Below are 72,089 nucleotides of genomic sequence, written 5' to 3' on the forward strand. Positions count from 1 at the left end.
AACTATATTTCATCTTACATGGCACGACCAATGCATTTAGAGAGAATGTCTCTTATCGAAGTAACTCAAAAATGGTCCTTCGACACATCAAGAAAGCGTGATCAATGGAAAGAGCGAGCCACACCAGTCATAGTTCGAGTGTCGCCACGATTCAGAACCATCCCTACAAAGGAAGAAAAATATTTTCAAGCATTTTGTTGGAGTGAACTATTATTGTACCACCCATTCCGCAACATTGAAATGGATTTCGGCTCAACAGATGATGAAATTCAAGCACTGTGGGATGGTTCTCGCACAAGTACAAGCCATGACATGTACATCGAACATCTATAGAAGCAGATGAAAGATCTAATCCTAGCACTCCTTCAAGCGACACAAAACAAATGCCAAAAAACATCCTCAATGAATGGCAAGTACTGTCAGCTTCATACCCACGACTTCCTATTCACATGGATGAACTTGATATGCTTGGCCAACGTGATATTGACTTGAACAATGACTGGGGAGTACATCACTTGAGTCCACAAGAAAAAGAAATAGCTACAAATTTCATACACTCCAATTGCCGAACATTTCATCCCCATCATGTTCTCCAACAACAAAGCCAAATAAACCTATGTATACAACAACAAAAGGCATATGATATAGTTATTTCACATCTACATGGTAATAGTTTGCAACCACCATTGAAAATTATTGTTCAAGGAACTACAGGCACAAGAAACTCACACCTCATAACAAGCATAAAGTCAACACTCACAAGATCAACACCAAATGGCCAATCACCATTATTGCTCCTTGCACCAACATGAGTTGCAACATTCAACATACAAGCATCAACAATTCATTCAGCACTAAGAATTCCAATCAAAGAAATGCACCCTCTACAAGGACAAACATTGGCAAGCTTGCAAGAAAGCATGTACTTCATTCACTACATTATAATTGATGAAATGAGCTTCATTGGTCCAAAGTTGATACAACGCATTGATATTAGGTTACGTGAGGCATTCCCTACCCATAACCAGCTCCCGTTTGGAGGACGCTCAATCATTCTCTTTGGTGACTTGGGCCAACTACCACCTGTCAAGGACATTCCTATGTATGCTTCAACTTCATATGGAGGGACATTATGGCATAGCTTCATAACGATTATAACATTGAAATAAATATTTCGTCAAATTGGAGAGCAACCTGCACAAATTGCCTTTCGTGCACTTCTCTCCAATTTACGAAATGCAGAACCCACTATTGCAGACTGGCAACTTTTAATGTCTCGAGCAAATTCAACACTTTCCTTTGTAGAGCAATCTATATTCTTATCATCCACACACCTATTTGCAACAAATGAAATGGTGTCATTACATAACAAACACATGTTGTTGTCTTTGGCAAAGCCTATTGCCCTATCTACTGCAGAACAACTCAGGGGAATCACATGCTCAAATCCTGATGAGGAACAACTTGAATCTAAGATCCTCTTATGTATTGGCCAAGAAGTTATGTTATCTGCAAACTTGTGGGTGGAAACAAGACTTGTCAATGGTGCACTTGGACAAGTCAAAGAAATTGTATATAATGGTGGTGAAAGACCACCTGAACTCCCCTTATTTGTTGTTGTTCAATTCAAAAAATACATAGGCCCAGTTTGGGACCAAAACAACCCAAAAAATATCCCTCTTATTCCAATAAGTCGTGGTCTTCCACGTCAAATACCACTAAAAATGGCACGGGCCTTAACAATTCACAAATCACAAGGGTTGACACTTCAAAGAGCAACAATCAACATCGACAATACAGATCGACAAGGGTTGACATTCACAACAATTTCAAGGGTTCGTGACCTTACAAGTCTTCGCATACACCCTCCATTCACATTCCAAAGATATTCACGTATACAAAAGAGCCCATATGCTACTCGGTGAAAACAAGAAGAGGAACGACTGACAACGTTATCAAATGAAAACACTTCTCCAGGTTTTTCCTCTTCAACCCCTTATCACATTGAATCTTCTTCATTTCCTGTTCTTTTCTTTACACCAAACAACAATCTTATATGAATTTTTTAAACTAAAACAATACATGTACACCATTTGTTCAATCCAACAGTGTTTGTCCTTATATGGACTGTGCTTTATAAAACTCTATTTGACATATTTATTGTGTTTTGTAACAGCGTGAGAAATTCAAAGACTTGCTGTTGTTGAAAAATGAAAGATCTCTAAATGGTTAAAAACTTGATGTTGTTGTCTCAAAATGGTAAATTATAAAACATGTTCAACTTATTTAAAAAAAACCTCTTGCAATATGTCACCATCTTTAAATAGATTCTACATGATTTTTCTCATTAAACAATAATCTTGATACGTTTAATCATTCAAATGGTTCAACTTGCTAAACAAAGTATTCCATTTTTTCAATTTGCTTTTCCATTTGATCAAATTTTCATTTTTATATATACTACAAATTCTAACATCACAATTGCAAAGGACCAATTCTATACCATATAATGGTTTTTATGTTATTCTTTTATTTCCCCATCTTCTATTCGACGTACCCATTGCACACCGAAGTGCAATTGCTAGTTTTATAAATATGTGTAAGAGTGTTTTATAAATGATAATATTGCAAGATTCTCCAAATAAATATAAATTTTATATTTACTCTCATACCAGAAAACAGATGTGGTTTGGCTCCTTCGTGTGATGGTCGTTGGCATTTTTCCAATTTCACGAATTGTCGTCCGGCTAAAAGCAGGAGCCCAAACCCCTTCCTCGCGAACACATCTGACACTGCTTAGTTGCTAATTTAACCTTTGTTTTGCACGAATCACAATAACAGCTGCAAAACGACCGGATTATTTCGCTCAGAAACAATCGATTGAATGTTCTTATCTGCGTGAGCATTCTGCAGAAAAATTCCCATGGAAGATTACGAGGTAAGATGTTACTTTACCTTTTATGTCATTGTAAACTCGATTTCGATTCCGCACAGTATAATGTCAAAAAGAGCAATCGATATTTTTTTTGTTGTATTAGAGGTCTTCTTAGATTGTGTATGATTTATTCCAGTTGTTGCTCAACTTATTTCTAATATTAACACCCGGACGCAATGGAGATCGCTTAGGAACATTTTACTGCAGATTGTATTTCAATTAATTTTTTTGTCCGGGCAAACCTTGGGTTAGGTTACAGGCAATCTTTAAAGCTGTGTGTTTAGCTACGACCGCTATTCTGAAGTACATAAATCTAGGTTATGACTGAACGTCTGCTTTAACTACCACACCCCAATGGTATCATATATTTTAGGTCATGACTGAATATATGGTAATTGATAATTGGCTATGACATTGTGGCGAGGGGAGAGAGTTTTGAACCTACGTCACGATGTTACAAATACCCTCAATTACCAATACCCCACAATTGTTTGTGCAATCTCAGAGCAGTGTTGCACATACCTTGTTTTTTGATTAGTTAAATTGGGTCACTTGTTAATAAGTAAAACATTGTAATGCACAAAATCCAACATGGGCAAACCAACCGACGTTTTTTTAATTCAAAAGCAATGCTCATTGGCAATGCAATAATCATGCACGTGTCATTCGCCACTTACCACATCACATGAAATTGAATACACACGGAAGGTACATGTTGATAATGTACATGAGAAAGGGAATGCAAAGAAATAATGCATGGACAGGTAGCACCCATCACCATGTGGCGCAATCTACGTTGTGGAACTTCTTAGGTTCAAGTGGTGTCAGTGCCCATGATGTCTAAGGGAGGTGGCATCCTAATGAATGAATAAATGAAAGATTTTAATGACGTCCTCAAGACTGAACAGTCTATGGGACTGAGATCATCATCAATAGTTTATCTTCAGATTCTTTTCGATGTCGGATCTTCTGTTTTTAATTTTGACTATGAGGCTGGTTGTTTGGTTAATCCTATTTTCTTCAAATAACCGATGCATGTTGTCGGCCTTCAAACCATCTTCGTACTGGGTACGGCTATCCTTATAAGCGGTGCACTCCATGATGAAGTGCCATTTTGTTTCCACCACCTCCTTATTGCAGAATATGCAAGCTCTTTCTTCCCAAGTTTCCTTGGATATCTTCCATCTACCGGTCTCACACCTAAAATGATATGATCTTGTTCTCAATTGAGCTAGTAGTAGCCTCGCTTTCCCTTTGATAGCTGCCCCTAAATATGTTTTTTCACTGTGGTCCTTAGTTGGGTTAAACTCTTTGATGTAGTAAGCATTTTCCATCCAATCTGCTTTGTCCACATGGCAATTCAAAATTTTTCAATCACATAACTTTTTATTTCACCATTGGTGTTAGGACCAAAGTTCCCAGACTCGGACTCGGCTCGGACTCGGCAAGGCCGACTCGACTCGTGACTCGGCTATGACTCGGCAACGACTCGGCAATGACTCGGCAAAATTAAAAAAACCTTGAAATTAAGAGATTTTTAACAATTTAAAACTTGTTTCATGCACCCATTATTGAATAAAGCCCAATTATAATGTGTGCTAGCTTGTTATGCCATGAAAGGCATGCTGGTAGAGTATCTACTTGTTTGGGGCTTCTGTTTAGTATTTTCTTTGGCCAAATTGAAATTTTGGGAGCACCAACATGAGACATCATGAACATCTTCACTTGGAAACTGTAAGGAATGCTTGTGTATGGTAGCATTAAATAGTGTGCTTTTTGAACTTAGGTTTTACCTTGGGACTATAGTTGACCTTGGTCTTTCTTGGACCTCTTAGTTTTTAGGCTATATATATGTTGGATGGAAGGGGGAATTGTGAGGCCAGAAGGGTTTGAAATATGCTCCTCAGAGACATGTCCCTTGCCAAAAATAACCTTGTGCCCCATGGGGGGATTTTTTGGGATGTGGGGATAGGTAGGAAATATCCCCAACTCACCCCCTTTTTTCAAAATTTTAAGAAACATCCCTGTTGTGAGGTACTCACACATCGCCCCATTGCAAATGAAGACCCCCACTTTTTGCTTTCTAGGGTTAGCTCTTTTAGTTTTGTTGTTGGTCGTTTTAGTGTCTTAGCCTTTGCATTGAAGGGATTGAGTTTCTCAAAGGTCATCAAATCAGGTGGATCTCCTCAAGGTGGAGTGAAGGAGGTTAGGTCAGTTGAGTGATTAGGGGTTATTTAGATCATTCCTAGGGTTTTTGTGTACTATCTGGTCACGCTTCCAGTTGCTAAATCAAACCTTGGTTGAATGCATAGTGTCCTCCTAGGTCCCATCCCTTACATGAAGGTCAGAGTGAACTCGCCTTAAAAGACTGGAATGTCATCCTGATCCTGAAATGGCTTGAAATTTGACTAAGTCTGGAAATTTGAAAGATCCTCCAAAAACTAGATTTTGCATTATAACTCATGGAGGTCCGAAACCACTCTCAAACATCCTGACAATATGTATGGAATATAACTTAAAGTATAAGAAAGAGAAAAGACATAAGGAAATGTCACTTATACTTAAATGTTATATTCCATATATGAATCCTGACGAAGATACTAACTTGTCAAACAAGTCAAAACATTGACCTGTGGTGGTCGAGTTTTGGAACTTGGACTCGGCGAGTTTTGCCATAACTCGCCTGACTCGCGAGTCAGGCGAGTTATGGTCAAAACTCGCCGAGTCCGAGTCCCGAGTCAGCAAAACTCGCCGAGCTTGGCTCGACTCGCCTGACTCGCGGCGAGTTTGGGAACTCTGGTTAGGACACTTATGCAAATTGATGCCCCATTTGTTCATCCAATTGTTGTTCTGCTTCATCCAAGTTTTCTTCCTTCGATCTAGTGTTTCCTTCACCACCATCTTAAGCCAATGATGATTATCCATATTTTCAACTTTTTTTTTTTTTACTCCAGTGGTATCCCAGCGACCCAACCCAGCGCCCAACCCGCCTTACCTTGGGCTTACTTATTGCCAAGTTGGGGTTAGGAAGGGGTGAGCTGAGGCAAGACTAGTCCACTGGGGATGTACCAAGCCGCTTGCAAGCCAGGTGCATCAGGTGAGTCCAGGCCTCAGAGTCGAACTTGAGACCAATGGGGAGCAAACCCATGGCCCAAGCCAACTCCGCTACTTGTGCGGGCTCCATATTTTCAACCTTTTTTAAATAACATATCAATCATGTTAGTGCCGATGCCTCCAATGGAAAAGTACTTGCCTCAGCTAACAAAATGTCTTATAGGACCGTGGTTTTAACTTTGAGATTGCTTGTTAGTAGATGTTTCTGAATTCTTTTTAGTTGTCTCCAACTGCAGTTTGACATGCTACTTCCCCACACTTCGCAACCATAAAGGACCACTAGTGTGACTAGTAAATCAAAAAGGGTTTTTCTGGTTTTCCAATCCCAAAGTTCAGCTTTTCTGCACCTATTTTGAAGTAAGTATAAGGCTTTCCACCCTCCTTGTATCCTTTTTGTTCTACATGTCTCCTAGTTGAGCTTATAGTGGAAGTCAATCCCAAGATACTTGTATTCTTTCACTCTTTCCAGCAGACTGCCTTTAAATAGAAAGGTGACTTGCTTATTTTTTCTTTTTAATGAGAAAACCATGATTTTGGTCTTGGTGATGTTCAGCTATATCCCAACCTCCTGACAAAAGTGTTCTAAGGCTTTCAAATGTTCTCTTAACCCATGAGTTGTTTTAGAAATTAGGATAAGATCATCAACATATAAAAGTAGTTTCACCACATAACCTGCCAACTGAACTCCATCCCCATCTGTCTTGCTTAACCATGCTTACAACTTATCAATGTATAAACCAAAAAGCATTGGAGATAGAGGGCAGCCTTGCTTAACTCCAATGTTGCTACATGTTGATGTATTTTTCATGCACATGCGAACACAGAATAAAATACTTTAAGTATCTTATCCTCTCTTGAACAAAGTTTCCCCGAATGTTGAAGATTTCGCCTAAGGATCAATCGAGGTAACTCCAAGGTTCTGGTATGTAGGGTCTCTACGTGTGGATAAGCTCTTGTGGTATGATGTGATTATGCTGGAATCACAAGGGGACTTACATTCAAATGCCTGATTGCTTGATTAGCTGGAACTTAAGTCCTAACTATTTACTGGGAAATAAAGAAATATTAAAAGCATAAGGTTTAGAGAATCTATTCTAGGACCTAGAATGTAAGAATATAGATGAACGACTAGGCGGAGTCCTACTAGGCTAGGTCTCACCATCAAACTGAACAATTCGACACCAGCTCAGTGCAATCTTCTAAGAGAATTTTGTAGATTTTCAAATCATCACCATCAAACACTGATCACCATTCAAGTGAATGCATAAACAATGAACGCATAACAATTTGATGTTAAGCTCATTCAATGCCAGTTGACCACACAAGGCGCACTTACAATCAGTAGGAGGCTAGTGGTATGGACTAGGCCGATTCCACACAAGTGCATTCAATAATTTTCTCCATTCAATCTAATTATCTACCATCCAATATGAAGATTCAACAAGAAACTATGCACATTGCAAAGGGACAACATATTTCACCATATCTTCAATGAAAATGGAATCTTTTACAATTAAGGCAACAATTTCTTGCCTTCTCCTCCTACTCTACTCTAACTTCTATTCTATTGACTATTAACTTATTGACTATTGGCTGTTCTAACCACTATTAACTAACTATTAACCTTTACAAATGAAGAGCCAAAGCTTTATATAGAGGGCTCTTTACATTTCAATGGCTCAGATTGATTTACAATCAATGGCTAGGATTACAAGATGGAATCCCTAATTAGGGTTTGTTACAACAAACTCCTTTAGCCAATGAAATAACTACATTCAATATTGTGAACCAATAGATGCCGGGGGTAGGTACATCGGAGTTTGTGTCGTCACATATAAGCGTGGTTCACTGAATCTGGACATGTTGATGTGGACCTATTTGACTGGAGGAACAGTGACTGGGAGGCCACCTTGTCTGGTACTTGCTTAATCAAGGAATGTTGTATCTCTTTTGACACTCAATGTGATGATGATGAGAAGCTAACTTTGATTAACTCTTCTGGAACTATTTGCTTCTTTGATCATGTCCAACGTACCATTGTACTGACCTTGGTTGATCCTCCTTTGTCCCTGATGTAATTGATGAATAGCGTACCTCTCCTTGACTCTCTTGTGATTTCTCCATGTGATAGAATGAGGTCCTTGAGAATATCTTGCTCTATTGCTTGTAATTGTTGATCATTCAAAGTCCTTTCACCCTAGCAGCACCTTGGGTCTCCTTCCATGCATTTAAGGTGTCCTTAATGATGATGAGGTTTGAAGAGGCCGTCCTTGTCCTTGCCTAATCTCCTTCCAACTTGGTCTTGTAGATCTGCAAAACAAACAAAAGATGGTGTCAAGCACATATGATATATTCATCCTAACATGGTATTTCTCACTTCAAACCATCAACAAGAAGGCACTAGGATCAATTTCACTCTGGACCCTTTGGAAGGTACATGAGTGAATTAGGAGTTGTCTCAACTTATCAAATGAAAGCACTCTCAAATTCATAGTTCTTAGGATTGCTTGAACACTAGAATCACCTTTAAGAAGACCTTCAATAAAATTTCATTAGCTAAACCCTCTCTCCCAAGGAATTTTGTTCCTGTACCCTTGGAAGGATAGGATCTATAATGAAAATTCGCTCTGGACCCTTTGGAAGGACAGGACCTATAATGAACTTTTCGCTCTGGACCCTTTGGAAGGACAGGATCTATAATGAAAATTCGCTCTGGACCCTTTGGAAGGACAGGACCTATAATGAAAATTCGCTCTCGACCCTTTGTAAGGACAGGACCTATAATGAAATTTTCGCTCTGGACCCTTTGGAAGGACATGACCTATAATGTAAATTCGCTCTGGACCCTTTGGAAGGACAGGACATAATGAAAATTCGCTTTGGACCCTTTGGAAGGATAGGACCTATAATGAAAATTCGCTCTGGACCCTTTGGAAGGGTCAGGAGCGAATTTGACCTTTAAGCCTCAAATTCTCAATTTCTTCATGTTCCAAGTGCATTTAACTTCTTCAATTTACTTTCAAAGCATTAACATTCTTTCATTTACGTCATGGGGGCAAGATTTTTGATCTAAGTTAGGTCCAAGAGAGGAGATCTAAGGAAATTCACTCTTGTCCCTTTGGAAGGGTCAGCAGCGAATTTAGCATTTTAGCTCAAATTCTTAACCTTTATCATTCAATCTTGTTTCCAATTCATTCTCAAGCCATGTACACATCAATCCTCCCTCGATCATTCCATAGTAACAAAGATTTTGACCCAAACAAGGAGCAAATAGGTGTTTTAAGAAAATTTGCTCCTGACCCTTTGGAAGGGTCTTGAGCGAATTTGGCTTTAGAGCTCAAATTCTTCACATTTCCTTGCTCAACTTCCTGTCAACTCACCTTCAAAGGCATGGATAGATCACTTTCTCTCTCACTCGAACCATGGGAAGAAGGTTCATGATCCAAACTGGGGCAAGAGAAGAGTCTAAGGAAATTCGCTCCTGTCCCTTTGGAAGGGTCAGGAGCGAATTTTGCAATAATGCTCAAATTCTTGACTTTCTCTCCAAATTACCAAGTCAAAGTTTGTCCAAAGGCATCCCCAAGGGTGAATTCATGCCAATCTCTCCTAATTAATCATTCTAGAGTGGGATTTCATCCAAATTAGGAGGGCAAAGGGAGTTTAGGAGGAATTTGCTCCTGTACCTTTGGAAGGGTTAGGAGTGAATTTGGCCTTCTAGCTCAAATTCCCCACCTTTGCTCAAGTTTTTATGTTCAAGTTTCAACATCATGCTCCTCCTAATGGATAGACAAGTATATTTGCATCAAACAAGATCTTGAAGTGCAAGAATCTAAGGTAGTAATCTCTTTCTCAAGAAATTCGCTCCCATACCCTTGGAAGGGTCAGGAGCAAATTTGGCCTTTTAGCACAAATTCCTCTTCATCTTGTCAAACTTTCAAATCTAGACTTGATCATTAGGCATTTTCTAAGGGCAAATAGGTCAGTTCCATGCCAATCAAAGCCTAGAAGTAAAAGGACTTCATCAAACTAAGTGAAGAAATCTTCAACTCCCTCCATTCTCTCCTTCATGATTGCACTTGATCTTTACTTCATCATCCTAATCAATAACTAACCCCAAAACTAGACCAAGGCCAGACCTAAAGAGGGCTTTCAAAGAGACTTTGACCTGGGCCACCCATTGGTTCATCTCAACCTAACGAGAGCATCCTATTCAAATGAACCCTCTGGCAACCCTTCAATGCAAAGATTAATAGCCAAGACCTAAACGACTACGCTAGGAAGACTAACCCTAGAAAGAAAAAAGTAGGGGTCCCCATTTGCAATGGGTCAATGTGTGAATACGTCACAACACTACCAAAACATTCTGACATACCTTTGCTTGTTCTTATTTTAGCTCTAACCTTCTCATATTATCTATGCACTGCAGTCCTATACATATTTGGGATGCCAAGTTCTTTCATCCTGTACCATAGTTTGTCTCTAGGTACCGTATCAAAAGCTTTCTTAAAGTCCACAAAACAACAATAAGCTTCCTCACTTTGAGTGTTCCAAATTTTCTCTATCAGGTGTCTAAGGGTGATGCAGTGACCAATGGTAGAGTGTCTTGACCTACAACCTGCCTCCCTTTTTGCTCTTTTACCCTCCTTTTCTGCCCAGTTGCTGATCCTTCACTCTACCATGCTCTTGAAGAGCTTTCCAAATAGAGGATTGACCATAATCGTGCGGTAGTTAGATGGATTATTGATATCACCATTTTTAAAAAAAGGGATGACCACACTAGTTGTCCACTCCATCGGAAAACCTTTCTAATTGACACTATTGAAAATTCTCTTTATGTGAGGAGCAAGAGTCTCGATCCCCCATTTTAAAAATTCAGCTTGTAACCCATCTATGTCCTGTGCTTTACCAATTAAAAAGCTAGGCATTGAACAACAAGTTTTTTTTATTTGAAATTCTTGAAATTTGGCTCATAGACTGGATTTTTCAATAATCGAATTTATAGATCACACATACCAATCAATAAGCTCAATTTGTTGTCAAAGGATTAATTTCAGGTGTGCAGCAGACCAGAAGCTGGAAGCTTTTTGGCATCCAAACCCTCAAGGAGCTGCGATTTTTCATATAGAGGTGTTGTGATGTGTATTCTAGCCACTTGTGAGTGATCTGGCTGAAGAAAAGGCTCTATACCAATTGCAGATCGCTGTATGGAACCCACAAACTGCTTCAGTCTGAAATAAACTCTTCCAGATTGCCAAAAAGACCACCAACAATTCCAGCGATAGGTATTTTGATGAAGTTACTGCTTCCAAACTAGAGTAGCATGCTGTTGTAGACCTGGGGCTATGTCCAGAACTGCTAAGACCGGGTTTCCGTCCTGCTTCTTGGCTTCAACTTGCAGAGAATGAAAAATCATAAAAAGTAGTCGACAACAATGCCCCTCAAAGCCTCTCGACCCCTCCTTATGTCTCCTCAAAAAGCCATTGATGCTTTAAGAACTCATAACTTAGGCGATTTGTCTTGGCATTAATATTTGCATTAGTTATTAAATAACTCCCTTGATGAATTTGCCTACGAGAAATAACTTTATGACTTAAAATGGACCCTTTATTAAGCATAACGAATGATTATAATATTTTGTACAAAACTTTAGCCTTTTCGCTCTTTATTTAATTTTCACTTAAAATCAGCTCCCTTATGAATTAAAGTGAATAATTAAGAGCCAATAATAATGACTTTAGCTTTTTGCTCTTAAATTTAATTATTCACATTACTCACGGAAAGGGACATTACATCTTTCTCATGAATCTGCTCATAAAGGAGCCTAGCATAATCCAACCATTGGACATCTGTAATACTGTTTTCAATTTTTTTTTCTTTTGCTGCAGTTCCTTCCAAAAACCTTTGGGATTAAGCTTTCCAACAGAGATTAGTTCCTTCTTTCAATAACATATTTTGGTTTTTTAGATTGTACCAATTTTTCATACTTTTTCTTGCATTCTTTGTCTATTCCTCTCTCTTTAGTGATATTTGGCTGCCTTACATTCTTCATCATACCACTGGATAGCTGGAAAAGTGTTTGCAGCCCCTATCTTGGGGTGAGACCTTTTGCATGCACTTAAAGCCTTGTGTATTAATGGGATCAACAAACTGCTATCAATTTGGGCACCCTCCTTATAGGTTTCTATATCCTCTTTGTTATTTTTTAGATTATGGAAATGTTGCTTAAGTTCAGCACTAAAGGTTTATTTATTCTCTTGATTTATGATGATTTTGCCCTTGGGAAGGATCTTTTTTTGCATGCATTGACCCTATTCATTGTGTTGTCTGCTTGGAGAAATGCCTAGCTTAACAATAAGAGGCGAGTGATCTGATTTCAACTCAATAGGACAGTCCCCAATATCAAACTCTAGTAATCTAGAAATAAAACTCTGCGAACAAATCACATAGTCCACCACACTTTGTCCATTATAAGTATTACATGTAATACCACCTGACCTTGGCCAATCTCTCATGCCATTGCAAATGACCATGCTAAACAAACTACAAAGGCCGAGTAATTCTGGCCCGTATTGAGTCACATTGCCATTCCCATCCTGCGAAGTTCTTTCCCAAAATTGACCTTCACCTTCCTCCAACCATAAAGGATTGTTTTCCTCTCTTTCTTCACCACTCAATTGAAGGAATTGATTATTAGCTGCCCTTGCATTAAAGTCTCCCATTAATACAATGTCTCTAAGTGTGCTGAAAATAGATATATCTTTTTTAAGTGAGGCATAGGGTTCTTCATTGCCTAAATTTCTCTTCTTATAGAACTTTGAATTTTTCGGTGCAAAGAAGTAAGCAGCCAATTTGAAAGTTAACCCATTCCCTATTATTTGCAGCCATATGTATTGTTTATTTGTGTCTTCTTTTTCAACTTTTACAATTCCCTGCCACTTCTCATCTATTAGCATGATGGTCATTCTTTTAGAGTATTTACATCGTCGTGCAACTGGTGTTAGCTCACATGACATCTAAGGGAGGTGGCATCCTCATGATGACCACTCTTATAGAGTACTCTGCTAAGAAAGAGGACCCAAATAAACAGTTCATATGGCTGAAAATAGTAGACAATGATGTAACAACTAGGCTGGCTACTTGTTACTTTGCCCCAAAAAGCTTGAAGTTCTACAAGAGGAGAATTCTAGATATCGAAGACCCTTATGCTACATTTAAAAAAGACATTTCTTCTTTCAACATTTTAGGAGAAACAGTCCTAATTGGTGATTTCAATGCTAGGACAGCAAACAATTAGTCTATGCAGCTGGATAGTGATGGAGGAGAGGACAACAACCTTTTATGGCAAGGGGAAAATGAGGATCACCTCTGGAAAAGGACATTGTAGGGTGACAATGGGAGGGGTTCACACTTTGGAGTAGAGTTGTTAGGGCTTTGTAGCTTATATGTCATGGTTGTCTGTAATGGCATGAAAACTTGGCCAAGAACCGATGGTATTGTTGTCACAAGGATTGCACCCTGAATGCTAAGTATAAAACTCAGCAATCTTGTGAAACATGGGATGATTTTCAGGCTTTTGGATTGCCTATGATGAAAATCAATCTCCAGATGAAGGGCTGGTTCCCTATATAAAACCTCTTAAACTATTAGCTTGACTGGGAAAAGGGATGGAGAGAATACTGAAAATGAAATTCTAAAGCTAACGGGAGGTGATACACCTAAATTATTTTGATTCTATTCATTGTCCAAAACTCACAATTAGCCTTAAACAGAGAGGGTTTAATGTTCACAACTCTTGTTTAAACATGTAATGCATAAATGTTCTATAGAAAGGTTTTGTTTCAGCACTTGCATGCAAGGAAACAATGTTTCACAGCCTCAACTTGCCTGAAACTAACAAACACAAACTATAACCTGCACTAGCATGATATCTTTTGCACTTAATAGGTGCATAAATAAGACATATTTAGAGGTTTACAAGAAGGAAATACATCAAATTATTCATTCACAATACCGAAACACCAGATATTTGAGAAGGAAAAGCTGCTCTTTTATTGAATACTGAAAGGATCTATTGCTGTTACAAACTGAAATACTAAATAAAAATGGCTGAGTTAAAATGCTTCTTGCTGAGAATGCAAGCAAAAAGAGAAAACTAGGTCCTAAAAGAAGATGAAGGAAAGACTTATAGAAAAGAAGCCTTGGGGATAACTGAAGATGATCTGCTATGCCTCCCTAAATTGCTTGCAAACTAATTGCTCTTTCTTGCTTTTATCTTCTATTTTGCATGATCCATTGTTTGGGGTCGAATTTGAGAAAAAGGCATGCAAAAAGGTGTCCAAAACTACTCAGAACTGAAGGTGAACTGCTCCAAACCTTATCCCAACTGATACTGCACTTAGGTGGGGTCATAGACTGACGTAGAACTGCTTGATTTGCTCAAAAAGCTCCTCTTTCTTAGGCCTTTAACTGCTTCATGTATTTGAGACTCCACCTCTTAACTGATTAAAACTGTTTGTATGATCTCAAAAGCCTACTTCCACACTTGAGTTTGCCTTTGTCTCTACTCTTAGGCATAGATCTTCTTAAAAGTTTGATTGCACACAATGAGTAATAAACCTTTATACCTGTTCAAATTCTTGGTATCATCTGCCTACTACTTCTTTTGTCCCAGTTTGAAGCTATCACCCTAGAATTTGATCCATACTCACTATGTTTGTGGTTGTTTCTTTAATCCTCGGACAAACTCTGTGATCTCATTGGGGTGTCATGTTGTGGCCTCATTCTTACCGTTCTCTGAGATTGTGAAAGCCTTGTTCAGTTATTTTCTGATCATTGTCTTCAAAATTATAATGAGTATCGTATTAATGATTGCTATAACAGAGATTAAAGAGTCCTCTGTATCTTGGCATCATGAGACTGTCACTATAATGGCATACTTCTTGCATTCTTCATAACAGCACCTTATCCATTCTCTTGACTGCTGCTTAGAACCTTGTAGATGATTATACTCTGCTCCTCAAGCTTTTGTGTAAGCGCCTTGGATATTGCACCTATTTGGTGATGTCCTCTTTTGTATGAATTGGTGATGTCCTCTTTTGTATGAACTTGTTCACTGTGCATTGTTACAAGATTATATACTCTTGTGCCTTAATTTGAGTATGATTTGTCTTAAAATTCTGTATTTTGACTTTGGAAGGATCTACAGTCTACCATACTCTCCATGGCTGCTCTGTTCTTAAGACAGTCTTAAGTCAATTCTTCATTGCATTTTGCTGTTAATGCTACTCTTTCCTGTGTCTGATCTAGACTTTCCTGCTACAAGGGTCTGATTTTGACAGCGATCTAACCTTATAGCTCTGAAACCTCTGTCTAGGGCTGCAATGTGAATGCCTTGCTGTTTTGATTGTGACTGTATTTTCTGTTAGGTTTATGTCCTTTATGTTGTTATATTCCTGAGATGGCTCATTGACTGTCCATAACAATGCTAACGAGAGTCTTTGCTGCTCTATGTCATGAATTTCTATCACTGTACTCAAAACAGAGAAAGGATTGTACTATCACTGTCCTCTTTTCAGTAGAGGCTATTATGCCTTTGACTGCTCTTCACTTTCTTTAATCTTTGTCATACGATGACATTTACCTTTTTATGACTGCATTTTCATGCATAGGGCTTGATGATTGGTCTTTGTTTGCAACCTTCAATGCTACATCTCTTCCTTTATACTGCATTGACCATCAAATGTTCTACGATGACTGTCTCAGGTTCCATATAGGCTGCTTACACCACCTTTGTGCTCCTCCAGCTTGATCATCTTATTACTGTTACTGTTCATTTTGTGGACTGTCACACAGAGTCTTCCCTGCACTTTGGGACTGTTAAACCTGAGAGCTGTTTTAGGGCCGTGAGGGGACTGTCTTTTCTTTAGCTACTAAGTCTTTGTACACTGTCATGTTGGATTGGTTGAAAGGACTGGAATACTAAGAGGGGGGGTGAATCAATATTCCCACAGATTCTAAAACTTTCTCATAATTTATAATTTTTTTACTGATATACCAATTCATCAAATAAACTCATCAACATGAAATAGCAAATGTAGAATAAACAAGAAACACAGCCACAAATGGAACACCGGATTTTATACGTGGAAATCCCAAATGGGAAAAACCACAGAGAGTGTCAGCTCTCAAGATAATATAACTAGTTATATGGTGTTTACTGCCGGGTGGCTCATTGCCAAATTACAAAAGCGGCTCACTACCGGAATGCTCACTGCAATAGATACAAATGAACTGAGGAAAGTTATATCTCCAAATGCATAAGATTAGTTTCAGATTTAGCTTAGATCACAACTCACAAAACTTACAGTAGATCTAGTAAAGGATCACTGTACCACTGTCCACAAATACTTGCAGTAGATCTAATAAAGAATTACTACAACACTGACCACAACTCTGCATGCTCCTTACTCTGCCACACAACACATACTCTGCTGATTCACACTCTGCTCTTCTTCTTTCTCGTTTCACACACGCACACTTCTCACACCTCTGCTAAATGCATGTACATATATATGTACTAGAAAGCTTATACATTGGGATAATATGTTGGCCAAGCACAAATAATATGCTGCTCGAATCAACACGTTATCCAATAAAGCCTTAACCAAAAACATGATAACAAAGCTGGCCTCCGCAAGATCTTCTACACGCTTCCTTCACACATTTCATTTACCGATGCATATACTTTAATTACCGAAACAGAACAAGGGTCAACTGGACCCATAGATATGGACCCATAAGCATAAAACTCCAAGCACAACAACTCCAAATTCCAAAATATAGATATCACGTATACCACAGATGCTGGAATGTAAAACATGATAGATACAATCAGATACAATTGATATGACTGATGTCGGAACACACGACTAATATAGGGATATAATATAAATCAAGATAAGCACAACTTAGGATTACGAAGATGAGGATCTTCCGGAAATAACTTCATTGGATCATTTATGCCTTGCATCATATCTCATACCTTTCTTCCAGCAATACCAGTACTGTAATATCAAAACTGCAATACCAAAACTACTTCCAACAGCATACACTATCCAGTCCTAACCGGATAACCAGATTTGACATCAATGACAATATTCACACAAGTCTAACAATCTCCCCCTTTGTCATTGATGGCAAAACATCTAAAAAAGAAACATATCTGCATACGACTCCCCCTAACTCGTATATCTCCTTACTTCTCCTACTCCATTACCTTTCTCCTATTCCATTTATCGTTCTCCCCCTTTGACATCAAGGACAAAGGATGCCTTTGATGAAAAGAAAAGAAAGAAAGAAAATGAATACATTCAACTGTAAAAAGGATGTCAAGATTGCTTACTAACCCAAAAGAATTTTCAACTGCTCTTCTTCTGAAATATTAGTTTGTACTTTTCCTTCAGTTTCAAAAGAAGAACCTCCCAAGAATGCACAACCAACTTAATGCTAACTGATAAACTTCTGCATTCTACCAACAAATCAACAACATGAGAAAAGTTGTCCGGAGCAGACGGATTTTGCTCATACTCATTATCAAGCAATGCCAAGAAATTTTCCAACTTTGCTTCAACAATCTCCTTCACTTTCCAGAAAACACTTACAAAATTTTCTCTTTGCCTTTGCGAAAACAATAATTCAGCTTGAAGGGAATTTATCTTTTTCTTCTGCTCTCCATACTTGTCACTCAAAAGATCAAATGACTTACCCAAGGAGCTCAATTCATCTTCATTAGCATCAATTTTTGCTTTATGCTTCACTGCAGCTGTCGACCATGAAAGACAGTACCTGTAAACATTGCTAGCATTGTTGATACACTCTCTCATCTCATCAATGCATATGGACAGGGCTCTCTGTGCATCATTGCTACTCTACATATCATTATATCCTTCTTTTTTTGAATCTTCAACATCAACAGGTTGCTCAATCAATTTTTCCTTTACAATCTTTGACAGGGATTCCAAAAGCATATCACCAACATCTTCAATCTTGATGTTGTTCCAGACCAAATGATCCATCAGGACACTCTCAATCCTATCTGCCTCAACTGAAGTAAGTCACATCTTTCCATTCTTCGTTATTCCATCTGCATTGCCAATAATCTCCAACAAGTTAGATTCATCATCAGATTCTGATGTCTTTGCTCTCTGCTCTGCAATAACCATCTCCCTTAGCCACAAGAGATTCCGGATCTTTAATTACAACAATGTCTTTCTCCTTTTGATCCTTCTTGCTCTTTTTAGATTCTGGGGCACTGGAAGGCACAAACTCTCTCCTTTTCGTTTTTCCGAGGAAAAACCTTCTCTAGCAGAACCGGTAGCAGGGGATACCAGATCGATACTCCACATATCCAGAAAAGATTTGAAATAAACATTTTATGCATCCTCTCTCTTATCCAATCCATTCAAATATCTATTGTCTTGCAACCGGGACTCTAGATTCCCATATCACATTCTCCTTAGCCGAAAGGGATCCCAGATAATACATAGCTAAGCATGCATGCAGTGATCCAAACTGGAAGGGGTAACCTTGTTCTTTTGACATCTTGATATTCTCTAGCAATAAATCCCTTACCAATTCACACAAGTCGAACACTCTATCGTCCATAACAAACATATGCGCCATGTGTACAATAATAGCCGAAGTGGAACCTTCCCTATTTCTGAAATAAATCTTGTAAGAAATGCCATATGCAACATGCCTCACCATAGGATTGATAATTTTGTCGATAATCAACGCTCGCTGATCACCCATTACATCGGTTAGGGTTTCAACTTCTTTATTCTTTATAGATTTCTTAATCGGAACGGATCCATTGTCGCACAAACCAGTAATAACCAAAATAATCTCCTTCGTGATTGGATAGGGCTTATCCAACACAATGCAATCATTCTACACACAACTAAGAATTACTCTGATCACCTCCTCATCATCAAACCAGGGAAATTCAGTCCACAAATTCAATCCTTTATGCTTGAATTCCTTAATCTTCTTCAAGTCTGCATCACTCAAACTCTTTTCCACCTTTATGACGTTTTTAGGGTTAAATTCATCTAGAAACACCTTCTCCACAATCTGAAAGTCTCCACTGCTCGATTCTTTGACGGTTATCTTGGCTTCCATGATTATTGCTTTGCTTTTTTGCTCTAAGCATTTCCAATTTCTACTCTTGCTCTCCAAACAACTCTCACTCGCATAATGACATAATGATCTTGAATTCCCAATTTTTAACTCACCAAATTCTTTTAGGGTTTTGCTGCCAAAAAGTGTCTTGTCGATGATGTCAGCAAAACATATTGAATTAACGGATAACTTTTCCAACACAGTCATGCTAGACCGGCGACATGATCCACTCAGAAGGGGGGAACAAAAGATTCTTGGTGCAGGAGCACCTAACACAAAGGCACAAAAGGAGTCTATAAGAGGATAAAAATCAATTCATAAGTATATTCAATTACATTTTCATTTGTGTAGTCATTTTGAGTCAATATGAATCAATATGTAAGGCTAAAAGAGCCCATTGTAATGCGTTGTCCAAATTGTCCCAATAAGGTCTTGAATTAGTCATTTGGTAAAATTTGTATAAAATAACCTTGGAGGGGTAAAATGGTGACAAAAATACATTATTATTCCATCCTAATATGTTTTGAAGGTTCTTTTGAAGGTTTAAAGTCATTTGAGTCAAAAGTTGTAAAATGCAACTTTTCAAAAGTTGTAAAATGCAACTTTTCAAAAGTTGTAAGACCAAAATGGGAAGGTGTATGGTCATAAGAGGAAGTTGGGTAGTTGTAACTTCCATGTGAAGATGAAAAGACTATAAAACCTCTATAATGGTCGTTCATAAGAGGATGTAAAAATTGGAGAAGGTTTTGAAAAGCATTGGAAACATTTTGGTATCATATTTTCATTGTTTTCAATCTCTTGTTTTGTGGTCTTGAAAGTTTTTCCTCTTGTTTCCAGGCCTTGTACGACCATGTACAGCCTGGAAACAAGTGTATTTTTATAATGATAGTATAGTATATTGAATAATATTTCCATTGCTTTTGGTTTGAGTTGATTTCATTCAGTTTTGAGAAAGTTATGAGAGTTTTGGTGAAAACCGTTTAGAACTACCCAAAACCCTGATTATGGATCGTTTAAACCCTTCATCTATTCATTTCTTGCAAATGAAAACCAAGAATTTTCCCAAACTATGAAATTTACTCTATTCTGGTCATGAAATTACAGTCATGAACAATCATTAATAACTCTTAAAATATTAATAACCAGGACAATCGCTCTGGTCAGATTCTAGAAATGCTAGTTATAGAACTTTTCTCCAAGTTATAGAAAGATCCAACTGTTAAATCCAAAGTTATGATGATTTTTCCAAAACTGGTGGTCGTGAATCAGGGTTTTGGGTAGTTCTAAATGGTTTACACCAAAACTCTCATAACTTTCTCAAAACTGAATGAAATCAACTCAAACCAAAAGCAATGGAAATATTATTCAATATACTATACCATCATTATAAAAATACACTTGTTTCCAGGCTGTACATGGCCGTACAAGGCCTGGAAACAAGAGGAAAAACTTTCAAGACCACAAAACAAGAGATTGAAAACAATGAAAATATGATACCAAAATGTTTCCAATGCTTTTCAATTCCTTCTCCAATTTTTACATCCTCTTATGAATGACCGTTACAGAGGTTTAATAGCCTTTTCATCTTCACATGGAAGTTACAACTACCCAACTTCCTCTTATGACCATACAACTTCCCATTTTGGTCTTTTTTACAACTTTTGAAAAGTTGCATTTTACAACTTTTACAACTTTTGACTCAAATGACTTTAAACCTTCAAAAGAACCTTCAAAACATATTAGGATGGAATAATAATGTATTTTTGTCACCATTTTACCCCTCTAAGGTTATTTTATACAAATTTTACTAAATGACTAATTCAAGACCTTATTGGGACAGTTTGGACAACTCATTACAATGGGCTCTTTTAGCCTTACATATTGATTCATATTGACTCAAAATGGCATTACAAATGAAAATGTAATTGAATATACTTATGAATTGATTTTTATCCTCTTATAGACTCCTTTTGTGCCTTTGTGTTAGGTGCTATTACACCAATTCTCCTTCAAGAACTCCCCCTGAGCCAAAGCAATATGCTCAGTTACTAGAGGAAGAGGTGCCTGCACTGGATTTCGGTACACCAGGCATGCTTTCATTCTTCACCTCCTTCTTTCTCCAAACCAAGGCTTCCTTTTTTCTTTGATCTATTAGCCTTTATTACATTCTTCTCTGTAGACTTCTCCATATTTTCATTTTTGCATTGATTAGCATAATGTCTGGATTGCTTGCACTTGTAACAATTAATGTTTCTCTGCACTAAATTCACTGGATGTGATCTAGATCTGCACTGATTAGCTTTGTGACCATAACTATTTCATGTAAGACAATATCCATGAAAGTTATTATTCACTTTATTTCCTTCAACCGGATTGTAATTCTGACTGACAACATGATTTCTACAGTAATTCGCCTTATGAAACATGTCTTTTAATACCATGCTTTTCACATAATCTATCAAATTCATTTGAAGTAAACTCTTTTCCTCTATTAGACCTTAAACATTTGATCTTAGAATCTACTTGATTTTCAACCATAGACTTGAACACTTCAAACTTCTTTAAAGCTTTAGATTTTTCTCTCAAGAAAGTAACATTTCATAATCATATGACAGGTGATAAAGGATCTGTATGAACCAACTACAAGGTTTTTGCAGCAGAATACTCTTTTTTCTTGAGTTTGCTTTTCCAGCTGTCATTCCCTGTACACACTATCAACAGGGTTGATAATCTTTGGTAAATCTCTTATAGCAGGAGTAGAACTGATTTTCACCATATTGTCAAGTTGATATGTCCCATCCTTTTGTACCACAACCAACATCCACTGCTCTATGCCAACATACAATTACTTCCACTATTATCCTTTACATAGTAGACATTGCCATTAGTTCTTACACCTTCTGCAACTAATCTCTCAAAACTTCCTTTCTTGATCTCACATCTGGACTTATGAAATATGACCTTATAACCCTTACTACACATTTAACTCACACTCAAAAGATTATGTCTCAAACCCTTAACATAATGAACATCATCATTTTTATGCTTACCATCAATTGAAACCATACCTTTACCACAAATAGGTGTAGCTTCCTCACTTGCAAATTTTACAGATCCACCATCATACTTATCAAAATCAATGAACTTTCCTTTATCACCTGTCATATGATTTGAACATTCAGAATCAATTATCCATGTCTTAGGCTCTACTTTTGCATGTAGTGCAGTCTTCACATTCACTGGTTTTTCACTGTTCTTCACATCTTCCTTATTGCTGGACCTTTCATCACTCTTCTCCTCTATAGTTAAAAACAATGATTCTTCATTTGAGTCATCACCATTTTCTTCTTTAGACGAATAGGTCTCCACTGAGAAAAAATTATTCTTAGGTTTGTCTTTGTCATCTATTCACTTGTTTCTATTATTCCATCTGTGATTATCTCTTCCCTTGTTATCATCATCAGGTCTTCTACCATAATCTTTTCTATAAGTACATCCAGAAGCATAATGACCAATTCTTTCACAATTGAAACACTTGAAGGGTAACTTACCTTTGTATTTTCTGGATCTTTTCTTCAGTCTTCTCACAAAGTAAATTACAAAAAACGAACTGAACTTTATTTTTGATAAGCTTTCCAAAAACGTAAATCTAACAAAAAATTCAAAAAATTGCAGCTTATAGAGCAAATTAATGAAAATTTTGACTAAACTTTGACCACTAAATTAAATGACTTATTTATGTGTATCAATAAATTACAAAGAAGTAACCCTACCTAATTTTTGATAAGTTTTCCAAACATAAATTTTAAAAAAAAATTCCAAAAATTGTGGCCTATAGAGCAAATTAATAGAAATTGGAAAATAATAAAATCTTAGTAACTTTATGAAAACACACCTCGGAAGTCTGTTTTTTTTTTGAGATCTTATCTAATACATACCATAAAACCTAGAAAAAAAGATAAAATTCGCACTGGTTTAGAAGTTATGGTCGAAACAAAAATCTTGGCCCAAATCGTAGCTTTGATACCACTTGTTATGATTATTCTTGGAAATATTTGTAAAAATCAGAAATATAGCAGACTACTTTGAGGGGGTGACCTCTAATAATCAGATTACAATATAAGAATTCAATATTTGATGATACGATGCTTTGGGAGACACATCTCCACCTTTATTTTGTCATATCCTGATCTAAGCACTAAGCAAAACACCCAAATCGCATATGAAATTGTCTTATGGAGATAAGACCTCATAATTTCATATATTGTAGGGACCTGCTACAATCGCGTGATGGCAACAGTCAGGATATTATGGGACAAGGGCAATGAAAGTTACTACTTGAACTCAGCAATTTTATTTAACCAATAATGGTGATTCCCTTTGGAACTTAGTGATTTTATCTAATGAAGGATTAGTTAGAGAATAATTAGAGGGGCGCACAAGTATGAAAAGGTACTTGGGTTCATGAAGGGGCATTACTCTCTCCATTGAGTCACAACTTTAGGATGAGACACAGCCCTCCGGTTGAAGGATATAGGATCACAATTAGTATATGGATTCGAGGCATTGAAGGCATTAAGAATCGGATATTTTTCAAGACACAAACCCTCAGGCAGTCCTTCTGATTATTGTAGTGTGGTATGGATTTTCTGTGCAAATCATTAAGTGCTGTATCAATGTTAGATATCTGTTTCTGCATATCATTATCTACATAATTATTTCTGCATCTCTATGATTAATCACATATTGGTGATATAGTTATTTATATATGTCATAGCAAATGTAAATCAGACTAGTATACTCTGTAATTACTTCATATATTCTGAGTGTGCCCAGCCATGGTGGAAGGACTGTAGGCCTGCAAGAGGGGTATGGTGAAGGGGCACTCCTTTATGGTACGCCACCTCTATGAGGGAACTAGATGGTTCCATGAGGCCAAGGGGTATAGAGGGCATTGCGTTTGGGCCCAGAGGAGATGACATTCCAGGGCACCCCGTTGCAGCCTTATTCCCGTACCATGGTGCATGGAGACCAATCATAGAGAGAGAGGGAAATGGTTGGCCAGGTGAGGGGATAACGGAAAAGTGGACAACTCACTGGGTAGACCACCTCATATGCATGGCATGGGCCACATGAGGCCAAGATGGATGGTATATCCTCTCTTAGTTAGGCCTAGGGTAGAGGGTCCAAGACACCCCATCGAAGTCACATTCTTCCAAGTTATCCAATGGTTGAATCCTTCAGAGACATTTAATATTTTGACTAATAATTCTGCTATGAATTTACCGATTATGACAATCTGATTATTGTTGTAAATCTGATTTAATTTACTGATTATAATACTTCGATTATTGTTGTAATCTGATTCTTGGAATCATTGTTGTAAGTAGCTTCTAATCTATTTGCAGGGTTTAAATCAAGAGAAAGGTATTCTCTAACCCACTTGTCTATTTGGAAAATGAGAAATTAAGGGCAAATTTAGGGTATTCCCAATAAGGGGACATTACATGTTTATAAACTTAACTATGTAAGGACATACCCCTTCTTTCTAATTAAGAGTATTTAAGGTACTAACTATAATTAATGTTAAAGTTAAGCATGCCACAAGTGCTCAATTTATTATATAATATATACTTAGGAATAACGGATATTAGGGTCATATCATTAGCTAGAATATTAGGGACCTGTTGTGACCTTTTCACACATCGCGTCGTTACAAATGGGGACCCCCACTTTTTCGCTTCTTAGGGCAAATGTTTTGCTTAGGTTGTCTTGGTTTAGTAGTAGTTTCTCAGTTTTAGCCTTTGCTTATGAGAGGGTGTCAATCAAAATGCAAAATGTTGTCAAGTTGCGAGGAAATGATCTAAGTGTCAAGTCGCTTTAAAGTGTCAATAAGTGTCAATGCGTCCTCCTGAGGTCAATATTCCACTTTGCCTTAGAAATTTTGAGCAAAAATGATAAAATTATTGCAAATCGATGTGATTTTTGTGAAAGTCCAGATGGACTATGATTTTCCACTCTTGGGGAATCAAAACAATGCAAAACAAAGTTAAAAATCCTTAAACTCCCGATGGAGATCATTTTTCCAGTGTGCAGAAGAGTTAAAATCCATTAGTCTTGATGGAATGGGATCTTCCACTTCACAAATGAATGAACAAAGTCAAGTTTGAGCAATGGTAGTCATGAAAATGTGCTTTGTCTCAATGAGGGTTGTTTTTCCACTTGGAAAGAAAGTTTATAAGGCAAAAAATACATTAGTCCCAATGACACCTGTTTTCCCACTCTTGGGACTTAGTTAATAAAGGAATGAAGATGTTCGGATGGAAAGTCCCGATGACCTTGGATTTTCCACTTAGGACAAAGCAATGAGTTCATAAGGACAAAGAGTCCCGATGGAGGTTGGATTTCCACTCCAAGGACTTAGCTTACACGGAGGTAAAGTGGGTGGAATGTGGAGAATCCTGATGACTAGGGAATTTCCACCTTAAATGTAAAAAGTCCCTATGGACTTTGATTTTCCACTTTAAGCAATATTTTGTCCCACATGCATCACAATGTTGTAGGAGGTGGAGGAAAAGTGATTAAAGCTGCAAGTGGGTGAATGATTGAAGGTAATACAAGTATCGATTAGTCCCTATGACCACCGAATCTCCACTCAAGGACAAATCAAACAAATTTTTTTACAAGGAATGAAGTGTCCTAATGGACCTCGATTTTCCACCAGGCCGATATGACATTTATCCCACATTCATTGTGGAGTGGAACAGAATGAGGTAAGAATGAATAAACATGCAAGTGGGTGAGCAAAAGTAATGTAAGTGTTTCAAGAATAAATTTGTCCTTATGCCCATCGATTTTCCTACCTTGCTGGTTTAACATTTTAATATCTCACATTCGCTTTGTAGTGACAATGAAAGGTGAAATGCTGAATAAAAACACAGGCCAACAAGCAATATAGGATCATTAAGTCGCTGATTTAAGGTCGGGCAAGTTGGAAAAGAGGAGGATTAGGATCGCCTAAGGTGATAGGCCATATTGCACCACCATTAAAGAGGAGATTGTGCCACCATGAGAAACGTTTTGCAGCCCAGCTGAAGATGCCATTGCTGGCTGAGAACAACATTACCAGTCATTATTTCAAGGGGAAATCGCACCATTTCCAGCCAAGCGAACATAGATTACATCAACAACATGAATCACACAAGTGGAAGGATGACATTCAGCTGATTTCTAAGACATTTTCAGACATATTTTCAGACTTTTTATACTTAGAAATCAGACATGGACAGTGAACTGGGTTGCAACATTATTCAATTTTCTGAGTTGAGAGGACATTTTCAGACTTACAAATTCAAATCAGACCTATCCTAAGTCTGAAAATCAGGTTTCTTTGGGGCAAAATTACAGATTATGATCAAATCATTTGCATTTTCTAGAATTATGTTACATAATTTCTAATTTCTGATTTTAAAAAGCTAATAAGTCTGAAAATCAATTGAAATCAGAACCAAAGTTAATTCTGGAAAATTATTTGTTCAAATTACCTATCACAAGTTGGGACAAGAGTTGGGAACAAAGTTCCTATGAGGTTCGAATTTCCACTCTATCAAATGGTGATCAAATCAACACAAAATTTTCAAGGACAATGAGTCTCGATGGAGGTTGTTTTTCCATTGGGTCTACAAAAGTGAAAATGCATAAGGAAAATGAATCCTGATAACCAACAATTTTCCACTTGAGGGAGAAATGACCAAAGTAAAATGAATTTAATATGTCCTGATGGGCATCGATTTTCCACTAGGAGAGAAATGATCAAGATGATGCAAAAACAACATGAATTGAGTGTCCTGATGGAGGTTGATTCTCCACTTGGGGTTGAATTGCAAGAATTGAAACTAAAATTGTGAGTCTTGATGGGCATCGAATTTCCACTTGAGGGCAGAATTACAAAGGAAGAGCATAAGTCATGAGGAATGAGGAGTCCCTATGGAGATTGAATCTCCACTCCAAGGGTGAGGCATCAAAATGAAGTGAAATTTGCTCAGAGCAAGGAGTCCCCATGACCTTCAAATTTCCATCATGAGAAAATGATCATGAAGACAGTGATACATTTTAAGGACTGAATTAGTCCCTATAAGGATCGATTTCCCACCAAGGTTGAAACAAGGTTTATCTTGTTGATGTGTGTTTTAGCACAATCGAACATAGAATAAAAGACCTACGTAACTTGGGGATGCGTCCCTGGCCTAAAAACCCCTGTCTTAGTCTTGGGGACTTGGGGACGACCAGGGGACGTTTCCCTCCCGTCCCCAAAATGTTGGAATTTGTTGGGGACGTCCCGAAAATGGGGAGACATTTGCCCCAGCCATGGGGTACTTCCATACGTCCCGAGGACGGGGGGGATGGATGGGACGTCCCCAATCCGTCCCGGGGATGGCTGGACGTCCCCCATGGCTGGGGTTAGTTAAAAACATTGAAAAATATTATATTTTTAAATTAGTTTTTTTCCTAATGTGGGCCCCAAATTATTTGCCCGAAATCAATTAAATTCAAATAAAATAATAAAAGTCATTTGAGCTTTCGGGGGCACTGCCCCTGAAAACCCCCGTGGGGGCGCTGCCCCTGGGCTCCACAAGGGGCGTTGCCCTTGGGCCCCACAAGGGGCGCTGCCCCCAAACCCCTGTTGAATAATTTGGGGGGAAATTGCGCTGATAAAAGTAGGAAAAATTTAACCTCCAAGTCTAATTAGGCTCCATATAACAACATGATTAAAAATTTAAAAGGCAACGATATTAAATTATTAGTATAAGTCTCGACTATGTGATAATTCATAATATCGTTGCCATATTTCTTGTTTGGCTATATGATATATTTAAAACTTTAAAAGGGAACGATATAAATATTTCATCTCTTACCATAGGATATTCATATATTTAAAAGGGAAGGATATGCGATACGGGCGATAAAAACAATTATTTCCGGCAATAATTGTTTAAGCAGAGCAATCAAATTTTCAGCAAATCAAACAAATGCTGGCATATTGACAATGAATTTTCAAATATGAATGCATATTGAGTATTGACAATGAATTATGAATTATGAATGTATATTGAGTATTGACAATGAATTCTGAACACAAATGTGGTATATTAAGGTTCTATAATGTACATATAGTTGCTTTATCCATGTTTTCATATGAATATAATGTATATATACATGTTTTATCTATTTTTCATATGAAAATTTAAATTTCCCTATATATTTTAAATTCTCCCTATATTTTATATTGCCATCCCCTTTGCCGTCCCTCCGCTGTCCCCAAAATTGACAAATTTTTTGCTGTCCCAGAAACTCGTCCTGCTGTCCCCGTCCTAGAAATTTGGGGTAACATAGTCAAATACCAAGGTATCTTATCCTCTCTTGAATAAAGTCTCCCAAATGCTATGCTTCACGATCAAATGAGATAGCTCCAAGGTTTCTACTATCAGGTCTTGACTCGTGGATAAGCTCAATTGGTTGATGTGATTGCTGGTAATCCAAGGGGACTTACGTTGAATACTTGAATGTTGAACATTTGGATGCTGTTGGATTTTAGATTCAAAGTAGTTGCTTGGAAATAAAATGGCAAAAGGCATAGGGTTCAAAGAGTCTAATCTAATCCTAAGAATGTAGGAGCGATGGACAATCTTTGGTGAAACTCCAACTAAGCATTGCTTTGTCATGCAAAGCAACAACTCCACAAAGCTTAGTGCAATCTCCTAAGGAAGGCATATGATGTTCAAATCACGACCACAAACATAGACACCATCAAGACGATGCATGTCAATGAAGAAGTAGCAATTGAAGTGAAGCTTGGCTAAATAGATCCAGTTGTCTACGCAAGGCAAGTCTACAATCAACAAGCTGCTAGTAGTATGGATATACGAATTTCACCATTGATCAGGCACAAAGTTCTTTCATTCATCTAATTATCATTATCTAACATGAAGATCCAACAAGAAATCATGCAATTGTAGAAGAAACAACACATTCCACCATAACTTCAATGAAAAGGATGTTTATTTACAAATTTGGCAACAATTTCTGCCTTCTCTTCCTATTTTACTCTAGCTGCTATCTGCTACTAAATATTATTGAACTACTGACTATTAACTTGCTATTAACTTGCTATTCACTATTGACCTTTACAAATGAGAAGGTTTGTGCCTTTTATAGATAGCTCTTTACGATGAGTGGCTCATATTGATTCACAATCAATGGTTGAGATTACAAAATGAAAACCCTAATGAGGGTTTGTTACAGCAAACTCCTTTTGGACAATGAGAAAATTACATTTAGGTTCAATATTGAATGCGAACCAATAGAAAATGGGGGTAGGTAGCTCAAAGTTTGTGCCTCCATGGATGAGTCATGTACATTGCATCTGGACATGCTGATGTAGAACCCTTTGATTGGTTGGTGATGACAAGGATGCCGCCTCAACTTGCTTGGTAGATTTCATACCTCATCACAAGCAAGTGTTGATGTCTCTAGCAATATCTCTTGATACTCAATGTCTCAAAGCTTGGTGTGATGATGATGGCATTATCATGATCAAGTCAACCTTCTACCCTTGCTTGCTTATCTTGCCTTGTGTCATGGTTATTGAGATGCTTCAAGTCCTTCATCTTTGCAATGTTTTGTATCTTCCTCCATGCTTTTGAAACTTTGACTCATTTACATTGTATCAGACCTGCAAGAACAAGGAAAATTCCTTAAAGAATAATTACAAATGAGAAGCAATACTTAAAAAAAACCCCTAAAGAATTTATATCAGCCCTCGTTCAATTATTGCTAATCCTGGATATGACTATCGTAGGTCTGAATTGTGGATTAGGCTTGCATCTCTGATTTCCAAGTTATTTTCAAATCTGATGCTATGTGAATTTTCATCAAATTCTGCCCTCATTTCCTTCCAAAATGAATACAACTGTCTTTAATTTGATCTTGAAACCTTCTCTTGATTAAAATCGCCCTCTTTAAGAGTATTTTGATCAAATGCAATGATCAAAATAGTTGTCAAATCGCCGCCTTATGCTGTGTAAATCAGAATTCTTTCCCAAAATCTCTGGCTTGAAATAAAATTTGCATGTTCTTGAAGTGCAGATCAGATTTTATCAACTTGATTTCTTTGAATGATGGATCAATGCTTTTGAAATAGTCTCCTTATATTGGCATCAAATGAAAGGATGTATCTTATCTCCTATATAGGCCAACTTGCTTGCATAATTGAACATTTTCCTTGAAACTTAAAAAATCACACCCTTGGTGCTAATGATCCTCACTCTTTATCATTGTTTAACATAATCCGTAGAAGAATTTCGGACTTTTTGAATAGCAAAGGAAGAATTTCGTACTTCTCAAGTGTCAATGGAAGGATTTTGGACTTTTATAGTAGCTATGGAAGAAAATTGGACTTCTTAAGTGTCAATGGGAGTCATCTTAAATTGCTGTCTCCAGCTTACTGTCATCAAATCTTCCTTAATTCGATCTTTGGTTTCAAACCTCATGTCAATGAGCAAAGGGAAGGTTGTATTTGTGACAAGGCACTCAAGACTCTTGCTCCATTCGCTCAAGCTCTTCCATTTACTATCATCAATTAATCTTCAAAACAACTCTTTGTGTCCAAATCAGACCTCTAAAAGGTCAGAAAAATGTATCCTAGGCCAGATTGGTGATTGGAAGGATCAAAGACATTGCTTAGCAAAGGGAGCAATTCGTAATTCCTAGAGAGCAAAGGAAAAATTTCGGACTTTTTAAGGGTCAATGGAAGTTTTTCGGACTTTCTAGGTGGCAATGGAAGTTTTTGGGACTTTTGAGAGGGCAAAGAAAGAAATTCAGACTTTTTAGGGATCAAAGGAAGTGATCTATACTTAGTCAAATTTTCATCCAAGGGTCTTGTCTCTCAAACCTCTTTGCCTTCCTTGCTTAGATTGATACCATTGACACCTACTTTCACCCTTTGCCATCCAAGGTTTTGCTCAAACAAAGTGATTATCATAAATCGGTTCAAATTGCTCCTTTGCAAGGATTGGATTGCCGCAAAAACATCAAATGCTCATCCTTGATCAAAAGGTTTTCTATGTTGATCGGGGCTTCTATACAGTCAATGCCATGGAAGAGCAAAGGAAGTGACTGTCAATGCCATGGAAGCTGATCTAGGCAATCAAAGGAAATTTTCATGCCTTAGCCAAATTTAGCATTTCATCCCTAGTTTTGCAAGCAAAAGATGTAAATCATTCAGTTCGAAAGCCTTGAAAACTGACTTACCTCACTTAATCGAGAGAGAGAGACTTGACTTGATTAGCTCTTGACCGACTACACTTCTTCAACGCAAAGGCTAACAACAAAAGATTCTACCACTATCCTAGAAGGCAAAAAAAAGTGGGGGTCCCCATTTGCAATGGGGCGATGTGTGAATACGTCATAGCATATCCCATAGGTATTTGATTGAATATTTATTTGTTTTGCAGGTTTGCTACAAGGAAGGGAAGCACGATGATCAAGGCTTGAGGTGAAAGGGGATGCAACTTGCAGGGATACTTAGGGCTCAACACTTCGAAGCAACAAATGATGAAGGATCAACTCCAAGATGACTCTACAAGCATATTGCAAGGACAACATCACAAATGCGAATGCGAAAGATCAACATTTCAAGGATGGGAAGAGGATTTCAAGACAAGGATTTCAAAAAAGTAACTATGAGGACTGTTGATGTTCTTTTTATGACAGTGCCTAACACTGAATAAAGTTGCCCAATGGTCACTTTACTCTCTCTTGATCATAGTTCAATTATATGCTAAGATTGTAATAAGTTCAAACAATTGACTCCAAGGTTCCGATTATGCAATGGACATGACTCAGTTGGCTTGATGTGAAATGCTAGTAATCCAAGGGGACTTAAGTTTGGATCATTCTTTCACTTCTTTGTTGTGGCTAGAACTTCATCATCGGATATAGCAATTCTTTGATGCTTCTGCTTCGGATGAATTAAACTGAAATGAACTGAAAATAAAGGGGAAAGGGTTAGAAGGATCTAAATCTACTTCTAAGGGCAGTGATATCAATAGATAATGCTTTAGTGGACAAATTCCAAATAAACCAAGCTCTTCTTCGCCAAGTTTAACTACAACTCCGCAATAACCGTTGTAATCTTCTTAGGATGTTGAAGGATTTTCACATTGAGAAAGTGCATTTGAATACCCAACACGGCGCAATCCAAACGACTATTCACAATCGAACTTAGCACAAATTTGGTGGCTCAGGCTAACTTTACACTGCAACTTATAATCAACAAGATGCAAAAAGTATGAATCATGGAAATTCATCAAACACCATTACATTCTCCATTGAAATCAAAGCACTATACCATTAATTTAAGTGGACACCATCAAAGAACAATGTTTCACTATTATTATCGCAACAATTTCATACAAATGAAGGGGTCACCCCCTTATATAGGCCTCTAGCCTTGATTACATGCAAACCCTAATTAGGGTTTGACCCAAAAGATTCCACACACATGATGCAACAAGGTGGGAATAAACATTAATGATCCATCTTGTCCATTATCAATTAATTACATTCCTGCCAAAAATGGCACCCATAAAGCATTAATTAACCATTACATTCAAAAAGTGCCCACTATGCAATGAATGCACCCCCATGCAAAAGATCGCCCGTTGTGCAACAAAGATTCCTCCATGCAAAATTGTTCACACTGCCATAAATGCCCATCATCCCCCGATGCGACGACTGTATGCAAAAGAACCAACAATAATGCCTTAAATGTGACGGCTGAATTGACCATAAATTTGCCCTATCTTGGAGGAGATTTTCCATCAATTTTTAACATCTCCTATTTTTTAGGGATTTTTGTTAATTTTGAGTTCCAAGGTCCAAGAGAGGAAATTCTCTCACGAATCCAAATTTATCATCATTTTGAAATTCGGATGATTTTTGATACCCCAAAATGGATTTATCAAAATTTTTCACAGGGGAAATTTTCTTTTCAACTTATCCTTGACTTCCAATTCACATGTCATGGAATTTTCTCTTCAAACTTGGGCATGGAATTTACATGAGGAAGAATTTAACTTGTTTGACCTTTTCCTTGACACCTCCCTTTTGGCGCCCAACTCCTAGATTGGGCATAATTTTCATATGGTCAAGGAATTTTGCTTGAGGAAGAAAAAATCCTCCATACCCCCTGTTTGGCGCTCTTTCTAGACTGGGCGCTGAATTGACCATGTGCAGGAAAATGCATTAAGGAGGAAAATTCCTCCATGAGCCTTGTTTGGTGCTCCAGTACTAGCTTGGGCGCTATTTGCTTGAAGTGGAGGAACTTATGGTGTTTCCTCCACACCCTCATTCTAGCGCTCTCCTCTACACTTGGGCGCCAAAACTCCCTTGTGGAGGATTTTTGCAATTCTTGGCTTTTCCTTCTTACCTCCACCTAGCGCTTTACCCTCCACTTGGACTTGGGCGTGGAAATCATATAGTGAAGGAATTTTACCCTGCTTGAGCTTTCCATGATGCCTTTGGATTCAACCTTCTTTCCCTGACCTGGGTGTGATCTTGATGTTTTGGAGGGATTTTCAAAGTTTTTGCTTTTCCATGGCACCTGCCATTTGGTGCCCAAGGACTTGACTGGGCGCTGGAACTCACTTGTGGAGGATTCTTGACAATCACTAACCTTTCCATGACCCCCTCTCTTTGGCACCCTCAACTGCACTTGGGCGCTATTTTGGCAGTGTGAAGGAAAAATGGGGGTGGAGGAAAATTCCTCCACCACCCCTCTTTAGTGCCCATACTCTCTCTTGAGCGCCAAAATGGCTATGTCATGAATTTAGTCATGAAGGAATAATCCTCCATGACAGTCTTTTGGCGCCCAACTTCTTGGAATGGAACTTTGATGGGTGAGGAAATTTCGCTTGGTTATTTACCCAAACTTAGCCGTTTTCCCTCATTCCTAGATCAGGATGCCATCTTTGGAATTGGAGTAAGTTTTTGCCAGACTAAAAAGATTTTCAAGGCTTTCCACTTTGGAATGGGAGTCCACACTCAACCATTTTCTGATCAGTTAGCCTGCTTTTTCACACTTTCTGGATTTAGAAATGTTCAGGAATGCTCAGACTTCAGTGTCTACTTGTGAAGAACTTGCCAAAAATAGTCTTTCCAAAAATAGCAAGTGTTTCATAATGTTAGGATTAGGGCAAACTAGGTTAGGAAAGCACTTACTAAAAATAGTAAGTTGATTTTTGGCAAAATTAGACCAATTCGGGAGGCAGTAAAATCCATAAAAAATAGGAACTTTCTGCTTTTTCACACTTTCCGGATTTAGAAATGTTCAGGAATGCTCAGTCTTTAGTGTCTACTTGTAAAGAACTTGCCAAAAATAGTCTTTCCAAAAATAGGAAGTGTTTCATAATGTTAGGATCGGGGCAAAATAGGTCAAGAAAGCACCTACTAAAAATAGAAACTGCTAAAAATAGTAAGTTTGATTTTTGGCAAAAATTAGACCAATTCAGGAGACAGTAAAATCCATAAAAAATAGAAACTTTCTAAAAATAGAAAGTTTCTCAGAATTCGCTCAAATATCATTGGTGGGTTCCTTGAAGGATCCTAATTCCAATGCAATGTTCAGTTTTTTTGAAACCCTAAAGGAAAGGCCTGAAATCCAAGTCTGAAGGGAAAAACCCTAAAATGGACAAAACAGGTTCCAAATTTGGCCAAATTTACTCAAATGAGTTGCAGACTTGATCAAATTTCATCCCAATCACTTGCAAACTGGGGAGATTAAAGAGACTACTGCAAAAAGACCCAACAATCAAAAGCCAAAAGACCAAGAGGGACTAAAAAGTAGGGGGTCCCCATTTGCAATGGGACAATGTGTGAAAATGTCACAACAAGGACTAGCTCAAACATGAAGAAAACTTCACTATGATTGTGAACAAACGAGGGAAAGACAAATCCAAGACATGATCACAAGGAATTCCAAACATCATAAAGAATGTTCCAAGGCAAATTGATTAAGTCTACAAGGCAAGCTGAGGTGGCATTCCAATCACCATTCGTTCAATCAAAGGGTACAAAGTCAACATTCATTCAAGGGTAGAACAAGTGACATGTGGTGTTGCATCAAATATAATTTATCTTACCTATCCTAATCTCTCATTGGCCAATGTAATGGTAGTTGTAACAAACCCTAATTAGGGTTTTATCTTGTAATCTTGGCCATTGATCTTGAATCAATCTGAGCCATTCTTTGTAATGAGCTATCTATATAATGCTTAGTGTTCTCATTTGAAAAGGCTAATGTTAGAAGAGTAGAAGAATAGTTGCTAAGCCAATTAGGAATTAGAAGTTAGAGTAGAAGTAGATTAGGAGAGAAGGTAAAGATTGTTGCCAAGATCTTGTTGCAAGAGACATATTGATTTTCATTGAAGTTATGGTGAATTTTGTATGTTGATTCAACATGTTGCATGGTCTTGTTGGTGTTTGTTTTCATCTACCAAACATTAGAATAAGATACCTAAAGGTATTCTATCCTCTCCTGAAAAATCACTACTGATTCCAAGGTCTATATGTGCGAACAAGCGACTTTAGTGGGATAGCTACTTGGGTAGTGTATGCTGAAAATCTCAAGGGGGACTTACGTTAACAAATGTCTTTCAAGCTTTTGGACTTAGATAGATTTATCGATTTTAGGCTCTCTCTCTCTCTTTTTTTTTTGGATTTTCCGGGATTTAGACTTTCAAAAGGAAAAAAGGGATAGGGTTTAAGAAAGATGATCTAAACCTACGAATTTTGGAGACGGTATTAACTAGGTGTTCTCGGGAAACCACACTTTGCTTCGCCATACTGAGGACAACTACACAAAACGGGTGCAATCTTCAACAGGTTGTGCTTATGATCGAAATGTTGGCATGCACAGAGGATAGGCTTAGACTAACTTTGCATAGTGAAATGGAAATCATCCATTCACCAAAAGTATGAGCAGAGATACACCGTTAATTAACACTTATCAAATCCTTCATTCAATTCTAACAACATGAAAGCAAATCTAAATTAACTTTAACTAATGTGTTGAGGAAATTGAAACCATGCTAATCATTCAAACAACGTAGATTACAAAACCTTAAGAGAAAGCGCACATGCAATATATTATTTGAAAATGACCTTCACGCAACAATATGTCAAAAACCTCACACTCTTCAAATGAGAGGAGGTAGCCTTATATAGTTTTCTAAAAATCAATGAACGATCGAGATCAAACAGTGATCAAGGGCCCAGATTGAAAGTTATAAACCCTAATTAGGGTTTCCCAAAACTCTTAGTTTGAAAGAATGAGAAAGTGACAAGTGGCACAGTTGCTATTGTCAATGAGGTGAGTGTCCAGCTTCCCCTTTTGCAGATTCAATGTAGTTGGACACAATGAGCCTAACCTCTTCCATAGTGACACTTGGCAGGTTGGTAATCTGGAAGTCGACGATGTCTACATCATCAGTACATGTGGCGAGGATGCCTTCCCACTCAACTGCCTGGACAAGAAAGTTCTCATCAATGAAGAGAAAACTTGCAATCCTTGAAAGATCGCCCTTATCAATCATCCCCGAGTCTTTGAAAAAGCTCGACTGAATTCAAGCTCTCAAGTTCTCTGCCTGCAAGTGTTTTTCTCGTATACTCTCTTTCTTCCAGATCTCTGATGCTACACGAAACACCTTACTCAAAATTTCTCTGACACTTTCCTCTATCTCAAAACACTTAGTTTCAGATTTCTTTAGGACTTCAATCCTGGTGACCAAAGCATAATGCCAGGTGTTAAAGTCATATCTATCCCCAGCCTATATGACACCTGCATCTACCAAGCTTTGTTTTGACAGACCTCAGATAACCTTCAATTGCGGAAGTATTTCATCTTGAATTTCTTCAACATCTTCCCAATTTGCAGCTAAGTCCTAAATTCGGTTGACCAATGAAGAGGCCGACTCATGTGCTGATACTAAATCTTCTACAAGTATGTCAGCACGTGCCGAAGCATCTGAAATCCATTCCTTAGCCTGTGTGAATGTGCCCTTCATGTCCTCGCAATCTTTCATTGACTCTTGCTGAAGAGGCTACGGAGGGGTGATTGGTATCTCATGGTTGAGTGGCCTGGTTAGATGGAGAACATATTTCCTCCACTGCTGATTCTCTTCCTCAACCTTCTTTCTTTTCTCCTTCTCCTGGGCTAGCCTTGCCTTGAGGGCGTTGCAAGAGTCGTCCAAGTACTTGACTTCTTGGTCCTGAGTAGGCTTACCCAACTCTATAGTAGTAATCTTATAATCCTCCAGGGCAATATTGTCCCGAGTTTTTCCTTCCTTTGGCATAGCTATGTGAAGTGTCCTAAACCTTGCACTATCCCTTTGAATCAAAGAGAATTTTCTAGAAGGTTTAGGTGGCTTGACTATGATTGGTTTGTTCACCTTTGCCAGAAATGCTGCTGTATTCTCTTCAGAATGGGTTTCCTTAGGGACCTTAGCGCTTATCCTTTCCCTCAACCAATTAGGAATGGTTGACTGCTCCACAGTATTTTGATCAAATCCATCATCTGTCCCTCTTGGTCCAGCAACTATACCATCAAGGAAAACTACTGGGGGCTCAGGCTCTTCAACTTCTGTGGCTGCATTTAAAACTTGTTCCCTGTCCGGGCTTTGGACAACTTCTCTCATTATTTCCTCGATCGAAGGAGAAGGCACCCTTACTTCATTGTTCCCCATATCTGTGTTCATCTCTTGCTCTTCAACTGCATTCTGGTCAGGCACAATAGATGCGACACTTAGAATGGAATGACCTTTGTTGGACTCATGTCTCTCCTCGACAACTTTCTTTCCCCTGGCCTTTCCAGAGCTTCTAACTAATTCCTTCCTTTTCTGAGACCCAACACGCTCTGGATTCTGAGCATTGCCTGCATAGATGCAAGGGTTGGAGGATAGAGAGTCATCTACTCCCATTAAATCATAAGTCAGGGCAACACCTTTTGACTTTAATTGCTTCGTCTTCTCAGATGTCCACCACTTGGAGTATTCGACTACTGATCTCATGAGTCTGCCAAATCTGACTTCTCTCCTTCTAACCAATCAACCAAGGCCAGTGGCTCATTCCTCCTCTTCTCAAAGCCTGGCTGTTGAAGCTCAAGACTGTCTTCTACTTGATCAGCAACTCTGAATACTTTCGTTGCTCTTACCATGCTCAAGGGAATCCTTGACCAAAATCTCCTCCTGATTTCAAAACTATCGATTGCGTTAGCCCAATAATCTTCCAAATCAGCTTTGTGCTCGAATGTCATCCCTTCTACCCTTTTCATCTTATGGAATGGGTCAAAGTTCTTTCTTGCTTTGTATTGGTAGAAAGGGTACCAAACCAGCTCTTTTTCTGCAGTAGCAACGACTTGTGATGACGGGCAGGTCTCTAGTCCATTTCCAATCGTGAGAGAGGAGGTTTCTGCCTTCTTCTGTTTATCTCTTTGAACTGCCATATACCCCTCTAGCTGCCTCACAACTTCTAGTAGCACAACTCGGTTGGTAGGGTAAGCTGGGAGCTTATAGGGAGATCCGGAAAACCCCTGAACTCTGATGTAGGTGAACTTCGGGTATTGAATATACCAATATCCGAATCTGCTTATGAAGTCCATAGACTCTTGAAAGAGTCTCTAATGCAATCCACCTTGCAGTGTCCGTGTGATGTGCATCATAAATGTATCATTCACCCTCTTGAAATGGAACTTTTCTTCCATGTGAAGCTGGGGATAACAGTCATAGACAGGAAACTGATTTTCTTTGTTTCCCATTTCCCCTCTACAGGTTAGGCCTCTGTATCTGTAGGTTCTAGCCAGGGAATAGAACAAGTATGAGCTCATGTAAAAGGTCCTATTCGCTTCCAAATTCCTCAGCTGGCTATCCAAGTTATCACTTATCATTCGAGCCCAGTCTATCATCTTGATTTCGTTCATTATTTCGTTTATGAAATAATACATCCAAGGCTCAAATGGAGCGCCTTGGGGATTACCTATTATCCTGTTCAACAAGACAATCACATCTCCAATATCCTCTTTGAAATACGCCCTTACCAAGCTCTTCCTCTGTAGTTTGGAGGCACCCTTCCTTGGCTTGTCTAGCTAGGAATGATTGACGATGGCATTATACTCCTCCAAATGATCCTGATACATGCGATCAGATTCATCCTTGGTTACGTACACAACATTATGATATTTTGGAATTCTGAATGCTTCCCTTATGGCCTCATCGCTGATGTTCTCCAATACTCTTCCATCTGGTGCGACAATATCCCTACTGGCAGGGTTGTAGTGCCTAGCGCACTCAGCTACCAACTCTATGCACTGCATGATAGGGAGAAAACCGACAGCATGCACGATAACACTCTTCATCATCTTTTGCGCGGTCATGGTAGGCACAAGGTTCTCTAAACCGAACATTCGCTTCTTGAACTCCCTCAAATTGATATGCCCGAGGTTAGTATCGCTGATATTCTTCCATTTTGAGGTCATTCTCGATTCAGGACGAGCATCCTTGTCTACTTGGAACTTCATCGTGCCTAAAATCTTCTTGTTGCTTGGAGGGCAAACTTTTGCTTCACCAAGGATGGCAGACTTTTCTTCTTTCTCCAAGGCGGACTTTTCTTCTTCCTCCAAGGTGGACTTTTGAGCTTCCAACTTGATGCTTGGGCGGAGTTTGAAGGTTTGGCAACTTTATGGAGGGCGGACTTTTGGAAGACCACCTCTTCATCATCTTGGGCGTAGTTTTAGGCTACCTCTCTCATGGGCGGACTTTCATACTACCTCCATCATCAAGCTTGGGTGGAGTTTGAAGAGATCACCAAGGGGGCGGACTTTCATACTACTTCCCAAGGTGGAGTTTGAAGATTCCTCAAGCATGGCAGACTTTTGAGACATTATCAAGCGTAGGCGGACTTTCATGACTCTTCTTCAAGCATGGCGGACTTTGAAGGCATCCCCAAGGGCGAACTTTCTTCTTCCTCAAAGGCAGACTTTTGAGCTTCCAACTTTATGGCGGACTTTCATGACTACATTGCATAGGGTGGACTTTCAAGACTTCACAAGGAGGGTGGACTTTTGAGACCACTCCCAGGGCGGACTTTTGAAGACATCTCTACAACTTCATGGAGGGCAAACCTTGAGGCATCATCATATAGGGTGGTGTTTTCAATGACCATCAAGGGGGCGAACTTTGGAGACATCTTAATAAGCATGGCTGTTTGGTCCTTAATGTAAGGTTGGTAACACTCACAGATAACACAGTGTTTTCCACACGTACCAGTTATTCACGTAACAGAACATTCACATATCACAGCATAAGTAGTAATGATAAACAACTAGACCAGAAGAGTTATATCTTTATTGAATTATCCAGAATATATCCATACATAATCTCCCCTACCGAGGTTCCATCAAACAATATATAGACCCGACTGCCAACCGTCACCAACTCCCAACTACCCGACGGGAACCTCTCGGCGACGCAACATAACCATAAACACAACATAAACACAATTATAACTATCATTCCTACTAACATAAGTTATTTACCCCTAACATTAGCCCCCCCAAAAGGTAGTAGTCTTCCAGTCGACTAAGACAATAGGAGTTGAAATACAAAACATAAAATAGGACCGAGAAGAGGGAGGAGGCGTCCTTGTAGTGGCCGAAGAAGAAGGTTGTTGTTCGGTGTGAAGTCTTAGGTTCTTTTCTGCCAGTAGCTGCTGTTCCTGTGCCTTCTTTACCATGTGGGTAGCTTCCAACAGTTTCTTATCATTTTGCTCTATCTGTGAGGTGAGCTCTGCCACCTTGGTTGCCAGCACTTGCACCTCCTTCTGCATGCTGCAACGGGCCTCATAGGTGGTCATCTTCATTTCCAACTCATTCCGCAGGTTCCTTTCTACTGCAGCTAACTGTGCATGCTTCTCCCCTTCCTTCTCCAGTTTTGTTATATACAACCGCTGGGCATCTTGCTCTATCTGGTGCCGCCGCATCCACAAGTACATAGCCCGGAAGGCCCCCTCCATGCTGCGGAAGGTGGTGCCCAAAGTGCCCCTGCCTCCCACTAGGTGCCTGTGAGTCCATTCCTGAACCATCTCTGGCGTACTACGGTCCGACCACCCTTGCTGCTCAAAGTGGCATGCAAACTCATCTGCACACCCCGTAGTCATGAAGTGACACAGTTGTGTAGCGTCGACGGAGTTGCTGACCTCCATTTGCCCTGTCAACTGTGCCATTCCCCGTGCAACATCCCTGTAGCCTCGAACGAATCGTTGGAGTGAGCCTGCTGGATCACTCGGATTTGGTGGAGTGAGGTGGAGCCCTGCCAGTGATCCTTCTGGCCCGCTTTCCCCATCATAGCTTCTCTTTTGGTCCTGCCCGCCACTTCCTGGGGCCCGATGCTCTCAGTCAACAGACATCCCCACGTCTTGGTCTGTGATAGTAATAGTTTTGTCCGGTGTTAGGTGCGCCCCAATGGCCATGCTGTGCGGTGCGGGGGAGGGGGGAAGGTGCGGAGTGAGTGCAAACTGCCCCAAACATCCATGCTGGAATGCCTCCAGGCCATCCCAGTCACCGATATATTCCCTGCCCCCTCCCTTGCTGGAACCGTACTAGTACCTGTTGGAGTCGTACCGGTACCTGTTGAAGTCATACCAGTACTTGCTGGAACTGTACCAGTACATGTTGGAATCATACCAGTACTTGTTGACGCTGTACCAGTACTTGCTCGAATCGTACCGGTACTTATTGATGTTGTACTAGTACATGCTGGTACCGTACCAATGTTTGCTATACCAGAACTTGGATCTGCTGTACCAATTACCTGCTCGGCCGTTGTGTCCTTTCCTGGTACGACCTCCCCTGCCACTGTCTGGTCCACCGTACTAGTACCCTCTGTGGTTTTTGCCACAAGTACAACCAAGCTGATTTGTGGCAATGATACCCATCGTTGTGTTGGTGGTTCCCCTTCGTTGATTTTTCAGAACAACACCCCTACTGGTCATACGTCCCCCACAGGGCTGGCCACCGTAAGCGCTTCCTGTGGTACCAAGTGTGCTGAAGATAATTTCGGAGGTGTGAACTTTACCCTCGTACTCTTCCATTATGTTCGTAACCCTCCGTGCAGATCCTCCTCTTCCTCCTCTTCCTGCTGCTGTGACTCTTCTTCCCCTTCATCCTTTGTAGCTGTGTGTTCTGCCATATGGAACCCCTCATCACCACTTTCCTGCTCCTCAGTCTCTTCTACTTCCTCCTCAGAATCCTCTGCGCTGTTGACATCTTCGACCTCCATGGATGCGTCCAACTTTCTTCTCTTTTTGGTCGGTTGTGCGGTGGCACCTAGTGTGTCTAGGTGGGTATAGTAGTACATGGTAGGTTTATTCGGTTCCACTCATCCGCGCGGTTCGAAGGTTCCCCACATTTCTGGTGGTACTTGTAGGCGTACGACGTCCAGGAATAGGCTGATGGCATGATGGCACATGTAGAATGTCTTGTGTTCCAGTTTGAGAAAGTCATGGATTCTTTCCGCCAGGAGTTGCCCCCAGTTGTATACTTTCCCATACTTAATCCCTTTCATTAACCCTATCATCCAAACAGCTATGTTGGATGCGCGGCTGGCTCCTGTAAGGCGACTTTTTACTAGGTCCATTAGCATTCTCCATTCTCCTAGTGCAATAAATGCACGCTTCACTCCCCTGCCGTCAGACCAGGCACTCTTCCATTGTTCCTCTGTGAGGTCGTCCCTGCATACCAAATACATCAACCATTTCTTTTTTTCCTTGGTGAGCTTTTTGGTTGGTTTGGCCGTAGATGCCCCCTGCTTGGGTATACCAAATACCCTCCTGAAATCCTCCGGTTTAAAAGAAACTTGCACCGTGCATCCCTGAATGATGGAGGCTCGTTCCTACGGGTTATATCCGGACACCATAGTCCGTAGTACTGGCTCAAAATCCTTGATGCTGAATGTGGGCATTTGGATGGCATGGTCTACCTGAGCCTTCCTGAGGGAGTCTTTTATCACATGGTCCGGAGGAGTTTCTTCCCACCAGGTATGACATTTGCTATCGGTCACACTCTCAAATGCTACATTCTCCGCCGTGATTCCCTTTGAATCCTTCTGTATCTTTGGCCTGTTCCTGGCTTTCTTGTTGCTGGCTGGCTCTGTGGCAGTCATGGCTGCACTGTAACTACCTTGTTCTGTTCTCCTTCCTTTGTCCTGTCCTTGGTCGTTAGTATAATCGTCTGAAAGTGTGCTTCGCCAATTTGTACAGTCCATTGTACTATCCACTGCCTTCTCACTGTACAGAGTCCGGAGTTTGACTTGCCAAACAACCTTCTTACTTCTGATACTTGCCTGCTTCCTACGTGTATGGACTATCGCGTGTTGGTCTTTGTATGGTACTGTACGATATTTGTTTTACTGCTCGTAGGACTTCCTCCTTCCCTGCGTCGGCGGCGGTATGCTGCTGTATCGACTTCTTAGCTTGCTGTACGGTCTACATTGGGCTCCATATGGTGCATAATGTTGAGATTGATGTACGTGGTACCCGAGACTCCGTACAACGTACGGAGTGGTCTGTCGAATTTGGTGCCAACCGTACAGGCCAGGTGTGACTGCCGTACGCCGCGTGCTTTCCTGTGCTATGCTTTTCGTATGCCGTACACCGTACGGGATATCCCGTTTCCCTTTGCTTCCTTCTGCTACATCCGTACGTGTCGGCCGTACCCCATACGGTTTAGGCGTTTGTCTCTCCTGCTTTCCAGTTCGAGCAATCCGTACGTCGTACGGGTCTTCCAATGCTTCTTCCCACGCCTCCACGTCGGTACGATCAGTCCGTACGGTTTACGGACTTAAGTCCTCTCCTATGCCTGGCCATACAAGTACCTGCCTTCGTCCTCCTAGTTTCGCCTTGCTGTCGGGTTTGCTTCGCTTTCTCCCTTGCTCTGTATACAAATGGGCCTCTTGGGGTCTTTATAATTACTTGTCCTTGTCAGGGTTAGGGTTAGGCATAAATGCTTTATTAATTTAATATAAAATAAATGCCTTTTTATCAGTCGTAATTTTTCCTTATTTTCCTTATTTTTGCCTGGCATTTCAATTTTTTAATACTTGCTGACCTTGACTTTTTTCTCCTCTCCATATGTTTCCCTTCCCTAACCTTTAGTACCCCCTTCCTTAGCAATCGTTTTAATTCCTTTATTTGACAGCATTTTTAAAATGTAATTCCTCGTACCTTCAGTTTACCAAGGTATCCCTTGGTTAGGTTGTGTCGTTTAGATGGCCTTTTGGGGTCCACTGGCCAATTTTTTGTTTCTACCACTGCTGCTAAATGATCTTTCCGCCCCCTTCGTTTCTCTTTGTTGGTCGTGTGCTATACTTCTTCGCTCTTCCCTTGTCACATGTCCCGTCTCCCTTCCATTTTTTGTTTGATCCCTCGTCGGCGTCCTCATCCCCACTGTTGCTCCTCTTCATTCCCGAGGGATCGTTTTGAGTCTTCATTTTTATCTCTGAATCATGCAACCACATATAGACGTGCGGGAGTCTCCTATAACATTCTTGTGCACAACATGTCCCTACATATTCCAGGTCCCATATCTTGTCAACTAACGGAGTGGGCCCCGCCCCCTTATATCGGCCGTCAATGTAGCGACCCCCATACTGTTGGTACCATTTTATTTTCTCTTCGTCAACCTTCGGTGGTTTCACGGGGTTAGGGATCACCCGATATAATGAATTGGGTCCGGCTTCTACTTCGCTTGGCTGGGAGGCGATGATGAATAGATCTTCTGTTTTCAGCACCATTTTTAAACAGGGACATAGGGTTGCCCCATACACCTCTAAGTCAAGCTCCTCCTCCAGGTCTACCTGTTCCTCTTTATTTGCAGTCTCCGCTCTCCTTCGGGCCTCCTCTTCTTCATCAATATCATATGCTACGTATCCCTCCCGAAGAGCTTCATATGGGGCCCGCTTCTTCCAATGTCCTGAAACCCGCACCCACACAGCTGGGTCCCCAAAATATGCATTTGTGAGGTACTTGTGGATCCTAGGAACCGCCACACCTTCCACTCGTTTCGGTACAAGCCGTTCTTCCATGGCCGCAAAAGGCTTCGCCCAGTCTTCATCTCTCCGGTAGGGTTCTTCTTTTACCACTGGGTCTTCTTCGACTTCCTTGCTCTGGCCAATGGTCCAGTGCCTTTTGGTAGCGTATCCCAACATGTTAATCTCAATTACAGGTTTGTTACATTCTTTGTAGATTTTCAGCTTGGAACCATTCATTGGGTCCCTGATTGGATTGTTGTCCAGAGTCGAGCTTCACCGCCCCGTTTTCCCTGACCTTTCTGATCTTATAGGGTCCGAGCCATCGAACTTTAAATTTCCCTGGTCGAAGTTCGTTTCGGCTGTTATACTTCAAAACTAACTGCCCCGGCCAGAAGTTGACTCGCCGTAGGTGCTGGTCATGCCAACACTTCCGTCGGCGTTGCACCACCTCCGTTGCCCATTGTGCCATTATTCTTCGTTCATCCAGTTTGATTAGGCTGCCAAGCCTTGCACTCAAGCTCTCTTCATCGCTGAGTCTATTATCCACCACCACCCGCAGGCTAGGTTTGGTATACTCGGCTAGTACTATTGCCTCCTGCCCATACATGAGCTGGAACGGGGTATGCCCCGTAGTGACTTTGTATGTTGTGCGGTAAGCCCATAGTACAACTGGTAGCCTTTCCTCCCAGTCTTCCTGCTCCACCCCACATGATTTGTAAATTATTGACACCAACACCTTGTTGGTTGCTTCTGCCTGCCCATTAGCTCGGGGGTAGTATGGGCTAGAGAGAGTTTGTGAAAGATCTTGAATTCTACGGTCATGGTACGAATTACTTGGTTGACAAAGTGCACTCCCCTGTCACTCGTGATTTGAAGGGGTATCCCGTACCTTGTAACGATCTGTTCATACAAGAACCGTGCCATACTCGAAGCCGTGTTATCTGGCAAGGCCCTCGCTTCTGCCCACTTGGTGAGGTATTCCGTAGCTACTACAATATATTTGCACCTATGCATGCTACTCGGCTTCAAAGGTCCCACAAAATCCAGACCCCAACGTTCAAATAACTCCTGCGGCTGCGAAGGAAAGAGGGGCATGAAATCTCTCTTGAGTGGTTTTCCCACACGTTGGCAAGTATCACACCCGATCACCCACTCTTGAGCATCGGTGTGTAGAGTTGGCCACCATAGGCCAGCCAAAAGTACTTTCCTGGCAGTTGCATCTGGTCCCATATGTCCGTCTGCTAACCTGTCGTGTGCTTCCTTCAACACACCGGGAATTTCCTCCTCCATAACACATCTCCTCAAGATTTGGTCGTGACCCATTTTGTATAGCAGCCCATTGATTAGTTCGAAGGTCTTACTCTTCAGTGCCAGCTTCCTCCGTTCCCCTGGCGGCATCTCCCTTGGAAATGTGGAGGTAGAGAGGTACCGACCAGTCTTTTCATACCAGGATGGTAGTATTGCAATCTGGAATAAGTGTGCATTTGGAAAGTCTCGTTCACCCCTTAGGCTGGTTCCCTTGATCTAATCCTTGATAGTTGGTCGGCTATTACATGGGACTTTCCTGGTCGTACAATAATGGTGAACGTAAACTCCTACAGGAGCAATAGCCATCTACTTACCCTACCTTGGATGATTGGTTTATTTACCAGGTACATTAGTGCTTGGTGGTCCACATAAAATGTGAATGGCGTAGCCAACAGGTAGTGCCAGAACTTTTGTACGGCGTACACCATCCCTAGTGCCTCCTGCTCTGTTGTGTTGATAGGAGTCGACTGGCGAAGAAAACAGAATGGTGCAGCCCTTGTGTCCCTACTTGCGCGAGGGTAGTACCAATTGCAAAGTTGGAGGCATCGACATGTACATGAAACTCCTTATTCCAATTCGGGTATACCAGTATTGGTGCACTCACCAGCCGATCCTTCAATTCCTTGAAGGCTTCTTCCTGCTCCGTACCCCATACAAATGACTCTCCCTTCCTTGTCAGCATATCTAGGGGCCAGGAGACTTGTGCAAAGCCTTTGATGAATCTCCGGTAGTAGCCGACGTGGCCCAGGAATGATTTCACCCCTGTCACATTCGTTGGGCTCTCCATGTTGACAATCACTCCTATCTTATCCGGGTATGTCTTCAGACCTTCCTTACAAACAATATGGCCAAGAAGCTTCCCTTGCGGTACCATCAACCTGCATTTCCTTTGGTTCAGAGACAACCTAGCTTTTCGACACCTCTCCATACATTCTCCGAGAGCCTTCAAATGGGTGTCCTGGTCGCTAAAAATCGACCAGTCATCCAGGAATGCCTTGAAGTTTCCTACGAACATTTTGTCGAAGATGTGTAGAATTATTCTCTGGAAAGTTGCAAGTGCATTACATAGTCCGAAGGGCATGCGATTATAGGTGTACACCCCTTCCTCCACCACGAATGTGGTCTTCAGTTTGTCTTCTTCCGCAATACTTATCTGATTTTTTCCCGAGAACCCATCTAGGAATGTGTATATCTCGTGCCCGGCTACTTCCTCCAAGATGCTGTTAATGAATGGGATCAGGAACAGATCTTTGATGGTTACTGCGTTTAGGTACCTGAAGTCTACACATATCCTTATCTGATTAGCTTCCTTCTTTAGAGAGATGACTATTGGGGAAACCCAGTCACTAGTTTCCACTTTGAATATGATCCCTGCTTCCATCATTTTGTTGATTTCCTCGTTTACTTTGGCTGCATAGTTCTTGTTCATCCTGTACGGTCTCCTCTGTACCAGTTGGGCTCCTGGTACGAGGGTTATGCGATGTACGCACAACTCTGACGGTACCCCCTTCAAGTCCTTGTAGGTCCAAGCAAAGACGTCCTTGTATTCCAGAAATATCCTGAAAGCCGTTGCCTTCAGTACGGGGTTCCAGTTGTCTCCTACGAGTATTACCTGTGGGTCCTCATCCTTGCCTAGATTGACTTTTCTCACCCCCTTTCCTCGTACTTGATGGGTTTGTCTCGTTCAGACTGGTGGGCTGGCGTGTCATCCACTCATGCCATTCCCTCCTGGTACCTGCCGTACTCCGGTGGAAATGACTGTTCGTCCATACTACCACTTGATTCCCCAATCTCGCATACTTGCAACATGTGGCACTCCGGGTGGAAGACCTTCTAGTCCTCCATTTGCCAATGGAAGAGTTCGGCCAACAAACTAGTTCCATCTTCAGAACATCCGTCTAGTTCCAACACTCCTTCCTCGTTGGGTTCCTTCCCTCCTTTGTCTCCTTCGGAACCCCACTCCCATCTACTTGAATCCTCCGAGTCGGAGTCGGATGACGCAAGCTCTTCACTGACGGATTGATTCCTTAGGTCGATTACATACTTATGACCGTCACTCTCAATTGAGAGTGTATTCTTCTTCCAGTTATGATTGGCTCTAGCCATGATCAGCCATCCCCTTCCCAAGAGGGCGTTGTACGCTTTTCTTTCTAGTGGGATGACTACGAAGTCCAGAAGGAATCATTGTGTCCCGATCACTACCTTTTGTGCCATGAGAGTACCGAGAGGTTTGATACTGTGTTGGTTTGCACCGACGAGATGGAATGTTGGTGGCCAGAGAGTAGGCTTGCCAAGGCTTCTCCATGTTTCCTCCGGTAGTACGTTGACTCTAGACCCACCATCCATAATGGTGTTTGTGAGCTTTTGTCCCATTATGTTCATCTCCACCACGGTAGGTTTTCGTCCAATGCTTACCGTGAGTAGCATAGGGTCCATGACGTCCGTACCGGGTTCCTTCACCGGAGCCGTACTATGTGGTTCCGTCATCGTCCTGTGTTCTTGGCCGACGGTGGTGTCATTGGCTGCATTCGTCAGGGCCATCCTCAACTGTGGTATGGTCTGCAGAAGGTCGGATACTCGTACGGGTATTGTGGATTGTAACATCTGCTTAATGATAGTTTTCTTCGGTCCTGACCGGAGTGATGTACTGACAGCCGGGTGCGAGGCCCTCCGCTCTTCTGCCATTGCCCGCTCGATATCCACCCTGGCTTTCTGGAGTCTTTCCTTCTCCGTGCGAGGGTCAGGATACATGGCTTTCTTGTTTTGCAATCTTGTGATTGCCAATACGCCTTCCCCCGATCCTTCTACCTCCAGCATATTCACCCCTTTTTGCTTTGGACAGTCTATGTCCTCATGATTCCTTGGACCGCACCATTTGCACAACAAACTTCCTACGTCACCCCCGTTTTGACATTCCCACGCAAAGTGACCCCATTTGTTGCACTTTTTGCATTGAATCATGGGTCGTCCCTTCGCGTCGTATTGAATTCTACTCCTTGGCGTGTTATTATTGGACCTGTTGTTACCCCGCCGATTGTTTCTGTACCCTCCAGGAGAGGCGTCAGAGTTTGTTGCCGGCTTCAGAGGTATCGCTGGCGGTGTGACCTGGTCGGGTTGGGCGTAGAGCACTTGTGTGCTCCGTGCTTTCAAGTTGTATGGGCATTCCTTAATGGAATGTCCCATTACTTGGTCGATGTCACAGAAGGCTTTGCGGGGACAACTCCCCTTAGTGTGTCCTTGCGTCTTGTAGTCGGTGCACCATAGCTCCTTTCCTTCCCTGCCACCTTCCTTGTCAGCCTTTAGTTCTTTCATCATCCTCATCATATCCCTTTGGAGTGCTTGCACGGTTTTGGACTCCCCATCATTGTCTTCATCCATACTGTCACCATTGCTCACCCGACGCTTCCCTCCGGATGTCTTATTTTCACTTTCAATATCCATCGCACGGTTGTATGCTTCATCATACGTGGGCGGGGGGACCACCTTCATCTTCCGTCTGAGGGATGGTACCAATCCTTCAACAAACCATCTCTTCTTGAGGCCATCAGTCGGTTGGTTCTCCATTTTGTTGAGCAGTTCCCTCAGCCCTCTACTATGTGCCCGCACGCTTTCACTTTTTCCCTGCTTGGTATTGTAGATCTCCGCCACAATTTCATTGTCGTCCTGTAGGAGTTTGAACTCCTCTTTGAAAGCCTTCTTCAGATTGTTCCAGGACGTTTTATACTGGGCATCTAGGTCCGTATACCAGTCAATGGCTATTCCTCGCAGAGTGGCTGGAAATGCCTTCAACCAGTAATCCCGGTCATCCTGGGCATTTGCCTCCCAAATGGTCATGCATGTCTTACAATGCCGTACGGGGTCCTCCGACCTGTCGCCCATGAATTTTGGAAGCTTTTGTTTCTTTGGGGTGTGTGCCATTGTTCTTGCTTGAAGGGTTTTATGTAGCGCTTGGAAGTGACTATATGCCAGAAAGGTATTATTTGTCTGAGAGGTACCGTACGCTCTTGGTCTGGTTGGACCCCTGTCCGCAGGGCTTTGGTCACCCTCGCTCCTATAGTCCCTCCTTCCCAGGGTTTCTGGATCTGACCCTCCTATTTTGATGCCCTCTGACAAGGACAAATTCTTGATGCCACATAATGTTGCTTCAAAAATCGTGGCGATCTTTTCGTGCAGGTCCCGTACTGCCTCCTCTCCTTGTTCAAAATATTCTGACGGGTTGCTTTGCGACTCGGCTCCGGAGTCCTCTTCACTTGACGTCGAGTGTGGGGCTTGGTCGGCGAGATCTTCCTCCGCTATGTCTAGAAGTGGCAGGTTCTTTGCGACTTTAGCCAACTCTTTCCACGTACATGGCCTTTGTCTCTCCCGACTACGACTCCGACTTCTGCTGCGTTTCTCCGAGCTCCTCGAGTCCACAACCTCTCTTAGTCGTCGTCTCCATTCGGCCTGTTCTTTTATGTGGAGAGGTCTCTGTACAGCTCCCTCGTCTACTCCTTCGGTGGTAGTGGTATGTTTGTCCTTGTTTGGCCGTAGGGGCATCAAGTGCCAGAGGTACGACGTCGACTAGCCTCCCTCTCCCCTTCCTACAGCTCCTCTCCTTGTACCTACGGAGTACTTGTTGCCGACGGAGTTCTCGTGCAGTTTCCTTCCTTCGGTCTTGAAGTGCAATCAGATTTCTGGCGAGTAACCTTGGAATACTTCTGAGCAGGTCAAAGACGGGACTGCTAACGGTGAGTTCACCACGTACCGTGCCTTCAAAGACGGCTCTCTCCTGAGCCTCCCTCTACATGTATTGTGTGACTGACATGTCCCACAACTCTACCACGTCTGCCGTCAACTGATCCTGTCGTGCCTCTTCCACGGTACTCTCTTCGTGCGTGTCGCTGTCCACGACAATTAATTGCTGGTTGAATGCTGGCCCATTAATTCCTTCCGCTTGCCGCCATGGTTATCTCCAGGTTTGTTTAGGCAACGACGCCAAAATGTTTGGTCCTTAATGTAAGGTTGGTAACACTCACAGATAACACAATGTTTTCCACACGTACGAGTTATTCACGTAACAGAACATTCACATATCACAACATAAGTAGTAATGATAAACAACTAGACCGGAAGAGTTATATCTTTATTGAATTATCCAGAATATATCCATACATAATCTCCCCTGTCGAGGTTCCATCCAAACAATATATAGACTCGACAGTTGGCCAAGTTGACAACCGTCACCAACTCCCAACTACCCGACGGGAACCTCTCGACGACGCAACATAACCATAAACACAACATAAACACAATTATAACTATCATTCCTACTAACATTAGTTATTTACCCCTAACAATGGCGGACTTTCATGACTCCATTGCATAGGGCAGACTTTCATGACATCTCCACCAGTATGCTTGGGCAGGGCGGACTTTTGAGACGTCATCAAGCATGGCAGACTTTGAAGACTTAAGGAGGGCGGACTTTTGGAAGACCACCTCTTGCATAGGGCATGGTTTGAGGATACCTCCATCATTAGCACCATGGGTGAAGTTTTCATCACCTGCCATAACACTCAACATCATTCATTAGCTAGACTTTGAAAAATATTTGGAAAATTTCAAAATTCCACAATTTCTTCAATTTTAACTAGATTAACTTGAAATTTGAAATTCATGCTCAGGCAAACTATTCTGAAGCATCATGACCCCTAAAATGTAGGAACTTAGCTTTTTAGGTCAAAACTTGAAAATTTTCGATCGCGATCAAAGCAGGTCAGTGGTATCAGTGCAAATCCTAGGTCCCCACTCCAAAAAAGCAAAAAGCAGGCATCCCTAAAAAATAGGGAAAACTTTCTAAAAATAGCCATACCGGGGATTGGGCTAAAAATGCCAAAAATGAAACTTCCTAAAAAATGGGAAAAAGCAAAAAAGCAAACTTTCTAAAAATAGGAAGTTCAAATTCGTTCAAATCAATTGGGTTCTTCGTCCTTTGGCCTTTCTAGGCACTTTGACGGTATCTGGACTCTATTATCACTTGGCTTGCAAAAACTGACTTTCAATCTCTAAGACTCAAACCGTTCAAAACTTGATAGAATCGAGCAGAACTGAAGCGGAAGGCCACAAGACACTAACAAAAACCCTAGAAAGCAGGAAAGGAGAGGGTACCCATTTGCAATGGGGCGATGTGTGAAAAAGGTCACAACAGGTCTCTACTTATTTGTTTTAATGTTGGTTTGAATGAAAGATTTTGTGGATGATTAATGGTGAAGTTCGCATATCCATACTACTAGCAATTTGCTGATTGTAAACTTGCCTTGCGTTCTCAACTGGAATCCTTATTCAAGCTTAACTTCATTTGCTATTCACACATTGATGTGGATTGCCTTGATGGTGTCTATGTTGTTGTTGGTAATTTGAACGTCATATATTTACCTTAGAATATTGCACTAGCTTTGTGGAGTTGTTCATTGATGTCAAAGAAAAGTCTAGTAGAATCTCACCAAGTCATCCATCTTTCTTACAATCCTAGGAGTAGATTAGTCTTCCTAAACCCTTTCCCTTTTGTCCTTTTTTGCAATTCAAGTTAGTTTAGGAGAGAAAGCATCACAAGATTGCAGTTCCAACAATGTCCAAGTATCCAAACATTCATGCATTTGATGTAAGTTCCCTTGTGATGCCAGCATTATCACATCAAACCATTGAGCTTATCCACACATCAAGACCTCACATAGTTTAGCATTTGAGAAGATTTTGTTCAAGAGAGGATAAGATAATTTGGTATTTTATTTTGTGTTTGAGGTGCATAAAAAACACATCAATAGGACCTAACATAATTTAACACTAGAAGTAGTGGCTTTGGAAATTGTGTTTCAATCGAAGTTGATTACTGAATATCTTTTTAAATTTTGTTCAGTGGTTTACATTTTGGCTTCAGATGTAGAAATACAAATTTGCTTACCCCTATAGTTATAATTAATCATCTATTTCTATATGATTTATAATAATAGCAATGGAATCCTATTATTTTATTGAAGTGCGTTTACAGTGAAGAAGTTATTTTATTACTTTCCTGGATATGGAATCTTTATTAAATAAAAATACTGCCTAAATTTAAATAGAATTTTTGAGTTTTAATTTTCAAGGGTCAGAGAACATGCTTCTGTCCAGTCTACCATCTGCATGAGTTTTAAAGATTAAAGTCATTTATCTAAGAAAGGTAGCCCTTTCATGTCGTATCTATCTCAATTAAAAAGTTCCTTACCGTCTTCATGTGCTTGGTACTGATTCAGATTGAAGAAAAAAAGCAGGCAGCAGCAGATGTCTTGTTCCAATATTCACAATTTGTCATGGCATGCATCGGAGAGGGTGTACGCCCACATGAATTAAGGCTTCATCTGATGAAGGCAAGTAATGTCTTTTAGTAACTATTTATCTTGTTGTGGAGGCCAGGTCCAATCTTCTTCTTTGTATTATCTTTACCAACATTAATTCGTATATTGGCCACAATGTTGATCTTTGAATTACCCAGCAAGAAAGAGCAAGGTCATGTTGCTTTTTTTGAGACAATAGAAATAAATTAGATGTGTTACTTATATGTCAAGGAGCTCATGGGCTAATTATGACCTCTTAGAAGATTTGAACTTAAATGCAGTCAGAATAATGGTTTTGTAATGTTTTGGACCAACTTTAGAGATATGGGATAAGATGATGGATCACAGAGTGTGATCTGAAACATTGATGCAAAAAAGCTCACACAATCAAATCTAGAAGCTCATAGAGACACATCTTATTTTGTTAATATCCTCCAAAGACGATGACAAGCACAATAGCTAGACTAAAGTAAAGGTATTGTAGGGATCAAAATACTAGTATGAAACAATGTTAGTATAAATTCAACTGGATTGCCATTTCTTTCCAATATAAGTGTACACACATCACAAAAAAACATTAGCCAATTTTGAAATGAAATGACTTATACCCATCACACCTCCTAGGGTGTTATTTTAAGGAAAGCATTCTGTTGACCTACTTGTCTCGATGTTAGTACTAAATGTCCATGGGTGAGACATGGGATAAGCATCTACTAACTATTTAATAAAATGACAATAGAAACCTAGAACAACTTATTTTGTTCATATCCTCCAAAGACGATAACAAGCACAATAGCTAGACTAAAGTAAATGTATTGTAGGGATCAAAATACTAGTATGAAGCAATGTTACTGTAAATTCAACTGGATTACCATTTCTTTCCAATATAAGTGTTCACACATCACAAAAAAACATTAGCCATTTTGAAATGAAATGACCTTATACCCATCACATTTCCTAGGGTATTATATTAAGGAAAGCATCCCGTTGATCTACTTGTCTCAATGTTAGTACTAAATGTCCATGGTTGAGACATGGGATAAGCATCTACTAACTATTTAATAAAGTGACAACAAAAACCTGCTGATGTGTTTTTATGCACTTCATACACAATAAAATACCAAGGTATCTTATCCTCACTTGAACAAAATCTCCTCAAATGCTGAATTAAGTGATCACTTGAGGTGACTCCAAGGTTCCAAGTGTCAGGTCTTGACGTGTGGAAAAGCTCAATGGTTATGTGATGTCCCCTTCTAGTTGACTTCTGTCGGCTGGGTAGATTAGCCTATCACTGACCCTCGTAGGCTGATGAGGTTGGTTAGAGGGTCTTCTGGAGATTGATTCTTCATCTTTAGAGTGAGCATTACAGAATAGGCTTTCATTTGAGGTCTCCAGGACTCCGTTTGAGAGACTTTCTATTTTTAGCAGTCCTGCTATTTTTAGCCAGTTGGGTTGGGCAGTGGCAGAGTATGGTTTGGCAGTCTCCAGTTCTGACGGCAGACAATTCTGATGGATACTTAGAGAGATATCAATATTTAATTACTTAAATTAAATATTAAGTGGCAAACTTTAATGTTTTAATATTATTAAGTCACTTTAAGTTATAACTTAAGTGAGGGTCTATTTCTCATCGGATGGGGCCACTTTTTATATTAGATTGGAGATGATTTATTTTTGACGCCTCGATAGTCAAAAAGAAATATTAAAAGTTTAAACATCTTTTAAATGATAAAATTGTGCAACTTGGGAAGCTGCGCCAATTAGGGCTGCAGCCCTAATTCGTCCTTTGGAGAGTTTATAAGGTTGCCTTGGGTTTTGAAAAGGATTATGTGATTGAAGATATTCTCTTTTTTTCTTTGAGAAGAGACTTGGCCAAGGGTTTTCAGCAGAAGATTATTCTGCAGGTGATCGGAGGTATTGGTGCAAGGAAACGTTGGATTCTTGTGCAACAACATTAGAGTGTGAAATACCAGATGATTTTGTTATTGTTGGTTTCATTCAGAGACCAAGTTTGAGCAGATTGGATAAAGAGGCATTGTTCTTTGAAGAGGGTTTGATAACTACAACTAGAGGAGAAATAAAGAAATTCTAAAGTGATTGGTTGCTGATTTGACCTGCTTTGGAAGCTGTACCCTAGATAGCTGGAAGACTGCGATTTTGGCAAGGGAGCTTCTAAAAATCATGGAATAATTACTAAAGGTGGCGCCTAGTCTTCCTTGACACTTTGAGCTATTGCATGGGCGATTCTGGTTAGTATTGAATAAACAGTGATCTGCTGTCATACATTTGCTTGCATGAACAGCAAGGGTTTGATGAATTTCCAATCAGAAAATCAGTAATTTACCTATGAAATTATTCTATTATTATTGTCTTAGCATTCCATGGAATATTAGTGTTGTTTGAATGTTATAAGAGACCTCAGGCTGAAATTAATAAATTTCCAGATTATAGCACTGTTGTTTTTTTTTCCTTCATATCTTGTCAAAACTTGTATTATTTGTCAAAAACAATTGCTATTGCAACACAAACGCACCAGGTTCAACTAAACGGACAGAGACAATAAACACAGCTTGTGAAAGGTTCTTACAGGTTAGATGTGATATTGTTGGAATCACAAGGGGGACTTACGTTGAACTTGAACTTGCTTGAATGCGGCTGGAACTTGAGATCTAATTGACTTGAAAAAAGATATAAAGGATGAGGGTTTAGAGAGACTACACTACTCCTAAGATCAATGATAGCACTAGATCATGCTTGGATGGACACATTCCTTAAACCTTTGCCATGTTGCCAACAACTACACAAAATTGATGCAATCTTCCAAGGGAAATGAAAGGTTTTCATATCATGAACGTTCATCTGAATACCTAATATGTTGTTGCAACTTGAATAAACATATCGACAATTGAACTTAGCACATCTTGGTGTTTATGCTAACTGTGCACTATAATTGAAAATCATCCAACCACAAATAGTATGAACCAAAGGAATCATCAAGATCCATACATTACTCTATCACAATTAATGAACTTTTTTTAACATGAGGATACAATGAGAAACCATGCAATATGTAGAAGAAACCCCACTATCCACAAAGAATTCAATGAAAAGGATGTTTATAAACATGCTTGGCAACCATTTTTGCCTTCTCCTACTCTACTCTAACTACTAATTACTTCTGCTACTACTCATTAATCTATTTACAAATGAGAGAGTGGAGCCTTATATAGTGCTCTCAAACAATTGAACAGCCAGGATCAAATCTACATCAATGGCCAAGATTGAAAGATAGAAAACCCTAATTAGGGTTTGTTACACCCAATGCATAATATTTAATGCTTAACCAATGATAAAATTACATTGAATTGGACACGTCCATATTTTAATGTTGACCAATAAATGATGAGGTTAGGTACATCAAACTTTGCGCCTCCACATATGGTAGTTATCCTTGTTGGATGAGACAAGTGCATTGAATCTAGACACCTTGACTTGGAATGATGTGATTGGGTTGAAGATGACTAAGCACCACCTCAGCTTACTCCTTGTAACTCATCACAAGAGTTTGTGATTTGAAAAATATCTCTTGATACTTAACATTTCTGAGCGCTTGAAGTGATGATGGTGGGAGATATTCCCAAATTGCATCATCTTATTCAATTTGATCACCTTCACCTATCCTTGACCCTGAATCTCTTCACTTGAAGCCTTCGTCTTGGATTACTCTCTTGCTGTATTGGCAACATTTCTTAGATTTCCAGAGGAAATTCAAGATTGTCCAACTTCCTCCTCATCGTGAATGCTTGATCCTCCTTATAAAACTTGATTCTTTCAACCACCTCTTGTATTGTTGAATGCTTTGATGATGGGCAGATCTTTCTTCTTTGAAGGATAATTTGGATAAATGTAATCCATGTCCGCCTTGTTGTCTTCTTCATATCCTTTTTCAGGTTGGTGTTGAGTCCTCATGGAGATGCATTCTCTCTTGCTGAAGTGCCTTAGAGAGCTTTGGTGAAGTCTTTCTCTCGAAGTGCATCCCTGCCTTGATGTTGCTTGCAGCCGGCTCCTTCACTCTCTTCCTTAATCACCTGCAAAAGCAAACAAGATACCATCAAATATACCGATTTCACACATTTTTCAAACCTACTAATCTGATATGTATTCCTAATGGGGGGGAAATAATGTTCTAATTTCTGATGTCATGTCTGATTTCACTCACTTTAGGTCTGATTGGGCTTTAAGTCTAAGATTTTTAACATTTTGAAGTCTGATTGTGGATTCTACCAAGTGATAGACAAAATGCTGCACTTCACCAAGAGGTCGTGGATCTTAGCAACTTAAGGAAGAACTTGCTGACGACTTACATGGATTTGAGCATGCAAAGGAAGGAAAACTCCTTGGCCATGAATTTGGGGCAGTGAGGGAACAATGCTAGGATGGCCGTGGATTTTGGGCAGTGAAGGAACAATGCTATGATGGCTGTGGATTTGGGCCAGCCAAGGAAGAAATTGCTTATTGATATCCAATTTCATTCCTTGACTCATCCCTCATCTTTGCTTATCATCCTCTATTGAGATATCGATTTGCTTGAGGATTATTCAATCACCCCAAGCATCCATCATGGAATTCATGCCTTGACTTAGCCATTTATATCCTAAAGGTTGCATTGCGAGTCCTTTCTCAATGAAGACCTTGACTTCTATCCAATACTAAAGCACTTTGACAAAAGGAAGCTGAAAGTTGTTTGTTCATCCTAGCCCAAGACATGGAAATGCTGACTTGATCACATCCTAATAATCAAAGGCACTGCATCTTCTCACAAGAAAAAGGTTGAAGGCTCGAAATTATTGCCAAGCTAGACGACTAAGCTAAGCCAACTATGCTACCAAGCAAAAAAGTGGGGCTCCCCATTTGCAATGGGGCGATGTGTGAAAACATCACAACAAAACCTAGAACATCTTATTTTGTTCATATCCTTCAAAGACGATAACAAGCACAATAGCTAGACTAAAGTAAAGGTATCGTAGGGATCAAAATACTAGCATGAAACAATGATACTGTAAATTCAACTGGATTGTCATTTCTTTCCAATATAAGTGTACACACATCACAAAAAAACATTAGCCATTTTGAAATGAGATGACCTTATACCCATCACACTTCCTAGGGTCTTATATTAAGGAAAGCATTCTGTTGACCTACTTGTCTCAATGTCAGTACTAAATGTCCATGGGCGCATGCCTGGTTGCCTTGCCATGATTAAATGTTCCATACGGTTCTGGGATTTATACCATGGAAAAATGTGTAAGCCATAGGAGAAGTTTGGTTACATGGCAAGTGTTTAGGAAAGGTTGAGCTTTTGTGAGAATTTTTCTAACTATGCTCTGGGTGCTGCAGAGGATTAATAAATATCCTCTTATGTGTAATCCATCAATTTCCATGCAAAGATTTATAGTTCAATCTTGCATCATTGAAATGCTTTTCTAAGTTGAAAAGCACATCTTCCAATTCAATTCATTTATGTGCGATGTTTGCAAATGGTTGTAGTCCTGTATTCTGACTCTTAACACTGAAACCTGGAGGTAAAATTAATAAATTACGAGACGCAACTCAGTCATTAACTTTGCAAGAGGTTAAAGGATAGAGACAGGCAGAAAATTGGATGGTGGCTAGATTACTTACATTGTACAGCTACACCGTATCAGAGATCCTTAACATAGATTACTGACTTGGATAATGTTCTCTCTGGGCTTAACATAGGTTTGACAAAGCTGAATATTAGTGGAACCATTCTTGAGTGCATTCCACATTTGAGTGTATTTAGCGAAATGCATTTTCTGTAACCCATACACCGAACTGTTACAGGAGACAACTTTTTTGTTTTGATATTTCTCTTTCAAGCTATCAAATATTTGATAGTGACTTAGGATTATTGTATACAGGAACTCTCAGGTATGCCAACATCATTGAAGAAGGTACAGCCTCCGCTCCCTCCTACTGTGCAGCCACATACACCTTCTCCTGAAAGAGTGGATAAGGCGTCATCTTCTGCTGTAGCAGTGGAGACAGACACGGATCGCATGCAAGAATAAACATTGCATAACAATCCAGGCAATGCATTTGTGAATTGGCTTGGCTGGTTGTGTTTGAACTTTGAATTACCATGCCAAGGCTTGTAAATTTTTTTCATGCATGTAAGGGAGATCTGAATTGAATTATTTTCAGGTCACAAAAAATTTGGCTTTATGATTTGCTGAAAGCATGCTTGAAGGAAACTTTTCTTCTTAGTCTTTAGTCTTGTATGTGTCAATCCTAGGTTCATGCAAGCATTTGTCTATTGCCATATTAGCTATTACCTATTAGATTGCATTCTTGTACATAAACATCTTGAAGTTGTATCAGTTCACCTTTTGTGCAATTCAAAGTACAATATGAGAAGTTCCAAAGTCTATTCTGTTTGTTGAATATTTTTAGTTATTTGACTGTACCATATAGATTTGTGTGATATAACAGTTGATCTCAAGAATTTGATCTTCTTGATCTATGTTTACTTACTAAATGTACGAGTGTATGCTCGTTTCAAGATTTAGATTAAATGTGGTTTCTTTCCTAGAATATGAGATCCTTGATTTGAATCTACAATCTCTAGTTGCTAACATAAAGTTTTAAAGCCTATCTTTGGGGAGAATTTTCATTTTTTCTTGCTTTGAGCACAAGTTGTTAAATAGAATTGTCAGTGCAACTAGAGGCATTATGCCCTGTATTCTGTTGCTCAATTATACGATTCTTGACACAGTAACTAGGTTGGATTTTAGAAAGTAGTACGGATTCAAAAACGAAAGGTTAACTTTTGATGACTTGGTTATCTAATTACAAGGCATGAATTGCACGCATGGCCTACAAGAGTACACCAATTCATATCTGGTTAAATGTTTCAGTCAAAATGATATTTGACTACATGGATTAAGCTGCTATTATCTCGATGCATCTTTTTTTTCATGCTTGTTCACTATGTATTAGAAGACTAGTTAAAACATATATTGCTGATCAACGAGTTCTTGTAATCACAGAATTACTTTAGAAATATAAAGTTAAGCGGTGGCTTTTGAATTTCCCCATGGCGTTCCTTTTTCTATCTAAATAGTAAATATTTTGAATACTATTAAATCTGGGGAATCTCTACAATAATTGTCAGTGAACCATCAGAAGGTCCAATTTGATAAACATAGTTATTAGTTTTGAACACACAAATTCAGGACACTAGGAAACTCTACTGATAAGAGCTAGATTTTCTTGGCTGTTATACATGAGTTATGTTGATAGATCTTGTTTTAAATATTATTCTGAATGCAAGGGCATAGGCTTAAGCAAGTTAACAGAGTATAAAACATTGTTGGTGGTATCCACCATCAACTGCACATATATTGTCATTTTAGTTTGGACTATTTAACACGTCTGATATTGGATTCTAACAAAATTTAGAGGGACGGAAACATAAGGAGGAGATTCCTTGCAGTCACTAGTAGGATATGATTCCATGACTATCGAAATTTGCCTTGACAATATCCCTATATTGCCGAGTGTCAACACTAACTGCAATCAAAGGACGAGCCGAGCCCTTAGTGGTGAAGATATTTGTAATACGATTTGTACTCTTGAGCTCTGGTTGAGGTATTGGAATGAGGCTTCTTAGCAAATCTATTAGATATAATATTAGTAATATGGATTGGATAAGGGGAATCATCTTTGCCCGCACTCACTAAGGAATTCCTTTTTTAGGTCCTCAAAACTTCTAATGTTATAATACGTCTGCATAAATCTTTTTACTGATGCAATCAATTTCCTTTGATCCTATGCATAATCAATCATCTTTAAATACACTAATAAAATAATTCTATTTATATATTCTTTTATGGCGGTTGGTAATATGGTTTCTTTGCCATTGATTTGGTATCTCTAGCAATGCACTTGATCATTCTCTTTATGATTAAACGTGTGAATCATCTGAAAATAATTTGATATAGATCCACGTAGGAGATCCGAGGTGGTTGCATGACAGCATGACACATTAGATGAATGTGAAAGATGTGGGTAATCAGTTTCATCTAGTGTAAGAGGCTCAAAACTCTTGAGGCAAGAGACATCTTGTTAGAGTGATGGTATTCATCAATTTTAAATACACTAGTGATTTCACATGGTAGATTCTTGCACGATAATCAAGGTACTTGCCGTGACCATAACCAAATGAATGATGCAAATAATCAAAATTTGCAACGGATTCATGTTGTAGGTTAAATAAGTCATTAGATTAAACACACATCAACTATAAAACATATTGTATAGAACCATGATTGGGTATGATCAAATTAAGGGGAGGAAAAGTCACCTTGGAGCTACGATCTTGCAACAAGGAGAGGAATTAACACATATTTGCCTAGATCAATATTTTTGGATATGATTTCTCTAAGGGCCTAAGATGAGTGCCCTTTCTAGTATTTGCATGTGTATTTTATGATATGTTATCTTTTATAACTTGTATGTACAGTTTTATCCTTTTAGCTTTATTGTTGGGTGGATAAATATCTTGATACAAATGGTTGGTTATTGTCAAGAATTAGAGGACATTCATTTTGTCAAATTTATTCGGAATTCAATTTTAACTTTTTTTATAATTTATTTTATGATATTAAGCTTTTATACTGAATAAAGATTAAATTTTAGTAGATTTTAGGTAATTCAAACATTTTCAATAATAGGTAGATCATATAGTTTATTGGTAAACACAAGCACATCTATCTTAATATAAATGTCTTTGTAAATTATCTTTGATTTTTGCACACTTTTGAAAATTGATATTTAAATTTGTTGTATCTAATTTTAGAATCTAAAATTTTATAGTTGTGTATACTATTATTAACCCTTTTACATGAATCTAGAGCTTGGTAACCTATCTTAAATGTGAGGATTATGAATAGGTTTGTGAAATATTGGATTTTAGCTGTTTGCTTATTATGGGTTTTCATTGTGTATTTAAATTGAGTAAATATTTTTTAGAAACCATTCTAGTTAAACAATGGAAAACTCAAGTTTAAATAATGGAAAACTTAATTCACAAGCTTATTGATTTGAACTAGACCATAGCATAAGCAATATCAAATGGTTGTATCACCAAATTTCATGTCCAAGGGCACCAACAATAAAAATATATAAGCTAATAATAGTGTTGGTGTGACCAAGGGTATTTCCTATCTACTTTTCCCCTTTGTAGTATGAACAAGAAACATCATCAAATTAGCTCCTAGTGTCATTTTCACACATGTTGACATCTTAACACATCTTCTAATTAGTTCCTAGTTAGGTCCTTTTCACACATGTTCACTTTATTAACACATTATCTAATTAGTTCCTAGTTAGATCATTTTCACAGATGTTCACATATTGAGTTTACTTAGTGAGTTAGGAATCTTCTTAGAAGTTTCCAGTATACATGATCTTATTCCCTAATTGTCACACAACAGAAGATTAAGACATTTGTCATCATCTTAGTTGTGCTATCTCTCAACCTTGCCTATATAAGTAAGGTCTCATATGGACATTTTGACATGTTCATTGTTCAAATTAAATCTAATGTATTTTGCATCAATTATTGTATATTTATGCTCTTGTTTTTTTGTCTTGTTGAAAGAGATTTTGGTTTTGTAGGTGATCCTGTGAGCTTGAGTCCTTTAGTGAATCTAACATGGTATTAGAGCTTTGGAAATGCAAATCCCCTTATTAGATTTGAGGGTGATTTATGAATGAGATATAGAAGAAGAGCACCAATAGCTGTTATGGTTAGCTTCACACACCCACAAATCCTGAACGATACATCAAATTTTGATGATTTTTTTGGTTGTCTTCATATGCGACTTAATTGCTTATAGCTATTGTTTTGGCTTCTGGTTAATAATGAGGCACACTGTAGGATCCATTATGCATGCAAGGGTAAAAAAGTACACATTTCAAAATGTTGTCTGATACCTACTTAGAGATGCCCCAATTATTGTGCGCTTAATATGACCAATACTTATGCACAAATGACCCAATAATCGTGCATAAATGCCAATGCCCTAGTAGTCGTGCACAAATGGGCCCATTATGGAACACAAAAGCTAAAAAGTGAATGACTATTGGTACATGTGAAATTTATTAATGGACTTTTAGTTATCTTTTTTTGGTTTCTTTAAAGTTAGTATTTGGGGAATCAAGTGAACAAGGAGTGAACGGTAATTGGAACATGGGCGGTAACCGATGCTATTCCCTAGACCTCACCATTGAGTTCAAAAGGCTCAAAATCCCCTATTTTTACATGACACCGTATAGAAAAAAATTGTTCATTATTGGCTAGTTTGAAGATTTTATAAATTTTCTTGTAGTATCCTTACAATTGTATGAATCTATGCATTGTGTATGATTTGTACTAGTCTACATGTGTTGTGATAGGCAATACAGTCGGTGGGATGAAATATTTCGCAAAGAATATTTGTGCGCATAGTGTTTGTGTCAGCTTGTCATAGGTCAAAGGTACAATTTGCATATTTTATATTAAAATATTATTTTTTAAAATTTGTTGTTGCTTTTAGCCCTTGGACATGAGTGATTGATTTCGACCCAACCCATAGGGCTTAGCATTGAGAGTGGCACCCAAGTTTCATTGTTTTGTTAAATTGTCAATCATCATCACTTGCACTTGAATTACATTGAAACTCATCATCAGTGTCTTGCCAAAATTCACTCACCTTCACACTCTTACTACCCAATAGTCGGTCAAATTGGAAGCACCACCAATACAAACCCAATAGGCCATTTTTTTGCCTAAAATAACTATTTTTTATTTTTTTTATAACTTTCCATGGACATGGCTAATCTGGCGCTCCAAAACGGCTCACTAAACTTCATGTTATACACTTCCAAAAAATGAAAGATGCAGCTAGTTTTGCCAAGCATGACCAAGATTTGTAATTTTCGATCGACCTTCTTGTTATGCAGAATTCATGACTTTTTGGAGCAAGTTTAGCCACAACTACTTTCCACATTTGAGTCAAAATTTTGCAAACAAGATATCAACAATAAAATAATTTTGAGTACTTTATAGTGGTGTAGGTCATTTTTTAAGATTTTGTTGTAGGTGAATTTTATTACTGATTGAAGTTAGATCCTCTCATTTGGACCTTTGAGCTCATAGATTTTTTCCCATGTATCCAATTTTTGTGATTCTTACAACGTTAGAAAGGTATTAAAGAGCTCTTCAAATCTATCAATACACCTTTTTCAAATTCAACCCCAACTATATTTTATTCAAAATTTTGCCTATTTGCATTCTAGTGACATATTGGCAATTGGAGAAATTTTGTTATTTTGGGAAGGCTTCATTTTCAATATATATCATTTCAAGAAATTTGAATTTTAGTTTGTGGATCCTATTATGAGATAATATTGTTTCTTTCCATAGTTGGTTCATCTTGACATTGTAAAATTTGGAAACCAGCTCTAGCATTATAATCACACTACATATAAAGTGCCAAATCACACTTAGGAGATTCTTGATTGAGTGATTTTGGGGGTGGGTCTCTTGGTGCATTATGTTGGTCTATTTTCTTGTTCTTTTCTTTTACATGGACCATTCTAATGTTCCTTTGTTAATATCCTATAATCATGCAATTTGACATCAACATGTGTGGAATGCATTAATGAGTCATGTATATTCTCTTTATGTTGAGAAAAAGGTACTTAGACCTAAAAAAGATGATAAAAAATAAAATGAATGATTGAACTTACAAGAGCTCTTGGATGCCTTCATAGATTTATTTCACTTGATCTATTGTTTCAAATTGAATTATGTAAAATTTCTCATGAAGCTTGGAACGAATTAAAAATATTGTATGGCAATACATATGAAGTCAAATGCTATTAAATTGATAATTAATTGATGATGCTTCCAAAGAGCTTTGACAACATCCAATCTTATATCACTGAGGTTAATGATCTAAGAGCACAATGTAAACAATGTGGACTCGAGAAAAAAAATTCAATTGGTCTACATTGCATTGAACAAACATGGTCCTAATTATGTAATTGTTGTTTCTAGCTTTCATACTCATAGGCTATGAGACTTCCATATACTACATCTTCAATTTCAACTTTTTCTGAGATGTTAATACATGAGCAACAAAAGATTCTTTTTATAGGTCTCAAAAAATCATCAGAAACTTAGACATTAATGATGAGTCAAGTGAAAGACTCTGAACAATTTGATAAAAAATAAAATAAATCAAATAAAAATCCACATATAGATCAAGCATTAAAAAAATCCTCTTCAAAAGAGAAATCATCTTAGAAGGATGATCCTACTTGTGCATATTTCAATAAGACTAGACATGAAGAACGTTCTTGCTATAAGAAGTGTCTTGATGAATTGAAACATCTTCTTAAGAAGAACAATATTGATCTACATTCTAGACTTGCTGAGTGAGCTTCTCACTCACAATAGTCTTACTAAGGAAAAAGGCCATGGATGTTCTACTTCTACATCAATAAAAATAAAGGAAAAGCTCTTTGTGCTTCTTCAAGTCTTGGATTAAGCTCTTTGTGCTTCTTCAAGTCTTGGATCAAGAAGATGACTTATAGATTCAAGAGAATCTCATCATATGGCTTCTTTATAGTCCATATACTTCTAATGTCCCTTTTTTGGTCCAACATTCTTAGAAAGTTCCAAGATTCTTGAAGAGTGTTAATTTTATCAAAATAATTTTTTGACAATGACAATGTTTTAGGGGTTGTTCTAAGGAAGTGTACAATTCTATCAATGCAAAATAAAATGTACCAATTATATCATACCCTCTCTTGAATAAGGAAATCTCATATACTATCTTGACTGGTCAGATAAGACAACCTCAAGGTTTTGAATGATAGGTCTTGATTGTACTTAGGATAACTCGATGATTGATGTGATTTACTAGTAAACACAAAGGGACTTACGCATTTGGTAAGCTAGTTAATGTCTAATATGACAATCTGAATGATGCTTTCTTCTTAGATTGGTAAAAATAAAGTAAAAAATAGGGTTCAAAGAATCTAAACTAACACCTAGGGAAAATGATAGTAATGGATGACGCTATAGATGAACATATTCCTCACAAACTAATTTATATTTAATCAAAGGCAACTCACAATGTTGTAGAAATAGTGCAATCTTCAAAGGAAATTAAATATTTTTAGACTGTAAACATGCCCAAATAAATACTCACAATTGACCTAAGATCATAATCAGGTTCAGACTAACCATGCACATAAACTTACAATAAGCAATTTCCCAATGGTATGAACCAGAAATCCATTAGATATCATCACACTTCACCATATAAATAATTGAACTTAACTAATTTTGAAGAAATAAACCATGAAAACAAGAGAAGATAATTGGTAAAATGCCAAACTTCAATGCTTTATTCATTGCTCCAAATGTTGGTACAACAATTACTATTTAGCAACAACTACCCTACTTTGATTCTACTAATTCCTTCTACTAACTTTCAAATGAAAGAGGCCTTGACCTTTTATAGATATCACATTTGTAATCAAGGGCTAAGTTTAGATCCTTTGAACGACCTCAATTTAGCTTCCAGAAGCTCTAACAACTTTTATTTAATGATTTCAACCATTTCTAACTACTCATAATTTCTCTCACTACAAGATGAAAGTTTACACATCAAGTGACAAAAAAAGACGAAATAACAACTTTTTGTCAAAAAGGATGAAATAGCTAGCTAGATAAATAACTAACTTTTGGCTTTTACTGTATTATATGTTGGGAAAATGGTGTTATACACCTTTCATAATAATCTTTCATTGTTGCATTATTTTAATATTGTGTGAGGTCGACATATAATTATATTGTATTGTTGCACCTAGGAGCACCTAGATGGACACGCAACATGTAGAGATTCCTTTGGAATATTCTTGTAACCACTTGATGAGTTGTATTGACACATTGATATTATTCGATTATATTTATTTAATGTTGGGGAGTGTAATTGTGATAAAGTACCCAATATTAAATGTCGGTCAAGGGTAGGTAGGAAAATATTATATTTTATTGTCACATGGTTTTAGGCACATGGTTTTGATGTAATACCACTTGGTCGTTTTGTGGTTTCTTGTCTTTATAAAATCACCACAAGGGTAGTTGTTTGAGTTAGCCAGGTTAACATTTGTGGAGGAAGCATGACATGGGATGTGTAGATTCATGCTTGGTCACATGGAGTGCTTGGCTATGGCTGGGTTTTCAAAGGCTTTCCATAGTTGTATTGTAATGGACACATTGCTGATAATACATGGTGGATGATGCTTTTGGAGGTTGGTTTTTTCCCTCATGAGGGTTTTCCCAAGATATATATTGTTGCACATTTTCATGGGTATGTTGTCTATTATTTGCATATGGCTTCTATGTGTTGATTTGATTGGAATCTTAAATGGGTTATGTGGAAATTGTCATAAAGATAACTGCAAGTTTCCTTACATTATATTAAGTTTAGCCAAAAAGTTGTTACCTTTACACTAAATTAATTACTATTTCAAAACAAATCATATTCCAATCCATATCTAGTTGTCCTTTTCTTTTTTTGTATGTTTCCTGTAACACTGCTATGATGATAGTTACTATTTTCCAAAATTTTGAAAATGGTACCTTTTGGATTTCTATAATGCAATAGAAACCTTAATTTCCATACTTTATCTCTAGTTCTACAACATATTATTCATTGCTGCATGTTGTTGATACTTCTAGATTTTATAGAGTGTTGCATTAGAACATCTTGTAGAGCTATTTATGTGAGCATGTTACTCTCGATCCTCTTTAGAAAGACATCATCTTCAAAATTTTGATCGTGTTTCCCATTTTGTTTTGGTAACCTTGTAGCACACTTGGAAACGATATATTGAAATCCTCAATCATTAGCTTCTTCAGATGATCCCTCTCTTTGTAGCTCTTCTGCAAACTGCTCTTTGGTTTGGTCATATCTTCAAAGTTTTCTCCATATCCTTCATCTTCCAACTACTTTCCAACAACATTAATCTGCAAGGGCAACTGGCTTTTATTACCATTATGAACCTTGAGAGTCTTAGGGTTAGTACTTCTAATGTTGTCATATAAAGAAAAGATCGTGATAATCAACATGACAACATGACAAAGATCATTATCAATATCAACATCTCAGGATAATTTTCATTTGGTCAGTAATCATCTTCCTTCCATGTATCATAAAATTCCATCAATTTGGCTTTTTCACTCATTGAAGGATTCCACTTCTCATATGGTTGCTTCATTTTAATGGAAGATTGGTGGATATACCTCTTTCAAGGACCTTAGCCTACATATGTGGATTAGGGAAGGTAAACTATATTTTTAATAAATCTAATCCTTACATAATCTTTTGGAAAATTGGACCTTCAAACACGGTGTTTAGAAACTTGACCTTGATCTTGAACTTAAAAATGCATTTTTGAGGTTTCAAAAATTTGGAAGGCTCATTGGAACTTTAAAACTCTTGGATAGATGCCATGAAATTCAAACCTAAGAGGTCATTTCAAATTTCATCTTTTGAAACTTGATCAAGACTACTGCAAGGAAACTTGGGACTAGGAGAAGGATTGGAATTTTGTTCATTCAATAAGTCATTGTATATTCATCCTTGGTCCTTGGTCCTTGGAATGATTTTAGGAATTAGTTTTTAAGAATAATTCCTTGGAGACACGATCTAGAACTTGGAATTAGGAAAGCACTTTGGATTTTTCTCAAAGTTCAAGACTCTAAAACATAAAGTGGAATTTTTTCTCAAATTTGCTTGTTTGAAAATTCAAACCCTAGGAGAAAATCAAACCTAAGAAGACATCATGGAAACTCAAAGGTAGGAAGCTATGTGGTACTTTGACCTCAAAATTAGTTTTTGGAACAAGATTTGGAAACATGGGAAAAAGCACAAAACTAGGAAAGATTTTTGGAAACATGGGAAAACACGACTAGGAAATATTTTTGTAATTTCGTAAAACCTTTCTGTTAGTTGAGTTTGCTCATATCTTTGCTTGTCACTTTATTTATTTGTTATTTCTCAAAAATCTTAAAGTATTTTCAATTCTAAGTTCTTGTTTGAGGTGGGATTTGAGTTTGACTTAGGCTTTCGACTTATGCTTTTACTCTTTCCTTAATGCTCTTTTCTATTCCTAAGTTCTTCCTTGGGTCAAGCTTAGTCTCGAATTCTCTTCCACACCTTATTCTCTCCATTCTACTTTGCTCTCTTTCTCCAAAATCATATGTATATTCCAATCCTCACGTCTTCTTGTTTGATTCTAATGCTGCTAAGAAATATTTTTGGGTTTGAAGAGACATCGCATTGGGTCATTCATCATTGTTCATTCCACAAGAGTTTGAGGCTTGACCTAGGCTTTGAACTTGTATCTGAACTTCTTCCAAGTTATGCTCTTTGTCCTCCTAAATCCTTTCGTAAGACAAGTGTCCTTGGATTCTATCCTTGTTGGAGATGGGGCATGTGTGTGCAACATAACAGGGTCAAGATGAATAAAATATTTTTTTTGAGTGCAGATTCAACTTTTAGGAAGCATTCCACACTTCAGGGAGATTTCCAAATCCTTAATGAAGACCAAATTTTATAAGGCCTTGAGATGTGTGCACAAAAGTAATTTAAGTTATTTTAAGGTGAATTTATGTTATAAAGACAACATATGTTTATTTATATATTTATTTTAAAGAAATTTGACCTACATTATAAAGTGTTTTTAAGAGAGGGTCAATAAGCACTAGGCATGGGGGACAAGTGACTTAAAATGTCATTATTCAATAGTGATATTGAAATTGAGGATTAAAAAATAACATTTAATTAAAAGTTTTTCAAAAGTTGCTTTATTTTTTATTTAGGGAAAAAGTGAATTTTTAAAAGAGAATTTACTTGGTTGCCTTAAAGTTGCCATAAAAGTGCTTATTTACGGAGTTGTGTAGAAAACAAAGGCTAGATTGAATATTGCATTCACTATTTTCTCTAAGTGATAACACAAGTTCTCTTATTTCTTGAAGATGAAAGCCTTCCTGGATTACTAGTTTCAGAGATGAAAACCCTTCTAGTTGGAAAGAGTGATTTCATCTATTAGTCACTTGTGTCCTAAAAATATTGGGTTTTGATGACAAAAATATTCAACAACCATTGGAGCGATTTCATCTAGAGGTTTCATTTGTTTTTGTTAGATAAGAACATGAAGAGCTTGAATCCATTATAGAGTAGCCGTCAAGGAATAAGCGAATTTCATGAGTAGTGAGATTGAAAAAGAAAATGCTTTTGACTTGAGCAAGGAACCAAAGGGTTACAAGGGACCCGACCTTGAATTCTCTTTCATCAAAACTGAAAGAGTAAGCGGTGAAAGATAATTCATTTGTTCTTACAGTGATTATTTTTCATTCTGTGGTGAAGTGAAGTTTAATCTAATTTTTGTTGAAGATGAAGTTCTTTGATATATTTTAATTTGTCTTCTTTGAATGTAGGAATCAAGTAGCCCCTTATAAAATGCAATGCATCAAGTAAATTAACATGATTTTATTTGTGAAAATAGTTAGCTATTTATTTTTGATTGTTTGTGGGTTAGTGAAATGACATAAAGATATTTTGGAAGTTGGCTGTATAAGTTTTATGTTGGTTGTACTTCCCTGCAAGTTGTACCATACATAGATAGGGCATGGGAAGAAAATACTAAAGTTCTCCATGTTGAATGCCTATATTTGATGCTTATGAGGTGACTGATTAATATATAGTGTTTTCATGGGGTTTGGCTTTGAGATTTGAGAGCTTTTGGAAGATACTAGTGACATGTACCTTGACTTGTTATACCAACTGATAGTCCTCTTTTTGAGATTTGAGTTCAATGTATGTTTAATTCAATCTTTAGTCACCCTATTGCCCCTTTTCATCACTTTAGAACCAAGTCCGCTGCCCCTCCCCTTAGATCTCATGATACCCAATTGGC

The 72,089-nt window shown here is 38.9% G+C and overlaps 1 protein-coding gene across 1 annotated transcript; it reads left to right on the forward strand.

Annotated features, from left to right (window-relative positions):
- Positions 1–2,659: 2,659 nt before the first annotated feature.
- Positions 2,660–60,488, forward strand: LOC131074597 (uncharacterized). Its single transcript, XM_058011239.2, has 3 exons — positions 2,660–2,938; positions 53,943–54,056; positions 59,966–60,488. Exons 1-3 carry the CDS (start codon positions 2,924–2,926, stop codon positions 60,113–60,115), a joined length of 279 nt encoding a protein of 92 aa, XP_057867222.1. The 5' UTR covers positions 2,660–2,923; the 3' UTR covers positions 60,116–60,488.
- Positions 60,489–72,089: the final 11,601 nt, after the last annotated feature.

This window comes from Cryptomeria japonica, chromosome 7 (genome assembly GCF_030272615.1).
Source record: "Cryptomeria japonica chromosome 7, Sugi_1.0, whole genome shotgun sequence".
Lineage (NCBI taxonomy): Eukaryota > Viridiplantae > Streptophyta > Pinopsida > Cupressales > Cupressaceae > Cryptomeria > Cryptomeria japonica.

Bases quoted from the DNA above. Each gene is read 5' to 3' on its own strand.
- LOC131074597 (XM_058011239.2), top strand. The intron at 54,057-59,965 runs GCAAGTAATGTC...TATTGTATACAG, and splicing joins TAAGGCTTCATCTGATGAAG to GAACTCTCAGGTATGCCAAC.